We start from the raw sequence: 72,089 nt of genomic DNA, 5'->3' as shown, positions 1-72,089 counted from the left end.
GACTAAAGAAAAAAGGATGAAAAGAAATGAAGACAGCCTAAGAGACCTCTGGGATGACATTAAACGCAACAACATTCACATTATAGGGGTCCCAGAGGGAGAAGAGAGAGAGAAAGACCCAAGAAAATATTTGAAGAGATTATAGTCGAAAACTTCCTTAACCTGGGAAAGGAAATAGCCACGCAAGTCCAGGAAGCGCAGAGAGTCCCATACAGGATAAACCCAAGGAGAAACATGCCAAGACACATAGTAATCAAACTGGCAAAAATTAAAGACAAAGAAAAATTATTGAAAGCAGCAAGGGAAAAATGAAAAATAACATACAAGGGAACTCCCATAAGGTTAACAGCTGGTTTCTCAGCAGAAACTCTACAACCAGAAGGGAGTGGCATGATATACTTAAAGTGATGAAAGGGAAGAACCTACAACCAAGATAACTCTACCTGGCAAGGATCTCATTGAGATTCAATGGAAAAATCAAAAGCTTTAAAGAAAAGCAAAAGCTAAGAGAATTCAGCACCACCAAACCAGCTCTACAACAAATGCTAAAGGAACTTCTCTAAGTGGGAAACACAAGAGAAGAAAAGGACCTACAAAAACAAACCCAAAACAATTAAGAAAATGGTCATAGGAACATACATATTGATAATTACCTTAAACGTGAATGGATTAAATGCTCCAACCAAAAGACACAGGCTTGCTGAATGGATACAAAAACAAGACCCATCTATATGCTGTCTACAAGAGACGCACTTCAGACCTAGGGACACATACAGACTGAAAGTGAGGGGATGCAAAAAGATATTCCATGCAAATGGAAATCAAAAGAAAGCTGTAGTAGCAATACTCATATCAGAAAAAATAGACTTTAAAATAAAGAATGTTATAGGAGACAAGGAAGGGCACTACATAATGAGCAAGGGATCAATCCAAGAAGAAGATATAACAATTACAAATATATATGCACCCAACATAGGAGCACCTCGATACATAAGGCAACTGCTAACAGCTATAAAAGAGGAAATCGACAGTAACACAATAATAGTGGGGGATTCTAACACCTCACTTACACCAATGGACAAATCATCCAAAATGAAGATAAATAAGGAAACAGAAGCTTTAAATGACACAATAGACCAGATAGATTTAATTGATATTTATAGGACATTCCATCCAGAAACAGCAGAATACACTTTCTTCTCAAGTGCGCATGGAACATTCTCCAGGATAGATCACATCTTGGGTCACAAATCAAGCCACAGTAAATTTAAGAAAATTGAAATCATATCAAGCATCTTTTCTGACCACAATGCTATGAGATTAGAAATGAATTACAGGGAAAAAACGTAAAAAACAAAAACACATGGAGGCCAAACAATACATTACTAAATAACCAAGAGATCACTGAAGAAATCAAAGAGGAAATAAAAAAATACCTAGAGACAAATGACAATGAAAACATGATGATCCAAAACCTATGGGATGCATCAAAAGCAGTTCTAAGTGGGAACTTTATAGCTATACAAGACTACCTCAAGAAACAAGAAAAATCTCAAATAAACAATCTAACCTTACACCTAAAGGAACTAGAGAAAGAAGAACAAACAAAACCCAAAGTTAGCAGAAGGAAAGAAATCATAAAGATCAGAGCAGAAATAAATGAAATAGAAACAAAGAAAACAATAGCATAGATCAATAAAACTAAAAGTTGGTTCTTTGAGAAGATAAACAAAATTGATAAACCATTAGCCAGACTCATCAAGAAAAAGAGGGAGAGGACTCAAATCAATAAAATTAGAAATGAAAAAGGAGAAGTTACAACAGAAACCACAGAAACACAAAGCATCCTAAGAGACTACTACAAGCAAATCTATGCCAATAAAATGGACACCCTGGAAGAAATGGACAAATTCTTAGAAAGGTATAACATTCCAAGACTGAACGAGGAAGAAATAGAAAATATGAACAGACCAATCACAAGTAATGAAATTGAAACTGTGATTAAAAATCTTCCAACAAACAAAAATCCAGGATCAGATGGCGTCACAGGTGAATTCTATCAAACATTTAGAGAAGAGCTAACACCCATCTTTCTCAAACTCTTCCAAAAAATTGCAGAGGAAGGAACACTCCCAAACTCATTCTATGAGGCCACCATCACCCTGACACCAAAACCAGACAAAGATACTACAAAAAAAGAAAATTACAGACCAATATCACTGATGAATATAGATGAAAAAATCCTCAACAAAATACTAGCAAACAGAATCCAACAACACTTTAACAGGATCATACACCACGATCAAGTGGGATTTATCCCAGGGATGCAAGGATTCTTCAATATATGTAAATCAATCAAGGTGATAAACCATATTAACAAATTGAAGAATAAAAATCATATGATCATCTCAATAGATGCAGAAAAAACTTTGACAAAATTCAACACACATTTATGATAAAAACTCTCCAGAAAGTGGGCATACAGGGAACCTACCTCAACATAATAAAGGCCATATACAACAAACCCACAGCAAACATCATTCTCAATGGTGAAAAACTGAAAACATTTCCTCTAAGATCAGGAACAAGACAAGGATGTCCACTCTCACCACTATTATTCAACATAGTTTTGGAAGTCCTAGCCATGGCAATCAGAGAAGAAAAAGAAATAAAAGGAATACAAATTGGAAAATAAGAAGTAAAACTGTCACTGTTTGCAGATGACATGATAATATACATAGAGAACCCTAAAGATGCCACCAGAAAACTACTAGAGCTAATCAATGACTTTGGTAAAGTTGCAGGATACAAAATTAATGCACAGAAATCTCTTGCATTCCTATACACTAATGATGAAAAATCTGAAAGAGAAATTGAAACACTCCCATTTACCATTGCAACAAAAAGAATAAAATACCTAGGAATAAACCTACCTAGGGAGACAAAAGACCTGTATGCAGAAAACTATAAGACACTGATGAAAGAAATTAAAGATGATACCAACAGATGGAGAGATATACCATGTTCTTGGATTGGAAGAATCAATATTGTGAAAATGATTATATTACCCGAAACAATCTACAGATTCAATGCAATCCCTGTCAAATTACCAATGGCATTTTTTATGAAATTAGACCAAAAAATCTTAAAATTTGTATGCAGACACAAAAGACCCCGAATAGTGAAAGCAGTCTTGAGAGAAAAAAACGGAGCTGGAGGAATCAGACTCCTTGACTTCAGACTATACTACAAAGCCACAGTAATCAAGACAATATGGTACTGGCACAAAAACAGAAACATAGATCAATGGAACAAGATAGAAAGCCCAGAGATAAACCCACGCACCTATGGTCAACTAATCTATGACAAAGGAGGCAAAGATATACAATGGAGAAAAGACAGTCTCTTCAATAAGTGGTGCTGGGAAAACTGGACAGCTACATATAAAAGAACGAAATTAGAACACTCCCTAACACCATACACAAAAGTAAACTCAAAATGGATTAGAGACCTAAATGTAAGACCAGACACTATAAAACTCTTAGAGGAAAACATAGCAAGAACACTCTTTGACATAAAGCACAGCAAGATCTTTTTTGATCCACCTCCTAGAGTAATGGAAATAAAAACAAAAATAAACAAATGGGACCTAATGAAACTTAAAAGCTTTTGCACAGCAAAGGAAACCATAAACAAGACAAAAAGCCGACCCTCAGAATGGGAGAAAATATTTGCAAACCAATCAACGGACAAAGGATTAATCTCCAAAATATATAAACAGCTCATGCGGCTCAATATTAAATAAACAAACAGCCAAATCCAAAAATGGGCAGAAGACCTAAATAGACATTTCTCCAAAGAAGACATACAGATGGCCAAGAAGCACATGGAAAGCTGCTCCACATCACTAATTATTAGAGAAATGCAAATCAAAACTACAATGAGGTATCACCTCACACCAGTTAGAATGGGCATCATCAGAAAATCTACAAACAACAAATCCTGGAGAGGGTGTGGAGAAAAGGGAACCCTCTTGCACTGTTGGTGGGAATGTAAATTGATACAGCCACTATGGAGTACAGTATGGAGGTTCCTTAAAAAACTAAGAATAGAATTACCATATGATCCAGCAATCCCACTACTGGACATATACCCAGAGAAAACCGTAATTCAAAAAGACACATGCACCCCAATGTTCATTGCAGCACTATTTACAATAGCCAGGTCATGGAAGCAACCTAAATGCCCATCAACAGATGAATGGATAAAGAAGATGTGGTACATATATACAATGGAATATTACTCAGCCATAAAAAGGAACGAAATTGGGTCATTTGTAGAGACGTGGATGGATCTAGAGACTGTCATACAGAGTGAAGTAAGTCAGAAAGAGAAGAACAAATATCATATATTAACGTATATATGTGGAACCTAGAAAAATGGTATAGATGAACCGGTTTGCAGGGCAGAAATTGAGACACAGATGTAGAGAACAAACGTATGGACACCAAGGGCAGAAAGTGGCGGGGGCGGGGGTGGCGGTGTGATGAATTGGGCGATTGGGATTGACATGTATACACTGATGTGTATAAAATTGATGACTAATAAGGACCTGCTGTATAAAAAAAAAATTAAATAAAATTCAAAAATTAAAAAAAAAAAAAGATGTATAGTAGGTGATAGTTTCATGGGATAACTTGAGACCTATGTACGTTTTCTGGGTTGGAATGAGAGAAAATAAACATTTACCTGATGTTTTTAAAAAAAAGAAAGAAAGAAAGAAAATCAGTAGGGACATATCCCCAAACCTCCATATTAAAAAAAATAATAAAAGAGGAAGAATCTTTGCTTTGGAATCTCAGATTATGACCATTCAGCATATTCAAATCCATGAAGACCACTGTATTGTTGATTCCATATTTTTCATGTCATGATCTTTTCAGGTAAGTTACTTTTCAAATGATTGTATCCTTTTCTAAAATAAAATAATTTTCTATATTCTTAGAGCTAGCACTTGCTAAAGATAAAAGAATGAATGAATAAGTGAATGAATTCCACAATATCTATAAACATCAGAGTCTTGAAAATGGAAATGAAGAAAAAGAAATTCAATCTATCTCTCCAAGTAACCTAAAAAGCAGCCCTTTGCTCATAAAATAGTACCACAGAATCCTTTTCCAGGGACTTCAGATAAATCTTTTTTTTCTTGTGAGTAGAATCTTGCTTCTGTCTTCTATCATCATGTAAATCAACAATCCATTGACCTTCTTAAGCTTATCCAAGACTCCTGTATGAAAAGATGGGCATTCTTTTTATGGAAATTTTTGTCGTAAAATATATACAACAAAATTTGCCATTTTAACCATTATTAAGTATTCAATTCAGTGGTGTTAATTACATATACAATGTTGTGCAACCAACACCACTATCTGTTTGATTTGCACAGAGGAATATAAGAAGAGACAAGATTTTTCTTAGAAAACAGTTCTGCAGAAATCAGCATTGAATGTTCATGTTTTTCCTTCATTTTCCAAGGCTCTCGAAGCTCTGCTCTCTGGGTTAATGACTTACTTAACTACATGTTCATAGAGTGTGGAACATCATGCTTTCCAAACATACCAAATTTCACTTGCAGTTTCAGTGAAATAGAGTTTCAAGATTCTGAGGTATTGGGAGGCCTAAAGCCAGTAAGCATCAGAGGTCAGAACAATTATCTCCAGCAATTCTTTCTCTATAGAAAGAAAAAAGAAAATGATGATTAAAGATACAGAAAGTAGGATACTCTTTTTTCTCAAAAAACTGCTTTTTTTGTCAGAAGATAAAGATTGTGGTGATCATCTATTCAGGCAAGAAAACTTTTTACATTTTCTCATTTTTGCAAGAGAACTTCAAACCTACCTTTTGCTCTTTTTTGTTTGTAAGTATATAGGTCTGCTCTTAATCAAGAACACAGAACACATGAACTTAGGTTCCTTGCCAGAAAATGAAGCCTCAAATTGGCTCCTGTTCAATTTTTATCAGAAGTCTACTTGCAAAAAAATAGCATTACTGAAAGGACATACAATCCATTCATTCCATGAGAAGTTTTAAATTTTTTTCCTGTGTATCAAGGTAATATTTGGAGATATTAAACCAAGGTTTTCATCATCCCACAACCAGTTTTCCAGCACTCTGCCTTCAACATTGAGGCAGCAGCAATAGCTTTCTATATGAAATGTCCCTGGGCTAGAGCACATACAGAAAGAAAACAGTCAAATTCCTGGCTTTTGAGTTCACAGTGGACTTTTGTAAATCTATGGCATAGTCCTGACTCTCAATTGCACGAGTAAGGTGCATGAAATGGAAGGGTGTTTTGAATTTTAAAATATATATATTAGCTTCCCTTTTGAATTAAAAAATATACATATCAAAATCCAGAACCTAGTATATATACCATGAATATAGAGTAAGGAAGCATGTTTGATAACATAAAATCAGATTTTTGGCCCCAAAGTGATAAAAATTCAGTGAGAGTGAGGAAGAAAAAGATCAGAGCGTATGTGGCCAAGTGTTAATCCTAGTGGGTGCACAAGTAAGGACTTCAGTACTCTGCTCCCCAATCATACTTGAATCTAGAAACTAAGCACGTCCAGCATACTGTGAAAGGGGCTGCTGTAGAACTCTGTGGAAGATGGTTGACTCTTTGGAGTTACTGCCCCTAGGAGCTTACAGCAGAGCATCTGGTGGTGGGTCAGCCTGGGGCTGCTGTTAGTCAGTAGGGCAGGAAGTTGGGAAGGAGAGCTGGAAGCACGACAATAAGCTGGAAACTGCTGGCATCTTGGCATCTGTCTTCACTGCCCCTAACCACTGACAAGTTTCCAAGTATAATGACTGCTGCTTTCAATTCTGCCTCCCAAATCTCCTGCAGCTTCCTTTATGGCCAACTGGAACCTGACAGTGAAACAGAGTTCACAGGATAAGCAAGTTCACAATAAGAGAATCTTGTACAAGACTACTGAGGGACAAAGTGAGAGTTAAAGTATGCGTTAAACAAGAATACACATAAAAAAGAAGAAAGAACACATTCCAGATGAAGCACCAGAATGACCAGAAGCACAATGGTGGAATAAACATGGTGTGGATAGGAGCCCAGAACATGTAGGAAAGCAGGAGGACACAGGGTTGCTAGCTTAGTTAGGGGTGCCAGGTTAATTAGGGGAGCCATATGATGGAAGGCACTGATGTCAATAAAGTTTACAAATTGAGTAAGTTCTTGAGGAAATTAGTAACATGATGGAAGTTAGGAGAAGATTAGCATAAGCTAGGCATGTACAATGATTTCAAGTGGGAAGAGGCTCAAAGGGGTCACTTAGATGACTGCTGCTTATGAGATCATGAAAACATGGACGAGGGTAGTGGCAATGTGACAGAGAAGAAAGAAAAAAATCTGAGAGACATTAACTGACGAATCAACAGCATCTAACCCCAAACTGAAAGGCAGCACTTCCAGGGGGTGAAGCATTAGATTACAGGTTAATAAAAACAATGCTTTCAATGACTTATTCAGCTATAAAAATGATTTGGAACCATGACAACTGAGTTAAGATTTATGCACTAGAGCACTTCACCACCAACTCTTCTAAAATATATAAAGCAACTGAGATAAAGCAGCTTCCCAAGGTGTCTAGACTGGCTCATTGTTCAGGATGGTGTTTGTGACACTCGACCACATCTACCCTAGTTCAACCTCTTGTGAACTATTTCATTTACTGGTGTGGAGGTAAATGAAGATCACCGAACGAGAACAAACAGAGGCTATTTATTCAGAATTTGCTATGCCAAGTCGTCATCTCTTGTGTTTGGCAAAGACTCAAAGGCAGGCAGAGGGATGGGAAAGCTTTATAGTGAAAGAAAGAGGAAAGGCTTCAGGTGTGCTCTGATTGGAGGTTGTTGGGAAACTTGAGCTACCGAGAAGCAGGGCATATTATGTGATTGGTTTGGAGAGCATATTTGACTTTCTCTGTTCAGTCCTGATTGGGAAGTAGTGGCCAAAATAGGAAAGTTGGCAGTCATTGACCAAGCCCTGACAATTCTGGGCCAATTGCTGCAGAGGTGTGGTTTGCTTCCTGGGCTTCCAGATCAGAGTTCTATTGTTATATATGGTCTGGTCATTGTCCGCTTACATATTTAGCACTCTCTCTGGGAAGATGTGGATAATAGTTCACTGCTTTTCACTAATTCAGTACCTTCACAAATTGATATGTCTATGGGTTTTACTGCCCGAATTATATAATTGTGTTTAAGTACATGAAAAACACCAATTATCATGGAAGTCTTCCAAGAGGAAGAATAAAAAGAAGTAGTTGTCACCCAGGTAGAGGAGTGTATTTGTCAGTACATCCATAATAATGGTAAAATCTTCCTAAAACACAATTCCTTATGTCATAATTCAGTTCAAAAGTTTATAATGATTTCCTATTGTCAGCCTGCTTTGCATAATATCAAATTTCACCATCCATTCATTTCTCAAACAGTTATTGAGTGCCTATGACATGCTAAGCATTGTGTTGAATATTGGGGACATAGTCTCTGCCTGAAAAAAAGTCAATGATTACTATGTAATGTTATAAATACCGATACAGGACATTATGAGAACACAGAGGAGGAACATTAAAAGCAGGTAGAATACCTCCCAAGCCTCCACCCAGTGGCAGAAGGCAACCCAAGCCCAGGCTCTCCCAGCCCTCTACACAGTAGCAGGAGACTGCTGGTGTCTTCTGGCCCTCCACCCACTGGCAAAGAGTGACCCAGATGTGATGTCTCCTGACTTTCTACCAGTGGCAGGAGGCACTTTCTTCCTGAAAAAGCAAAGACTGAGCAGGATGCACACTAGACTGACAAAAGAAAGGCCAGATGAAATGCTCTCCATCCCACAGGTCCACCATCCTCCATTCACCACCTAGCTTTGTCCAGTCAACTTACAGTCTTGTGAGAAATAAATGCTTAACAATGCTGGGTTTCTTTAAAATTTTTTAAATTTTTAATAGAAGTTTTAGATTTACCACAAAATTGAGAGGATGATACAGAGATTTCCCATATACCCCCTTCCCTCACAGATACGTAGCCTCCCCCATTATCAACATCACTCACCAGAGTGGTACATTTGTTACAATTGATGAGCCTGCATTGATGCATTATAATCACTCTAAGTCTATAGTTTACACTAAGATTCACTCTTGGGTTGTACCTTCTATGGGTTTGGACAAATGTATAATGACATATATCCTTCATTATAATAGCATACAGAGTATTTTCATCACCCTAAAAATCTTCTGTGCTTTGCCTATTCATCCCCCCTCTACCCACCACCGCGTATACATACCCCTGGCAGCAACTGACCTTTTTCTTATCTCCCTAGTTCTGCTTTTTCCAGAATGTCATACAGTTGGAATCATATAGTGTGTAGCCTTTTCAGATGGGCTTCTTTCACTTAGTGATACACATTTAAGCTTCCTCCATGTCTTTTCATGGCTTGATAGCTCATTTCTTTTTAGAGCTGAATAACATTCCATTGTCTGGATGTACCATGATTTATTTATCCATTTATCTACTGGAGGACATCTTGGTTGCTTCCAAATTTTGGCAATTATGAATAAAGCTGCTGTAAACACCCTTGCGCAGGTTTTTGTATGGACATAAATTTTAAACTCCTTTGATTAAACAAATACCAAAGAGCATGATTGCTGGATCAAGTGGTAAGAGTATGTTTAGTTTTATGAGAAACTGCCAAACTGCCTTCTAAGGTGGTTGCAGCATTTTGCATTCCCACCAGCAATGAATGAAAGTTCCTGGTGTTCCACATCCTCATCAGCATTTGGTGTTGTCAAGCGTTCTGGATTTGGGCCATTCAAAAAGTGCGTAGTGGTATCTCATTGTTGTTAATTTGCATTTCCCTGATAACATAGGTCGTAGAACATTTTTTCTTATGCTGTTTGCCATCCGTATATCCTCTTTGGTGACATGTCTGCTCAGGTTTTTAGCCCATTTTTAAAACAGGTTATTTGTTTTCTTATTGTTGAGTTTTAAGAGTTCTTTTATATTTTGGATAGCAGTCCTTTATTAGATGTGTCTTTTGCAAATACTTTCTCCTACTCTGTGGCTTGTCTTCTAATTCTCTTGTTATTGTCTTTAGCAGAGAAGAAGTTTTCAATTTTAATGAAGTCCAGTTTATCAATTCTTTATTTCACAGATCACATCTTTGGTGTGGTATAACAAATGCTGTTTTAAGCCACTATGTTTTTTGAGGGGTATGTTATACACAGTAGTTAACTGGTACTCACCTCAAAAGCCATGACTATAAAAAAAATTGAATTCATCAACTTCATCACTATAAAAATATGCTTCCCTTTTCTAATTTTCTATTTTGTTTATCCAGTTATCTAAGCATAAAATCTAGGAGTCATCTTAGTGTCTTCCCACTCTTCCATTTACTTTATTCTGTAGGCAAAAGAGAGCTGCTGAAAGATTTTAAGCAGGGGAGAAACATAAACAGATTTGTACTTTAGAAAGATCCATACTAGCAGTTCTCAAAGTGTGGCCTAAGAAGCCCTGGGTTCCCCAAGACCATTTAGAAGGTTTTCAAGGTCAAAAATATTTTTGCACTAATAGTATTGTTCACCCTCATTTTTTAGAGTGTACAATGGAGGCTTACAGAGGCTATATAACATGTGACATTGCAACAGACTGAATGTAGAAATAGATATGTGAATCCATCTGTCTTCTATTAAACCAAACATAAAGAGACTTGCAAAAAAAATAAGAAGCAATGCCACTCTTCTCACTAAATTTTCTTTTGTTTTGTAAAATATATTTTTCATAAGAACATGTTATTTATGTTAACACGTAATGAGATTGTTTTTATCTTTAAATTTTTAATTTAATTCTAAGTTTCTATCACCCACATAAACAAAAGCTTTTGGGGGTTCTCAATATTTTTGAGAGTATAAAGTAGTCTTGAGACAGAAAATAAAATTGAAAACGACTTATCTAGACTATAGGCAATATGGTAGATATTTTCAAAAGGTGCCAGATAATAGGCAAGAAGATAAATAAGAAGCCAGTTGGATACTTTCAAAGTGAAAGCTGTGCTAACATAAACAATAGCAATGTGGATTGGCAGAAAGAGATGGACAAAAGAGATTTTAAGGAGATAGACTCAATAGACCATAAGAACTAAAAGTATTTGTAGAGGATAAAGGAATGGGAAGACTCTAGGATCACTGCTGGGTTTCTGCCTTAGGAAACCATCCACTTGAAAAACTACAACTTATCCTTAAAGGCAAGGGCTTCTCCTCTGTGAAGCCTTTATTGACCTACCCAACTTTGGTGTCACATATGGCCTAAAATCGAAGTCCATTCTTATACCTGCCCCACTGATTACAATCATTTGTCTAATACGCCTCTACCTTCTACTGGACTTGAGTTTCCTGAAGTCGGAGACAATATTCTATTCATTTATGTCCTCAGTGCCTCCACAATGCCTGCCATGTATATTAGGTCCTCAATAAATGTCAGATGAATGTATAATAGATACAAAAATTATTGATGCATCCCTACCCTTTCTGCTCACTAAAAAGTATCTTGTCTTGGTCTGCTAGCTTCCATGAAACTTTGACCCATTAAGATGAGTTCAATTTTATCAAAAATTCCCAGATTTTGAGAAAGAGAGGAACAAACTGAAAACGCAAAAAGAAAAGAAAAAGAAAAAGTAAGAGACATAGAGGCAGGTTTGGGAGAGAAATATTGGGGACTTAGCACAAATAGAGGCACTAGGAATACAAAGAGACAGGAGAGAACATGAAAGAAGAAAGAAAGCTTCTAGAAGGATTCATAACTAAGGATTATGAACTTGTCGTTTGTTTAATATTCTTAAGGAAGCCCAAATAAATGTGGGAATTACTTTTTAATTACTTTTGGTTGCTAAACTGTGTTTCTTTAATGTAGTACTATGCCAGAACTGGGCCATATGGGGCCTAGGAATTTATTTGGATTATAAATGAAGCATGCATGCATGAACCAAATTAATATGAGGCATTTTCCACTGAAAGACTTTAGGTTTCATAGTATTTTGTGTGAATTTTTTGTTAAGCATGTACAGATGCTTTGGTTTTAGCCTAAGCTGTTTCCTCTGCTGGGATTCAGACACATCTGGGCATGTCTGATGAGGTAGTGGAAGACCACAGGTGTCTATTTATACAAATTGATCTGCCTAGAGGCATAGAGTGACTGCAGGGAGTAGGGTTTTTCAAGGCACACTGTGGGAGACATCTGGGATTTGAAGGGAATAACATGGTGGCTCTCCTGCTCAGGACACATAGACTCGTGTTTGAGCTCTAAGGAGAGAGAGATGCTATAGGCAAAAATGGAAAAACAAACAAACAAACAAACAAAAAACTGTTTTCCCAAAGGAACTTAGGAGACACCTTCTAAGACCCTCTTTGTGTGCCTCCTGACAAAATATATTCTGTGCAGAACACAGCTTATTCCTGGGCCAGGGTCATTTACAGGGCATACTACTCTACATGGGCCCTCAAGTTTGCAGCTTTGGGAGCTCCAGAAGTATGGTGACAGCATGCAGCAACCGCTCTCAGTTGTTTTCTTAGGAAGAGGACATCATTGAGCAGACGGGCTATCTAGGAGAGTATAGGAGAGACCCCTAAAGATACCCTAAAAATATACTTAGCAGGGAGTTTTCAGGAGGCTAAGGCTCTCGCAAGTCAGTAAAATTTGAGTTGTTAGGATTAATGTGACCTCATTTGTGCACACTGCTTTCTAACACAAACCTTGTGATGACACCAGCCTAGCACCATGATCTGTTGAAGCCATGTTAAAGAATGAATACTTGTTGCCTTGATGAGTGGATCTCTTATTTTATTTAGTGAGTAAATCCCACTTCATTTCAGAAAGGATTTGAGGCAGCTGTCTAATTTATTTAACAGTGAGTTGCAGCCTGAAGCTATTCTATTGAAACAATTTTTTTCTAATATCTAAGAGACGTCATGATCAAAAGCCTACTTGTTAAGCATTTATTCACAGGTGGTGTTGCACTAAGGCCCTTCACCAAGAAAGCTTCCAAACATGACCCATGTTCTTTGGAATTCAGCAGTCTGAAGTGGGCTGATAACTCATTTCAGGAAGGGAATAAGATTAGAAGTTTCTATCTATAAATAATAAGAAAAAGAGGGAAAAAAGAATGAGAAAAAGGAAAAATTAGCAGTCTGGGACAGAAGTGGTATGCCCTATCATGAATGTTGTATAGAACTCATGTATTTGTTTGCTTTTACAAAGGGACCCTATGGAAACCTTTTTTCCCTTTACATCATCTATTTACCACCATTTTGCATTTTCATAGCACATGCACCCAAAAGGCTCACAAATCTCTTCTCAAAAGATGTTATGAGGTAGAGGATAAGTGCTATTTTGTTTTGTTGATAGTGAATCTATGCTAATCTTTCAAAGAAGAGTTTAGTCCCACAGATATCTTTGGGTTTCACTGATAACTGAGTGAGAATGTTCCAGAGATGAGATGACCTGCAAAGAACTATATTATAATCTTAAAAAAAAAAAAGTAAATGGATCAAAATTAGCCTTCAGGAGTCTAAAAATATGAAATATCATTGTTCCTTTTCTGCTTTTCCTCTGCACAAGTAGTTTTTAACTTTCTCCCAAGAAAAAATTGTTTTTCATTTCTAGGAAACCCGACATAAAACAAGGAAAATCTAAAAAGCTACTGGTTTCACTTTTTCTTTAGAATTCCTGTACACCCTTATAAAAGATTTATCTTGACGCTAATACCAGCAAAGGGAATCTGAAATTTGATCTGCTTCTGGTAGTAAATTAAATAAAGATTTTTAGACACCAATCAAATCTCATACTACTTCACAGATGTTGCAATGAAAAATTCAAAACCTGTTACGATTTCCAATTAGTAAACTGCTCCTTTCCGTTGCTGGGCTCGCAGCTAAGCACAGGTACCATGATAGATGTGGAGATACAGAGATTTAGGCCACGGTCAGACATTACACAGATGTCCTTCATAAATGTCAGAGACAAAGTCGACAATTCCTTGGAGATTGGAGTTTTCAGGGCTAAAGCTCTGGACGCATTCATCACAGAAGCCGGCAGGATGCCATTGCCCCAAAGCAGAGCCAAGCCAAGGGTGCTTAGTTACATTAAGATCTTGAAGCACATCTAGTAATCAGGGGCTCTAAAATGGAAACCCAAGCATTAGTGTAGAAAAGTCATCATGGGAAGTACAATCACAGACATTCAGTTTCAACTTGTGGAAGCTTATGGCAGAATTGCTGTCATTTTCTCTGGACTTTCTACAGCAAAAGGAAATCAAATTATTGCAGGAGGAAAATATGCTGTGGTTTTCTTTTCCGAGGAAAACACAATTTGCTCTCTCCTATTATGTTTGACTGAGGTCAGAATTGACATTGTTGCCAGTGTGTCTGCTGTTAAAAGTCTTGAATAAGCCTTTAAATAATGGCAAGTTAAAATGCAGAGCAGACAGAGAAAACCCCAAAGGCTTTCTTTGTGAAGCTAATATGAATCATTCATTTATTTCAGTAGCTTGAGACATTTATGTATAAACACAGTTAGAAAAATTAGTGATACTATGTATAACATGAGTCACTTAAAGCCTCATCTTCTTTCATGAGAAAGTCCAGTCTTTCACCTGGCTCAGTCTGAGAAAATATTTCATTATTTGAGTGTTCATTCTATATTTTAATGCTAAGTCTACAGCTTAGCTACATTCCAAACGTTATTTCACCTAAATTTTTAGCTTCCTCTAAAGCATTTAGGAATTTCTCTTGAAAAACATTTATTAAGAAAAGCCAATAGAATTCAGGAAGTTTATACTAACCCAAGCATAAAATTCTCAGAGAATTCCAGGACAGTGATTAGTGACAGTTTAGATTAAGCAGCTATAACAAAGACACCCAAAATAGAGTGGTTCAAACAAAATGAATTTTATTTATCTTCCGTGAAACAATTCAGATATAAATGGCTAGTCCACAAAACCATCAGGGACCCAGATTCCTTGTATCTTTTCATTTGGCATCCCCTGAAGTGTTGTCTGGCCAGATGGTCAAAACTGAGTCGCCAGCAATTGAGCGTTCCAGCCAGCAAGAATGGGGAAAGATAGAAAGTAGAGGGCAAGCGACTTCCTTTTAAAGGAGCAACACTCAGTTTTGCTCACATCACTTTTGCTTACATTCTACTGTCAAAAAAATCATTCACACAGCTGCAACTGGTTATAAAGAAGCAAGAAAACATAGTGTTTAGCTGGAAAGCTACGTGCCTAGCCACAATTCAGAGATTCTCCTACTAAAAGGAAAAAGAGAATGGATGCAGGGGCAATTACAGCCTCTGCCAGAGGCAGTATATCCTGAAGTGTGTTAAGGAAACACTAGTTCCATGAATTGTCAACAAACTTACCAAAAAACAAGTTCTTTACAGCTGGACTTATCAGGGCCTTTAATGCACTAATGGTTAAACTCTATGAGGGAGGAACAGCTTTGCTACATTACCTAGATTTATTTGACCATGGGACCCATATTTCAAAGGTCAACTCTTAGAGCTAACATGTGCTGGAATACATTTTGGGAAACACTACTTTGGAATACTACTCTTAAATTCATTAACTCTAGCTACAAATCAAAATTCGTCCAAGAGAAAAATGAAAACATTGGCGTATTCACACGTTATACTCTTTGAAAGAGCTGAATATACCTAAAGACGGCATATTTGAATTCTTGCAGTGAGCTCATTAAGACTAGTTTGCGAAACTATCTTGCTTTTTCCTTCAAAAGAGGGGAAAGGTATTTCTTTATGAAAGACAAAATAAATGCATATGATAGGCATCCTGCATAATGGAGTGTCCAAGGGGTTAACGGTCTAGCCCAGGCTAAATCAGTTAGGCCACAAGTCAAACAGTTTAATAAATGGAATATCAGTTAAACATTGTTTATGGTGCCAGTTCAGCGTCCTTTAACACACAAAGCTACAGGGCAGGGTCCAGTTAATTGCAGCCCTTGTGTCACCTGGTATACATACACATTGCTGGGGTACCGGATGAGGCAGTGGAGGCTAAAGAGCATTATCTTTGTTACACACGTCAAGAAAACACCCTGAGACTAGTCCACAGTTCAAATCAGCAGAGTCATCACTGGTGCTTACTTTTTTTAAAATAACTTTATTTATTTATTTATTTGTTTATTTATTTTTGGCTGCGTTGGGCTTTCTCTAGTTGTGGCGAGTGGGGGCTACTCTTCGTTGTGGTGCGCGGGCTTCTCTTGTTGCGGAGCACGGGCTCTAGGCCCACAGGCTTCAGTAGTTGTGGCTCATGGGCTGTAGAATGCAGGCTCAGTAGTTGTGGCACATGGGATTAGTTGCTCCACTGCCCATGGGATCTTCCTGGACCAGGGCTCGAACCCGTGTCCCTTGCATTGTCAGGCGGATTCTTAACCACTGTGCCACCAGGGAAGTCCCTACTTCTTTTATCTTTAAGGAAAGTCGAGAGTCTAAGACACTCTTAGATCATCATACAAGGAACACTACCTAATTTTGCCACCTGGGGAATGGATTTTTATATCTGTTCGGTTCACATTGCCTATATCAATGTTCAGTTTCTCTTAAACTGAAAGGGCACTGCTAAAATTCTGGTGAAAATGACTATGGAACCCACCAGGCCTGAGTTCAAATCCTAACTTCAGCACTTCCCAGCTATGTGGCTTCAAACAATCTATCTAACATAAGCCTCAGTCTCCTTGTCTATAATATAAAGACTATAATGCCTACCTCAAAGTTTTTGTGAGAATAAAATGAGTAGTAGTGAAACAGGAGGGAAGGGTGTAGGGCACAACCTTTAAAAGAATGACATAGCCCGAGGACATGATATAAACTGATTAGAGCCAAATAGGTCCAAGATGGCAGATGAGTGGACTTCCACTAGACCTTCAGCCTCAGTATACCCTCATTGTAACACATCAGCAAGCTAAGTGACACACCCACAGGCTCCATGACAGTTCCAAGGCCAACCATAAATGTCAAAAATTGGGCAGTAGCCCAATTCCTGGAAATCCCCACCCTTTCCCCAAAATAGCTGGAATACTCCTCCCACTCATTAGCTTATGAAATTACCTACCCCTATAAAAACTGACAACCCCATACCCTGGGGCCTTTCTCCCCTTCTGAGATGGCCCACACTCTGTCTGTGGATTGTGTTTCTCTTTAAATAAATCCACTTCTTACCTATCACTCTGTCTCTCCCTGAATTCTTTCTGCGATGAGACATCAAGAACCTGAGCTTCATTAAGTCCTGAGACCAGGTGTGTGATTTCAGTTAAAAGACTGTGGGTTCAAGTCCCAATCTGAGTTGCATGGTTTCAGTAGTACAAGGAGTACCTCACACAGTGGCTGTCACATAATAGAAAGTCCTCAAAATGTTAGTTTTCTTCCATTCTTCCCACTCTTCCCCAACAGAATGATTAAGATCATGGGTGATGAAGACATACATACCTAAGTTTCAGTCCTTGCTCTGTCTCTTAGTAGCTAGGTACCTTGAACCAGTTTTTTAATTCCTCCAAATCTCTGTTTCTTCATCCATAAACCAAATATTAATAGCACTTACCTTGGGACTTCCCTGGTGGCGCAGTGGTTAAGAATCCACCTGCCAATGCAGGGGACACAGGTTCAAGCCCTGGTCCAGGATGATCCCACATGCCGCAGAGCAACTAAGCCCGTGTGCCACAACTACTGAGCCTGTGCTCTAGAGCCCGAGAGCCACAACTACTGAAGCCCACACGCTTAGAGCCCGTGCTCCACAACAATAGAAGCCACTGCAATGAGAAGCCCACGCATCGTAACGAAGAGTAGCCCCCACTTGCCTCAACTAGAGAAAGCCTGTGTGCAGCAACAAAGACCCAACACAGCCAAAAATAAATACATAAATAAATAAATAAATTTATTTTTTAAAAATACCTTATTGGATTATTAAGGATGAAATATAATATTAAGAAATCAGTACAGTGGCTGACATACATTGTATTTCATCAACCTAAGACTTAATCAATTTTAAGATGCATCCTGATTTTAGAGATGTTTAAATATGGAAGAAAACTATGTGCACCTTGTTGATAAAATATGGTAGTATGCACTTATTAAATAGTTGTTGTTATCACATATAACTTATTATATATAACTTATTACATTTAACTTATTATTAAGGAGACTTGTATGGAGACCCAAGGTAAAGCTTACAGAGATTGGAAAGATCAACAACTTTAGTCCTAGAAAGGTAAGTGAAATCAGAAGAGCTAACATTATGACCCAGTATAACATGATTAACGTAATAATAGAGCTATATCTGTGGTGTGGAGATACTAAAGAAGAAGCTATGATAAACTCTGGCCTAGGATTATGGGGTAGGGGTTGAAGGAGATGAAGATGGAAAGAAAAAGCTTCACAAAGAATTGATTCATAAACATGAAGAATGAACAAAGTGTTTACCAGCTAGGAAAGGACATCCCAAACAGAGGAGAAAGCCTCTGGAAAATTACCAATTTGGGGAGAAACACAAGATAGCTCAGTATTACTGGAATGCAAATTGCTTTCATCTTGGATGAGAGAATTCACAGGAATCCACTTGGCCAGCAAAGATAAGCCCCCTTCACTCCCTGAAGGGATGGCTTCTAAGTAAAGGAATTTAAATCCATTCACAGAAAAAACAAAATAAATGTACATAATCGCCTAACCCTGTAGGATAATACAAAAAAGATAAGTGAAATCTCTAGGGCAAAAAGAAAAATAGACTTGCAGATCCTATTTCTTTAAGAAGAGTATGTATAATACTAATCAAAGAACAAAAGATGACAAATTTGAGGGTCCTTCATGTTTTCAAGAGGCTAGATTCAAACAAATCCATGTGCAAATAGATAATTCTTTAAAAAAACAAAAACACTAATTTAAGCACATTTTATTTCCATTCTAATATCAGTTTCTAAATAACAATTGGATTTTGTACATATTCTGAGGTACAAATGCTTGGAAGATACACTCTGACTACCAAATTTTTTTGTATCAGTAGATAGGCAATCTTTGATCCAAAAATTCCCATCAGAAAGGTCATAAGAACATACTAATCTTATATTAAGAAAACTAATAATCTTCATTGAACTATTGAATGTATAGGACATGGAACCAACCTCCTAGATTTTCTGCTACACTCTTGGAATTTTACACCTTCAGTCTTTCACATATACCTGTTTCTGACCACTTTGCATAGATAATGAAAATTCTAAGGTCTAAGCAGAAAATGGAAAATACTAATCTTACCCATGTTGACAAATGCTATTAGCTTTTGACTACCTTGGTTGGCTCTGTATAAAAAAGGGTATACTGAGATTCTCCCTGAGATGTGGCCAAGGGCCACCTGCCAGTACACACAGCATGGGCTCCAGCTACCATCACAGCAGAGTAAAACCCTGCCATCAGGAAGCATATGTGGATTAAGTCAAACAATAAAAACTAAAAGCAACAAACCATGAGAATAAATCCCACATTAGGGGATTTATCCTCTACCTGCAGGTAGGTCCTTCCTGTGGAGACAGCATTTGAGAGGCTACCAGTGGAGACCCCTGACCCTAGGTACTGACACCAGTGGTTTTGAAACAGGATGAAAGAGGGCAGGGCACAACCCTTAAAAGAATGACATAGCCTAAGGACATGATATAAACTGATTAGAGGGCTTCCCTGGTGGTGCAGTGGTTAAGAATTCACCTGCCAATGCAGAGGACACAGGTTCAAGTCCTGGTCTGGGAAGATCCCACATGCCACGGAGCAACTAAGCCCATGCGCCACAACTACTGAGCCCGCACGCCACAACTACTGAGCCCGCACGCCACAACTACTGAAGCCCGCATGCCTAGAGCCCATGCTCCGCAACAAGAGAGGCCACCCCAATGAGAAGCCCATGCACCTCAACGAAGAGAAGCCCCTGCTCGCCGCAACTAGAGAAAGCCAGCGCACAGCAACAAAGACCCAATGCAGCCAAAAATATAAATAAATTAATTAATTAAAAAAAAACTGATCACAGCCAAATAGGTCCAAAATGGCAGATGAGTGGACTTCCACTAGACCTTGAGCCTCAGTATACCCTCATTGTAACACATCAGCAAGCTAAATGACACACCCACAGGAGCCATGACAGTTCCAAGGCCGACCATAAAGGTCAAAAAGTGGATGGTGGCCCAATTTCTGGAAATCCCCACCCCTTCCCCAAAATAGCTGGAATAGTCCTCCCACTCATTAGCCTATGAAATTACCCACCCCTATAAAAACTGACAACCCCATACCTTGGTGCCTTTCTCACCTTCTGAGATGGCCCACACTCTGTCTGTGGAGTGTTTCTCTCTAAATAAACCCACTTCTTACCTATCACTTTGTCTCTCACCAAATTCTTTCTGTGATGAGACATCAAGAACCTGAGCTTCATTAAGTCCTGAGACCAGGTGTGTGATCTCAGTTAAAAGACCATGGATTCAAGTCCCAATCTTGGTTTTTCGCTGGGTTCGAGTCCTGGCCTGTGGGTTCAAGTCCCAATCTGAGGTACACGGGTTCAGTTTTATAGAACCAGTGTCAGGGTTTAAATCTACCATGCTGTTCCTCTCATCCTCTCTCCCCAAACTTGAACTATACATACCTGAATGGACCAAATCTATTTTAAACTGCTCTTGACTATCTATATCTTAGCTGGAATTATTTGACCAGTCACTGTGAAAAAGAATGAGACTCAGCGAGTATCAGAAAGGAAGAAGAGAATATTCATAATGAGGAAGATCATTTGCCCAGGGCTGGCCACTGCTCACGGGTTTTCCACCCTAGAGTTTTGCTAATCCCATGACTTGTCTGAAGGCTTTCTCAAAAATAGTCTTTCTCCATTTGAAAAACAACATCTCCCCCTTGGTTCCCTAATCCCCAATCACCAGTTGAGGTTTTTCTGCCTTAGTTCTATTTCTTTTTCTTCTCTGAAACAATTTCCTCAAATTCCCAACACCCTCCTCTGTTATGTTTAGGTTCCTTAGCAATCAGTTGGAGGCAATGTTTAATGATTTACAGCTTTGCATCTTTCTTTACAGACTATTTTAAGACAGAGAGGGAGATTTTCATGTCACAGAATTGAGCTGTTACAGAAATAGAACAAGGGAAAGAATTTAACACCTTTCATATTCACTCCCTGTGCTTGAGGTGGGAGGTCTCCTTGGGCCCCCTCCCCTTAGAGTAATGATGGCTCTGAATCTGAGGCTGGCAGACTGAAGAGGCAGGAAGGTAAGGATGCGACTGGGCACAAGGAATTAGCAGAGAATCAGTGACAACTAACTTTCCCCTTCCCCCAGTCATTCTTTGTCTTCTGAGAGGACATACTTGGCTTAGAAAAATGTTTTCTAGAAACAATGGTTACTCTTTCAAAGCAGAGAAAGAAAAGAAAGAAAGAAAGAAAGAAAGAAAGAAAGAAAGAAAGAAAGAAAGGAAGGAAGGAAGGAAGGAAGAAAGAAAGAAAGAAAGAAAGAAAGAAAGAAGAAAGGAAGGAAGGAAGGAAGGAAAGAAGGAAGGAAGGAAGAAAGAAAGAAAGAAGGAAAGAAAGAAAGAAAAAAGAAAGAGAGGCTGGACCTTCAAGATGGCAGAGGAGTAAGACGTGGAGATCATCTTCCTCCCCATAAATACATCAAAAATACATCTACATGTGGAACAACTCCTACAGAACACCTACTGAATGCTGGCAGAAGACCTCAGACTTTCCAAAAGGCAAGAAAATCCCCATGTACCTGGGTAGGGCAAAAGAAAAAAGAAAAAACAGAGACAAAAGAATAGGGAAGGGACCCGTACCTCTGCGAGAGAGCTCTGAAGGAGGAAAAGTTTCCACACACTAGGAAGCCCCTTCACTGGCGGAGACAGTGGGTGGGTGGGGGGGAAGCTTTGGAGCCATGAGGGAGAGTGCAGCAACAGGGGTGCAGAGGGCAAAGCAGAGAGATTCCCACACAGAGGATTGGCGCCAACCAGCACTCACCAGCCTGAGAGGCTTGTCTGCTCAAACACCAGGACGGCTGGGGGCTGGGAACTGAGGCTTGGGCTTCGGAGGTCAGATCAGGGAGAGGACTGGGGTTGGCTGCATGAACACAGCCTGAAGGGGGCTAGTGCACCACAGCTAGATGGGAAGGAGTCTGGGAAAAAGTCTGGAACTGCCTAAGAGGAAAGAGACCTTTGTTTTGGAGTGTGCGGGGAGAGGAGATTCCTTCTCCCTGTGCCCACAGAAGGCAGAGTACTGCCTAAACGAGCTCCAGAGACAGTCACGAGCTGTGGCTATCAGCTTGGACCACAGAGACAGGTATGAAACTCTAAGGCTGCTGCTTCTGCCACCAAGAATCCTGTGTGCAAGCGCAGGTCACTATCCACATCCCCCAGGAGCCTGTGCAGCCCGCCACTGCCAGGGTCCCGATATCCAGGGACAACTTCCCCGAGAGAACACACAGTGCGCCTCAGGCTGGTTCAATGTTATGCCAGCCTCTGCTGCCACAGGCTCGCCCTGCATTCCAATTATTATTACTGTACCCCTCCCTCCGCCTGGCCTGAGTGAGCAAGAGAGTCCTAATCAGCTGCTGCTTTAACCCCCTCCTGTCTGGGTGAGGAACAGACACCTGAGGGTGACCTACATGCAGAGGCAGGGCCAAAACCAAAGCTGAACCCCAGGAGCTGTGCAAACAAAGAAAAGAAAGGGAAATTTTTCCATGCAGCCTCAGGAGCAGCAGATTGAATCCCCACAATCAACTTGATAAACCCTGCATCTGAAGAATACCTGAATAGACAACAAACGTTCCCAAAATTAAGGCAATGGACTTTGGGAGCAACTGTAGACTTGGGGTTTGCCTTCTGCGTCTAATTTGTTTCTGGTTTTATGTTTATCTTAGTATAGTATTTAGTGCTTATTATCATTGGTGGATTTGCTTATTGGTTTGGTTGCTCTCTTCCTTTCTTTATATATATATTTTTTTTCCTTTTTGTCTTTTTGTGAGTGTGTATGTGTATGCTTCTTTGTGTGATATTGTCTGTATAGGTTTGCTTTTACCATTTGTCCTAGGGTTCTGTCTGTTCATTTTTCTGTTTTTGTTTTTGTTTTGTTATTTTGTTTTTTTGTTTTTCTCTCTTCCTTTTCTTCTGAGCCATGTGGCTAGCAGGGTCTTGGTGCTCTGGCTGGGTGTTGGGCCTGAGACTTCGAGGTGGGAGGGCCGAGTCCAGGACATTGGACCACCAGAAACCTCCCAGCCCCACATAATATCAATCAGTGAGAGCTCTCCCAGAGATATTCATCTCAGCACTAAGACCCAACTCCACCCAATGGCCAGCAAGATCCAGTGCTGGATGCCCCATGCCAAACAACTAGCAAGACAGGAACACAAACTCACCCATTAGCAGAGAGGCTGCCTAAAGTCATACTAAGTTCAAAGACACTCCAAAACACACCACAGGATGTAGTGCTGCCCAACAGGACAAGATACAGCCCCACCCACCAGAACCGGCACCAGTCCCCTCCACCAGGAAGCCTACACAAGCCACTGAACTAACCTCAGCCACTGGGGGCAGACACCAAAAATAATGGGAACTATGAACCTGCAACCTGCGAAAAGGAGACCCCAAACAGTAAGTTAAACAAAATGAGAAAACAGAGAAATATGCAGCAGATGAAGCAACAAGGTAAAAACCCACCAGACCAAACAAATGAAGAGGAAATAGGCGGTCTACCTGAAAAAGAATTCAGAGTAATGATAATAAGGATGATCCAAAATCTTGGAAATAGAATGGAGAAAATACTAGAAACATTTAACAAGGACCTAGAAGAACTACAGAGTAAACAAACAATGATGAACAACACAATAAATGAAATTAAAAATACTCTAGACGGAATCAATAGCAGAATAACTGAGGCAGAAGAAAGAATAAGTGACCTGGAAGATAAAATAGTGGAAATAACTGCCACAGAGCAGAATAAAGAAAAAAGAATGAAAAGAATCAAGGACAGTCTCAGAGATCTCTGGGGCAACATGAAACATATGAACATTCGAATTATAGGAGTCTCAGAAGAAGAAGATAAAGAGAAAGGGTCTGGGAAAATATTTGAAGAGATTGTAGTTGAAAACTTCCCTAACATGGGAAAGGAAATACTCAATCAAGTCCAAGAAACGCAGAGAGTGCAATACAGGATAAATCCAAGGAGAAACACGCCTAGACACATATTAATCAAACTATCAGAAATTAAATTCAATGAAAAAATATTAAATGCAGCAAGGGAAAGGCAACAAATAACATACAAAGGAATCCCCATAAGGTTAACAGCTGAACTTTCAGCAGAAACTCTGCAAGCCAGAAGGATGTGGCAGGACATATTTAAAATGATAAAAGGGAAGAACCTACAACCAGGATTACTCTACTCAGCAAGGATCTCATTCAGATTCAACGGAGAAATTAAACCTTTACAGACAAGCAAAAGTTAAGAGAATTCAGCACCACTAAACCAGCTTTACAACAAATGCTAAAGGAACTTCTCTAGGCAGGAAACACAAGAGAAGGAAAAGACCTACAATAACAAACACAAAACAATTAAGAAAATGGTAATAGGAACATACATATCGATAATTACCTTAAATGTAAATGGATTAAATGCTCCAACCAAAAGACACAGACTTGTTGAATGGATACAAAAACAAGACCCGTATATATGCTGTCTACAACAGACCCACTTCAGACCTAGGGACACATACAGACTGAAAGTGAGGGGAGGGAAAAATATATTCCATGCAAATGGAAATCAAAAGAAAGCTGGATTAGCAATTCTCATATCAGACAAAATAGGTTTTAAAATAAAGACTATTACAAGAGACAAAGGACACTACATAATGATCAAGGCATCAATCCAAGAAGAAGTTATAACAATTGTAAATATTTATGCACCCAACATAGGAGCACCTCAATACATAAGGCAAATGCTAACACCAATAAAAGGGGAAAATGACAGTAACACAATAATAGTAGGGGACTTTAACACCCCACTTTCACCAATGGACAGATCATCAAAATGAAAATAAATAAGGAAACACAAGCTTTAAAAGACACATTAGACCAGATAGACTTAATTGATATTTATAGGATATTCCATCCAAAAACAGCAGAATACACTTTCTTCTCAAGTGCTCATGGAACATTCTCCAGGATAGATCAGATCGTGGGTCACAAATTAAGCCTCGGTAAATGTAACAAAATTGAAATTATATCAAGTATCTTTTCCGACCACAAGGCTATGAGACTAGATATCAATTACAGGAAAAAACTGTAAAAAATACAAGCACATGGAGGCTAAACAACACACTACTAAATAACCAAGAGGTCACTAAAGAAATCAAAGAGGAAATCAAAAATACCTAGAAACAAATGACAATGAAACCACGACGACCTAAAACCTATGGGATGAAGCAAAGGTGTTCTAAGAGGGAAGTTTACAGCAGTACAATCCTACATCAAGAAACAAGAAAAATCTCAAATAAACAACCTAACCTTACACCTAAAGCAATTAGAGAGAGAACAAAAAAAACCCCAAAGTTAGCAGAAGGAAAGAAATCATAAAGATCAGATAAGAAATAAATGAAAAGGAAATGAAGGAAATGATAGCAAAGATCAATAAAACTAAAAGCTGGTTCTTTGAGAAGATAAACAAAATTGAAAAACCATTAGCCAGACTCATCAAGAAAAATGGGAGAAGACCCAAATCAACAGAATTAGAAATGAAAAAGGAGAAGTAACAACTGACACAGGAGAAATACAAAGGATCATGAGAGATTACTACAAGCAACTATATGTCAATAAAATGGACAACCTGGAAGAAATGGACAAATTCTTAGAAAAGTACAAACTTCCAAGACTGAACCAGAAAGAAATAGAAAATATGAACAGACCAATCACCAGCAGTGAAATTGAAACTGTGATTAAAAATCTTCCAAGAAACAAAAGCCTAAGACCAGATGGCTTCACAGGTGAATTCTATCGAACATTTAGAAAAGAGTTAACACCTATCCTTCTCAAACTCTTCCAAATATAGCAGAGGGAGGAACACTCCCAAACTCATTCTACAAGACCATCATCACCCTCATACCAAAACCAGACAAAGATGTCACAAAAAAAGAAAACTACAGGCCAATATCGCTGATGAATGTAGATGCAAAAATCCTTAACAAAATACTTGCAGACAGAATCCAACAGCACATTAAAAGGATCATACACCATGATCAAGTGGGGTTTATCCCATGAGTGCAAGGATTCTTCAATATATGCAAATCAATCAAGGTGGTACACCATATTAACAAACTGAAGGATAAAATCCATATGATAATCTCAATAGATGCAGAAAAATCTTTCGACAAAATTCAACACCCATTTATGATAAAAACTCTCCAGAAAGTAGGCATAGAGGGAACTTACCTCAACATAATAAAGGCCATATATGACAAACCCACAGCCAACATCGTTCTCAATGGTGAAGAACTGAAACCATTTCCACTAAGATCAGGAACAAGACAAGGTTGCCCACTCTCACCACTATTATTCAACATAGTTTTGGAAAGTTTAGCCACAGCAGTCAGAGAAGAAAAAGAAATAAAGGGAATCCAAATCAGAAAAGAAGAAGTAAAACTGTCACTGTGTGCAGATAACATGATAATATACATAGAGAATCCTAAAGACTCTACCAGAAAACTACTAGAGCTAATCAATTAATTTGGTAAAGTAGCAGGATACAAAATTAAGGCACGGAAGTCTCTTGCATTCGTATACACTAACAATGAAAAATCTGAAAGAGAAATTAAGGAAACAATCCCATTTACCACTGCAACAAAAAGAATAAAATACCTGGGAATAAACCTTCCTAAGGAGACAAAGGACCTGTATGCAGAAAACTATAAGACACTGATGAAAGAAATTAAACATGATACAAACAAATGGAGAGATATGCCATGTTCTTGGATTGGAAGAATCAACATTGTGAAAATGACTATACTACCCAAAGCAATCTACAGATTCAATGCAATCCGTATCAAGCTACCAATGGCATTTTTCACAGAACTAGAACAAAAAATTTCACAATTTGTATGGAAACACAAAAGACCCCAAGTAGCCAAAGTGATCTTGAGAAAGAAAAACAGAGCTGGAGGAATCAGGTTCCCTGACTTCAGACTATACTACAAAGCTACAGTAATCAAGACAGTATGGTACTGGCACAAAAACAGAAATATAGATGAATGGAACAGGATGGAAAGCCCAGAGATAAACCCACGCATATATGGTCACCTTATCTTTGACAAAAGGGGCAAGAATATACAATGGAAAAAAGACAGTCTCTTCAATAAGTGGTACTGGGAAAACTGGACAGCTACATGTAAAAGAATGAAATTAGAACACTTCCTAACACCATACACAAAAATAAACTCAAAATGGATTAAGGACCTAAATGTAAGGCCAGACACTATAAAACTCTTAGAGGAAAACATAGGCAGAACACACTATGACATAAATCACAGCAAGATCCTTTTTGACCCACCTCCTAGAGAAATGGAAATAAAAACAAAAGTAAACAAATGGGACCTTTTGAAACTTCAAAGCTTTTTCACAGCAAAGGAAACCATAAACAAGACGAAAAGACCACCCTCAGAATGGCAGAAAATATTTGCAAATGAAGTAACTGACAAAGGATTAATCTCCAAAATATACAAGCAATTCATGCAGCTCAACATCAAAAACACAAACAACCCAATCCAAAAATGGGCAGAAGACCTAAACAGACATTTCTCCAAAGAAGATATACAGATTGCCAACAAACACATGAAAGGATGCTCAACATCACTAATTAGAGAAATGCAAATCAAAACTACAATGAGGTATCACCTCACACCAGTCAGAATGGCCATCATCAAAAAATCTACAAACAATAAATGCTGGAGAGGGTGTGGAGAAAAGGGAACGCTCTTGCACTGTTGGTGGGAATGTAAATTCATACAGCCACTATGGAGAACAGTATGGAGGTTCCTTAAAAAACTAAAAATAGAACTACCATATGATCCAGCTATCCCACTACTGGGCATATACCCTGAGAAAACCACAATTCAAAAAGAGACATGTACCCCAATGTTCACTGCAGCACTATTTACAATAGGACATTGAAGCAACCTAAGTGTCCATCGACAGATGAATGGATGGATAAAGAAAATGTTGCACATATATACAGTGGAATATTACTCAGCCATAAAAAGAAATGAAATTGAGTTATTTGTAGTGAGGTGGATGGACCTAGAGTCTGTCATACAGAGTGTAGTAAGTCATAAAGAGAAAAACAAATACCATATGCTAACACATATATATGGAATCTAAAAAAAAAAAATCGTTCTGATGAACCTAGCGGCAGGACAGGAATAAAGACCGTGACGTAAAGAATGGACTTGAGGACATGAGGAGGGAGAAGGGTAAGCTGGGACGAAGTGAGAGAGTAGCATAGACATATATACACTACCAAATGTAAAATAGATAGCTAGTGGGAAGCAGCTGCATAGCACAGGGGGATCAGCTCGGTGCTTTGTGACCACCTAGAGAGGTGGGATAGGGAGGCTGGGAGGGAGATGCAAGAGGGAGGGGATATAGGGATATATGTATACATATAACTGATTCACTTTGTTATACAGTGGAAATTAACACAACATTGTAAAGAAATTATACTCCAATAAAGATGTTGAGAGAAAGAAAGAAAGAAAGAAAGAAAGGGAAATAAAGAAAGGAAGGAAGGAAAAGAAAGAAAGAAAGGAAGGAAGAGAACGAATATCTTTCAAAAGTTTATTCTCCAAAAGGTCAGGGTATGGGCTGTTAGGGCTAGAATAGGTGTGCACCAAGGAAGTAAACAATAAGCATAGGGGAAAGGAGACAGAGCAGGGTAGGTGAAATGCAGTGGAGACAACCTCGCAAGAGTAGTTCTTAACACCTTGTGATCTACAGGCTAATCTCTTGTTAGGCTTTCTGTGTTTAAAAAAAAAAAAAAAATCACTGGGAAAGATGATCTTGCTTATTATGAATGCCCTTTTCTCTCTTTCTGATGCCCTTAAAATAAAATCGTTCTCTCACAATCTGAGCCTGCATCTCAATCTTATTATCAGTGTCTAGTAAAATCATTCCTGTTACTCTTGATAGTTGAGTAGTTTAAATTGGGGAAATGCTGAATTAAGCAAACTTAAACTGTGTTTGTATTTCCAGGATTCCTCTCATTTGTCGTGTAAGGGGTGGAGTAGAGGTAAATACATTTCAGTGTTTCCTAAATTCATTTTTCTATAGAGCTGTTTTTCTAGGCACTTTTACCTCCTCATGGAGGATGAACATTTAGGAGGAAATATTGGGTGGTTCTCTGCTTAAGCACTCTTAAAAATTATCAAGGACCCCCAAAGCGCTTTTGTTTATTCATATTTACCATATTGGAAATGAAAACCAAGAAAATTTAAAATTTTATTAATTCATTTCAAGGCAGAATAGTACATGTGTCTTCTTACATGTTAATATAAATAACAGTTTTTTATTTTAAAAAATAACTATGTTTTCCAAAACAAAAATATTTTGTGATGAGATTGGCATAGTTTTAGATTTTTGCAAATCTCTTCAATGTCTGGATTAGTAGGAGACAACCAGATTCTCATATTGCTTCTGCATTCCAACTATTGTGATAAGTCAGGCAGTCTCTGGAAAACTCCCCCATATACTCATGAAGGAATAAGAGTGAAAAAGACCAATGTCATCTTACTATCATTATTAAAATAGCTTAGACCTCAAGAACTCCATAAAAGTGTCTGAGAGACTCCCCAGAGGACCTCGGACCATACTTTGAAAACTGCTGGAATAGGGCATGAATGGCCTATAGGAAGAGGAAGGGAGGAAGGAAAGAATAAACCATTTAAGAGTGTCTACCACATGCCAAGAAACCTGCTAGGAATTTTCATGAGCATTAATTCACTTCACCTACCACCTAAACTCATTTAAGGAGGCAGTCACTATTTCCTTTGACTATGCTGGTGAGAAAACAGACTCAGAAGGATTGTGTGACTTACCCAAGGTAAAAACAACTGGTAAGAGGCAACCAGTTTGAATCTGAGTTAAGAACACCAAAATAGCTTGAGGAGAGAGTTTTCAATGTTATATCACTATTAATTTTCTATTGCTGCATAACAAATTACCACAAACTTAGCAGCTTAAAACAACATCCATTTATTCTCACGGTTATGAAAGTCAGAAGTCCTAGAGCTATCCAAATGGATTCTCTGCTCTGGGTATCACATTCAAGCTGTTAACCCGGCTGAGTTCTCATCTGGAGGTTCTGGGAAGAATGTGCTTTGAAGCTCATTCGGGCCATTGGCCAAATTCAGCTCCCCACAGTTGTAAGACTGAGGTTCCCATTTTCTTGCCGGCTTCTGGCCAAGGGTCATTCTCAGCTCCTAGAAGTTATTCTCAGGTCCTGGACACTTCGCTCTCTACGTCTCCAAACCAGCAATGGGGAATCTCCCTTGCTTGTAAGAACTTTGGCATCTACTTGCTTCTTTTTCCATTTCCCAACTTTCCCAAGCTGAAATATACGTGCTAACCTCAGCTGGCTCTCTGTTCCAAGACAAATGCATCCATCTGGGGTCAGTAGCCCAATCCTGTCCCAGGACCAGCCCCCTAGTATACTTCATGGAGCCAGGCAGATAAAACCTCTCTGTTTCACAACAACTGATTTGTTATCTCCTTGTACCTTCTGGATTCAAATAGTCAGCCAGCCCTGGCTTCTCCTCCTAAGCCCCATGGTTCGAAATCCCCTATTTTCCATGAGGAAGGGGATTAATGTCTGTAGTTCACAATGCCAGCCATCTTTCATCTCCTCTCAAAATGTCTTTTCTCCTTTTTCCTTTCTTTCTTATAAAGATTCATTCAGACATTCTTATATTACTCTTCTCAATTAGTACTAAGTTTAAATATCATCTCTACAGAACATTGCTGTAAAACAGCTTCATTAAGTGCATAATATATGCTTTTAAGCTTAAAGGCTTTGGAGTTCTACAAATTCTCGTCAAAACATTATTAAGTATTAAACAATTCATATTAATTTCGTTTAGAGAAATTTATAAAAACATTGCAAAATGTTTACTTTAAAGTAGCTGAAAATCAACTCCCTTTCCTCCTCTCCCTGCTGGGTTGTTGTAAAATTAATACAATCCAGAAAGCAAACATTTATTTTTTGCTTTATTTTTGTTTATGTAGATTTTCACTTCTAAATTTTTAAAAAGAAAACATTCAGAGAATAATATCACTAATTATTTTCCACATGTAAATATTCATTGTAACTCATGTGAAACATCATCTTAATAGCCACGAAGAGTGGAATTAGCACAAGGATTTGTGAAATGGATTATAGCAGTGACAGAGCATGCAAGGGACAGAGACAAGGAAAAAGAAAAGAGGAGCTCAAAGTAGGCGAGGAGGGAGGAGGAGACAGCAACAGCCATGAAGAAGAGGGAAAAACCAACAGAGAACATTAGCATGCCATAAAAAAGAGTAAAGATATCAGATTCATTATGCTTTGACTGATCAACTAATAATATTTGTTGGATCAGGTAGTTTTAGGATCTTCTTGTGTATCTAGGGATATACACAAATAAATACATTTATAAATCTATCAGAGCTTTCAGAAATCCACATATTAAGCCATGAGTCATTGGTCTAAGTCTCACAGTTTTGGCCTGAAAATCTAAGAGCAAATGCAATTAAAGGGAATTTCAGAATCCATAGTTAACATGGAGCTGCCTTTCTGGATTTATGTCCATACATAGATAACTGTAATATCCTAAAGAGCAGAAAATCATACTTTTTTTAGGCAAAAAAAAAAAAAAAAAAAACTGTGTGGTTTAATGTACGTTTCCTGAAGAATGAAAATTACACAAGATCAGTACCATCCTTTCGATAGCACTTGTATCCTGATGATTAGCAGAAGAAACTAAAAGTATGGACATCTTCTTTAATATTTTCCTGTTTTTTCCCAATCATTCACAGGTCTCTCATTTTTCATAAGCCTCCCGTATGGTTTTGATGTAGGTTTTTCGATATAGGTTTGCTGAGGTCGCCATAACAATACCACAGACTAGGTGGCTTAAACAATAAATATTTATTTCTTCACAATTCTGGAGGCTAGAAGTCCAAGATCAAGGTGTAGGTAGTGTTGGTTTCTTCTGAGGGCCTTTCTCCTTGGCTTATAAATGGCCATCTACTCCCTGGGTCTTTACAATAGTCAGTTGTGTGTGTGTACTCCTCTTCTTAAAATAGGACACCAAGGACTTCCCTGGTGGCACAGTGGTTAAGAATCCACCTGCCAATGCAGGAGACATGGGTTCGATCCCTGGTCAGGGAAGATCCCACATGCCACGGAGCTACTAAGCCTGTGAGCCACACCTACTGAGCCCGCGTGAAACAACTACTTAAGCCTGCGCGCCACAACTACTGAAGCCCACGCGCCTAGAGCCCTTGCTCCACAAGAGAAGGCACTGCAATGAGAAGCTGGCACACCGCAACAAAGAGTAGCCCCTGCTCTCCACAACTAGAGAAAGCCCGCGCACAGTAACGAAGACCCAACACAGCCAAAAATAAATAAATAAAATAAATAAATTTGAAAAAAAACCCAACAGGACACCAGTCATATTGAATTAGGGTGCACCCTAATGACTTCATGTTACCTCAGTTACCTCTTTGAAGACCTGATCTCCAAATATAGTCACATTCTGAGGTACTGGGATTATGACTTCAACATATGAATTGGGATGGGGACACAATTCCACCTATAACAGTGGTCTTTTGAGAAAACTTGCTCTGATAAAAGAAATTCTTATCTGTAGATATGTCATCTTAATCAACGGTTGTTACCATCTTTAAGTTTTTCACAAGTAAAAACTCTGAAAGAAGAGTTTCAAAACAGGTGAATGGACAAACAAAACCTAATTTGTCCTCTTAGGTTTCATCTTCTTAGGTTTCATCTTCTATTTGTGACTTTCTCACATTAATTCTGACTCTCTACCACCATCCATGCAGTAAGCACACCTCTGTTTTCTTTTTGTTTGGTTGTTTGTTTAAAATTTGCTTAATTTATTGCCTTTAATAAAAGGGGCCTGTAAAACACTGGGGAAAAATGTGGGAATAATAGCTATAAACTCAGGAGAGCTCTAAAAGAGCCTAACCAATGGACTACTGAAACTAGTATTTAAATCCTACCTCTGCCACTCATGTAATGCTAGATCGCCTACTATCTACTTCACTTTGAGCCTTAATTTCTTAGTCTGTATAATAGGAACTGTAATTCCTCTGTGGAGACTTTGTGTGAAAGGAAACCCTAAACCGGGCAGGTTCAGAAACCTAACATTGGCACACTCCTGCCCCATGGTGGCAATTTTTAGAAATATGTGGGCAGTGGGAAGGGCAAAAATAAAATGTGGAAACTGTGAAAAGATAAACCATGAGATACTTTCCTTGTAATGCACACTAGTTTTTTAATTGTTAATTTTCTTGCCTCCTTAGTACTTTTTATCTTCTAGTACTATCAGTAGTCCAAAACAAACAATGCAGGAAATTTCAGGAGTCATTCAATTACCCCAGAGGAATTGAAGTATATATTTTTTATCTTTATTTTTCCTTTTCCTCTAAATCACAAGGATCTGTGGCAAATATCTTTGTGTCATTAATGAGGGCTTTTTTCATTTGTGATAAAGTGCACATAACATAAAATTTAACATCTTAACCTTTTTAAGAGTATAGTTCAATGGCATTAAGTACATTCACATTGTTGCGCTACCGGAAAAGAATTTTAGTTTTCCTAATTTAAAAAATAATTATGATCATTGTAAATAGTTCAGAGGGATGTTAAAAATCAAAATAAAAAGTTACTCCAAATTCCACCCCCAGAAAAAAAATCATTTTTTATTTTGACAAACAACTGCCCTGAATATCTAAACTAAACATTGGCTACAGTCCCCATGACTGGTGAGAATCACATATATTTTGGCATTGACCCTAAGTGCACTGTTTCTCTACCTCCATTCTGTGTTTTCTGCATAGGGACCAAGCTGACCGCTGTCCCTTCCCTTCAATATGCAAAATATTTCCTAAGGAAGGCTGTATGTATAGCAGAATTGAATGGTACTTAAGACAACAGTGAGGGCAGCAGAGAAAAGCAATCAATGTAAAATTCCATTTTATACAACCTGTTCTTTTGAAGAAGTCCCTAAGCCATTCCTGCTCCAAGGAAATTTTCACGTCCTACCATTTAGTCTCTGCTGCTGTACAACCCCCTTGTATTTCCCCTCCCCACTCTCTCTGGCTGGCTTCTATTCCCAAAATTCCTTTCAATTTCTTAGGCAGAAGAGTTCAGTTTTCTCTTTATCCCTTCCTTGCCCATCACAGCTATGCCAAAGGAGCCTCATCTTCACAAGGAAGCATACCCATCTAGCACAATCACTGTTTTCTCTCAGGGAATTCAGAGGCTTCATTTAAAATAATAGTTTTCTTCCTCTACATATATACAGATTTTTTTTTTACAAATATATATATTATCACACTATCTGGGCTGCTACCCTGCACAATTCTGGGAGCACCATTCACATCCTAGTCTATGCAGATGGGCGCCCCGGAGGTTATGTGTCTCTGTGTCTCTGTATGAAGAGACCCTCAGTACTATACTTGTTATTTTGTAACTCTACAGTGCCATGGACATTTTCCCCTGTCACTAAATATCATTATATATCGTTATTTTTAATAGCTGTGTAGTGTTCCATACTATATAATGTTCCATTGTCTGTAACAGACATACACAACTGATCCCTTCTTTCTCATTATTATGAACAATGTTGTAATTAACTTTTTAAATATATACCTTTGTGAAGATATCAGATTATATCCTTAGAATAAATTCCTACTTATAGAATAAAATGTATATACGTTATACATTTTGCCACATGTTCCAAAGTACCCTCTTAAGAAGTGCCAGTTTTTACTATATGGGAGTTCTATTTCCTACACCCAATTTACAACAATGGACATTATTATATTCTTTCTCTTTTTTTAATACGATAGGTGAAAATGACATCTTAATAAGTTTTTGCTTTCTTTGCTGTGATTACAAGCAAAGTTGTACATCTGTTTTATAGTTTAATTGGCCATTTGCATTTTTCCATTTGTGAATAACATCTTTATCTTTTGGTCCATTTTTCTATTGGTGGATTTATGTTTTTCCATCAATTTATAAAAGCTACTTAAAAATTAGCAACATATTTATCTAATTCCGGTTTTTATTTTACATTATGGAAATTCCCTTTTACTTCAAGGCCCTTCCACTATTAACATTAGGTCATAAGAATGAGACATTGCTACAGAAGAACCAGTTTGCAAGGCAGAAACAGAGACACAGATGTAGAGAACAGATGTATGGACACCAAGGGGGGAAAGTCGGGGGTAGAGGCGGTGGGATGAATTGGGAGATTGGGATTGACATATATACACTAATATGTATAAAATAGATAACTAATAAGAACCTGCTGTATAAAAAATTTTAAAAAAAAGAATGAGACATTGCTTCAGTAAAATGATGAATGGGGAGAAGGCAAAAAATTCAAATTCTTGACTTTGAGTTCCAAAATAAGCACTTGTTATCTATAGAATAGGTGATAATCTCAAAAGTCAAAACCTTTGACTGCAAAAAAAAAAAAATTATTTCCTGGTCCATATCTATCATATATGTTGTCAATATTTTTCCTCTTTCTTAGGTTGTAATTTACCTTCAACCTTTTGGGGGTTTGTTTTGATTTGGTTTTTGTTTATCGCCTTATACATCTTTAAACATATTCCTTTGTCTTCTGGTTTAAGTATCAATGCTTTGAAAGGTTTCCTAAGCCTCCACATCATAAAAATTTACTGGACCGAATGTCAATATTATGACATAGTATGAGTGTGTTTCGTGTTTGGTAATTGCAATCATTGTTGCTTTTGTTGTGGTCATCCATTAAAAAAAAAAATACTCAACTATATTTTCTCCATTATTCTTGTGGCTTTATTTCTTGTAATTAAAACTTTGATGCATCTAAATTCATTTCAGTGCAGAGACTAGAAGAAGAAATCCAGCAACTTTTTTCCAAATGATTATCAGCTTTCCCAACATCATTCATTAAATACTTTATATTTTCCTTAATAAGTTTAATGACAGATTTATCATAAGTTAAATTTCTATATACCAGGCTATATCTGAATTCTGCTTCATTAATTCATATGGCTACTATTACACCAGACTATTTTAACTGCTAAAACTTCATAATATATGTTAATATGCGATTGATCAAGCATCCCCTCATTAAGATTTATTTTAAGAAATTTCCTGGATATTCTCATATATTTCTTCTTTCAGATAAAATTTGTCAAAGTTTATCCAAAATGCTTTTTAAACATTTTTTATTTAATGAAGTTGTAGATTATTTTTACACTATTGCATCTTCCTATTCAAAATAATTTCCATATTAACATATGGAAATTAATAGCCTTCATATACACAACTAATAACTAGTTAGAGATGTAAGGGTAGAAAAAAGCCCATTTACAATAGCAACAAAAAAGTTAAAATACTTGGGAAAATTTACCAAGAAATATGCAAAACCTATATTAGAAAAACTTCAGATCACTTCTGAAAGACATAAAGTAGAGCTGAATAAATAAAAAACCATCCCTTGTTCTTGGATAGGAAGACATAACATCTTAAAGATGTCAGTTGTCCCTATGCTGATTTATAAATTTAGTGCAATCTCTCAATAGAAATACAAACAAGCTTTTTAATGGAACTAAACTATACAGTTGATACTAAACTTCATGTGGAAAAATAAACATTTAAGAATAGTCAGAAAAAACACTAAAAAAGAAAAGCTGGGCTTCCCTGGTGGTGCAGTGGTTGAGAGTCTGCCTGCCAATGCAGGGGACACGGGTTCGAGCCCTGGTCTGGGAAGATCCCACATGCCGCGGAGCAACTAGACCCGTGAGCCACAACTACTGAGCCTGTGCGTCTGCAGCCTGTGCTCCGCAACAAGAGAGGCCACGACAGTGAGAAGCCCGCACACCGCAATGAAGAGTGGCCCCCACTCGCCGCAACTAGAGAAAGCCCTCGCACGGAAATGAAGACCCAACACAGCCAAAAATAATAAATAAGTAAAAATTAAAAAAAAAAGAAAAGAAAAGCTATGATGGAGGTAGTGGTGACTAACTCTACCAGATATTAAAACACCACAGAACCTCTATAATTAAAATAATGTGGGGTTGGTGTATCAATAGAAAAGTCAAATAGAATAAAAATTCAAATAATAGACTCAGGTACATATTAAACTTTTGTATATGATAAAAATGACCCCTTAAGTCACTACAGAAAAAACTGACTTTTTCATAAATGGGATGAACAACTGTTTAGTCACTTGAAAAAAAGATAAATTTAGATCCACACCTCGCAGTACACATACACACATATACACATCTCCAAGAGGAGCAGAGAGCTGAATGCAGAAAATAAAACTATGCAAGTACTAAAAGAAGACATGGTTGAATTCTTCACTGATCAGGTGTAGGAAACAATTTTCTAACCATAACTAAAAATCCAGAAGCAATTTTTAAAAGATTGACAAATTTGACTCCATAAAAATTAACAACTTCATTTGAAAAAACAAAGGCAAAGACAACTGACAAAAACTGACAACTGAGAAAAAAATAGTTGCAACATGGATCACAGATAAAGGGCTAATATCTCTAATATATGAAGAAATCTTAAAAATTGAGGGGTAATGGGGAATTTCCTGGTGATCCAGTGGTTAGGACTTGATGCTTTCACTGTGGTGGCCCCCGTTCAATCCCTGGTTGGGGAACTAAGATCCCACAAGCCCCGCAGCACGGCAAAAAAAAAAAAAAAAAAAAGATTGAGGGGTAAAAGACCAAAAACATAATAGAAAAATGGACAAAGATGTTCATCCTCACTCATGATAAGAGAAATGAAAATTAAAACAACCACTCTCTTGGCAAAGCTTAGGGAAAGGGCAAGGCTCATACACTGCTGGTAGGAAAGCAAAGATAGCAGGGAAAATGAGAGCATAATAGGTGGGGGAAATAGCCCAGTGCTGAGCCCTAGTGATAAAAATGAATAAAAGACACTCCCTGTTCTTGTATGCGCAGTCTCTGTCCCCTGAGAATAAAACAGTTCAGGAGTTATACACAGAAAGTGTAATTTCAGTGTACTCTGCTAAGTGCCAGAATGTCGTAAGAGCAAAGAGAAGGGGACTTAACAGACTAGGAGGGGAGGACTTCCTGGAGGAAGTGATGCCTAAACCAGTATGCGTGAGCCAGAAGAGGAAAGGGAAGGACAAGTGCAAAGAGCTTGCACTTCATCACATCAACAAGGTAGCACCATTGTAGTGTCTTAGGAAAAGCTGTAGCAGTTAATTCCACAGCAGATATAATCCTACCGATGGGACCAGCATACCAGATGCCAGCAGCAATCTCACCTCAACAGTACGAGTCGGTCTCTTTAAGTCTCCTCTTTCTAGCTTCCATGACTGACTAGCATTCTCCATAAGTGAGTGGCTATATTCCATCAGGTCTGACTCACCTGGGGGTCATTTGGATTTTTACAATCTGATCATTCTGTGTTGATACTAAAGTGTCCATCCCAAAGTGTAATCTGATTCCCAAACTCCTGGAGAACCCCTCACCACAGAGCGCACCTCATGGTATTCAAATGGTCAGATGTGCATTTCAAATACATATATCATTCTCTCTGTAATATACACAATAGATTGCAAAGAGAAATGACTGCTGAATATGAAAACCAGGTAGTAGACTATAGAAATGGTCTGGCCAAGAAATGATGAGGGTCCAACTAGGGCAATCATGATGGAGATGGGGAGGAGGGGCCAGAGTTACCTGAAGTCACAATCCTCCCACATACAGAGAAATTACTCTTCTCATTATAAGGTTGCAGCCTGAAAATATCTTAATCTAGTATTAAATAAATATAATCAAAATATCACATATACAATAGGAGGGTTTTCATTTTTATTTGTCAACTCAGAATTTGAGCACTGGTTTAGTATTTTTATACAAAAAAAAACCCCACACACATTAATGAAAATATTCATTGAGGTAGAATTTACCTGGCATCATAACTGTAAAGACTTCATATCAATCTTGTAACTGTAACAATGAAAACACATTCACAAAAGTGGCAGAATTAAAATAATGATCAGGGCTTCCCTGGTGGCGCAGTGGTTGAGAATCTGCCTGCCAATGCAGGGGACACGGGTTCGAGCCCTGGTCTGGGAAGATCCCACATGCCGCGGAGCAACTAGGCCCGTGAGCCACAGCTACTGAGCCTGCGCGTCTGGAGCCTGTGCTCCTCAACAAGAGAGGCCGCGATAGTGAGAGGCCTGCGCACCGCGATGAAGAGTGGCCCCCGCTTGCCGCAACTAGAGAAAGCCCTCGCACAGAAACGAAGACCCAACACAGCCATAAATAAATAAATAAATAAATAAATTTAAGATGTTTCGCATTCCACATAACTAAAGGAATAAAAAGTAAATTAGTTTAAAAAAATAATAATAATGATCAGATTTCTCATTATGAATGAGCTCATGAAATGAAATTAGCCGCTTCTCCAAAAATATCACTTTGTATTTGTTGCAGAACTGGAAGAGCACAGAGCATTACAGAGAAAATTGGGCTTTTTTCATGTTTGTTTTCTGTCAACTGTGTTATTTGCCAAAAGGAATTTTTCTCTCTTTTTTCCCTTACTCATCTCTTGTTCTTGAATGTAACATGTCAGCATTACTTATCACAATAAACTTTAATTGCTTTATATTTATAGACTGCTTAAATTAGTTCCTTTAGTTCTTTTTAGGTGAAAGTCTTCTCTCTTACATTTACACAGTTCCCAACCTACTTCACAACTGTTGTGTGTGTGTACATATAGATGTATACATGTACATATATACACATATAATATACAGTATGTTTTGCAGTGCATCTTCAGGTATTACATAATATAGGCACATCTTTCTATGAATGTTTGTCTAGCAGCTTAGGAAAGTGACCTTTGCAAACTTTATCACTTGCTATTGAGTTATCGAATCAATAGTAAGGTTGAGATTGCAGCAACATTACCTAATTTCAACAGCAAAGAAGTGTCTTACACATGTGAGATGAGAATCTCATTAAACTTGCAAAAGTTTTCCTTTTAGAAGTGATGTACATTTTGAAAATTTAGGTATCTGGTATTTTACGACTTGCTTGAGAATTGCTTAAAGTCCTACACCACACAAGCCCTTAACTTTAAGAGTATTTGCCTCTTACCTAATGCCATCTGGTGTAGATCAGCCTATTATATATAGCATCATCTCCAAAGAATTCTCTATATTACTTATAAATATTATAATATGGGTTGTAATAAGTTATGAAAAAATGCAAACACATCTGGAGGTCATTTAACAAAAATCAATAAACCATTTATGAATTGAGCTATTATTCATATGTTAATCTGATTGGCTCACTAAACATTTCCAGTTTTCACTAAACATTGCCAGTTTGTCCAAACATGCCTCAGAGTCGATCAAAAGACTCAGTGGCTACATAAACACTAATTAAGTTTTTCATAACACTATTCCCTAGAAAGCTATAATCCTCTTACACTGGTGAATCTTTATTTGGGCAATAGAAATGTGAACACGTCAAGCTACACAGTCAAAAGGAAATACAGTTGTAGAGGATTATAACTGTCTATCATCTAGGCAGGCTATATAAGAGAAACTACTCATTAAAGATTACTTTGCCCAAGTTTTCTAAATCATTACTTCAAACCTCAACGTCCCTTTATCTATGCCAATATAACTATCAGATATTCCCACAGAAAGAGTCCCTTGGACATTTTCAAACCACCAAAGCCACAGTCACACATATTTACAATCCCAATGGACTTGCCCTTGCAAAATTCCAATTGATTTCAGCAAGACACACCCATTCCCCAGAGTACTGTCAGCTTTTCTCATCTACTTTAATGAGAGAAAATATTCTATTAATAAAGCAGGTGGCAAGCATTACAAATGTCTTATGAAATATTAAATAGTGGGGGATTTCTCTGAGCCAAGGAACAGTAATAGGCAATATCCACTATGTACAGTGTACTGGCAAAGTTGCTCTTTTATAGACTCTCACCAGAATTGAGTGGTTTGACATCTCACCCTAAAAGACAGGAAGGTCACTGTTTCTGACAGCCTACCTTGTGCCAAGCACAGTATTAGACACGTTATATACATTATTATTTTACAGACAAGTAACTACAGGTCACAGTAAATTACCTACTAAAGGACACATAATTATAAAGGGTCAGACTGACTCCAAAATCCAAGCCCTTCCCAATTTACCACACTGTGCATAACCCTAACTGGGGGTATGAAACACAAAAATGTAAAGGCGTTTTTCTCATGAGGCCACACCCCCTGGGTAGTAGGGGAAAAAATTACTAAACATCTGGTTTAAACCTTAGTCCAATCCAGTGATTTGAACTGTCTCCACAGATAGCATCTAGTGGATCCTCTCCACCATACTCTCTCTACCACAGAGCAGCAAGACTCATTCTAGACTGCCAGACAAGTGTCACACCCTCTACTCTACAAATAGAGTGCTTTCAATTTGCTCCTTCATATGTTAAAGGGGATAAATACAGGATTTTAGAAAACCCTTTCTTGTCTAGTAACTTAGCTTGCAAAAATACAGTCTTGGAGCAAATTTGAATTCAGAAGCTACATTCCTTTCACACCTTCTCTTTGTCCCCACCCCAAGTGGGATTCCTAGACCAGTCAGATCTAAGGTTATATATTCAGAAATGCAAAAGAGAAAAACATATTAATAAATTTCACACTAGTTTTACCAATAATACAAGCATGGGTGGACGTAGCTAGTACAATAGAACCCCAATTTTGTGAAATTACTTTTCATTTGAAAATACAAACTTTTATTATGACTATCTTGTATATACTACGGAAACAAACAATGAATTATAAATTGTTGCAGAATCTTTTTTGAAGGGTTTTCCCCCTCAATGTTTTAATTAAAATGTTTAACTGTTAAATTAAGAACCAATTCACAAAATAAATCATATATACATAATATATATATAATTTTCCTTGCACTCCATCCCCCAACGTAGCAGGAGTAATGTAAACACCCTAGTGTGTGTTTTCCACACCTTTATCCACACTTATACAAACATATACAGACAGGCAGAGATATAAATAGGGGTTTTTGTATCATTATATAAATAATCTATACACATTACTCTTCAACTTGTTTTCTCACTTAACAGTCTCATTTAACCAGTCAAATTGGTTAAAACAAAGTCCCACACAAATAGTAATGGGCCCATGTCAAAATTTCGTTTGACTCATTAATGAGGAAATCAGCAGAATGACAACACTGCTTCAATTTAGATATGAGAAACTAGGACTTATATAAATAGTGAAAAAAAGAATGCCATAAATAAAATTACTAAATTAAACATAAAAATGGTCATTGTCCTACAGGGAAATAAAATCTTAACCTTTGAGGTTATCTCCTTTACTATACAGAAAAAAAAATAATCACACCTTATTAGCTTTCTACAAGTTAACCTTTAACTTTACTGAGATGTAAAATGCCTGGGCCCTAATCAATTGTAAACATTAAGTCAGGCCAAGTCTCTCTTCCTCAAGAGAGAGTTAGATGACCCTCAGACTGGGCTTGTTAGAAAATGCTATAGCAGGATATTAAGATCAGGCAATCATCTTTTTTGCCTTATTTCCAAGTTTTGGAAATATTTTCCTAAACATAGTAGATCATGGATATCCCTCTGGATTTTTATATATATATATATATATATATATATCTCCAATTTACTTTTTAATAAATGTATAACTAATCCATAGTATAAATGTTCCACAAATAAGCCAATAATCTCCCTACTGATGAACATACAGGGTTTTTTACCAACATTTTGGCAACTGCAAATAATGTTACTTTAATATCTTTGTATATATGTTCTTTGATAGTGATGTTCCTATTCCTAAGATAGAATCCCCAAAGCAGGGGCATCAAAATAAAAAAATATACAGATATTTTAATTTAATAGCTATTGCCAGGCTCTTTTATGAGTTTTGACAGTTTGGGATGTAGTCCTGTGTATATTTTTGCCCTTGTTAAGTCAAAATAATCCTAACAAGATTGAAAATGCATGATACCCTTCTGTCTGTGCAATCACATGAAAAGATAACAAGTAAGTTTCATGCCAAGAACTTAATGAAGGACTTCCCTGGTGGTGCAGTGGTTAAGAATCCACCTGCCAATGCAGGGAACATGGGTTCCAGCCCTGGTCCGGGAAGATCCCACATGCTGCAGAGCAACTAAGCCCGTGCACCACAACCACTGAGCCTGTGCTCTAGAGCCCGCGAGCCACAACTACTGAAGCCCGCATGCCTAGAGCCGGTGCTCTGCAACAAGAAAAGCCACCGCAATGAGAAGCCCACGCACACAACAAAGAGTACCCCGCTCTCACTGCAACTAGAGAAAGCCCGCGCGCAGCAATGAAGACCCAACACAGCCAAAAATGAATTAATTAATTAAATTAAAAAAAAAGAACTTAATGACAATGACTACTCAAACTATGAATCAAAAAAAATAATAAAATAAATGTATACATATTTATCGGTTCACAATAAAATGTTAATTTTTTAATTGGTTCCCTTGATTCTCATTCATTGTATTTGGTACTATTTGGCACTATTGATTTATAAATAAATAGTATGCCTTTTATTAATATGTAATAAGTACTTTGTTTCTTGTCCAGTTCAAGAAAATGCTAAAGCAATCAGACTATGCCATCATTGTTTCCAAAACATTTGGATCCATGAACATTCAATGGTGGGAAAATTGCCAGAGTCTTCATCAGGCTTTGAAAGTCTAACGTGAAGCATTGGTTAATATATAAAAGGTAGAAACAACTTACATATCTCTCAATGTGATTAAATATATTAGGAACTGATTAAATACATTATGGTACATCCATATTCTGTAATACTATGCAGTCATTCCTTCGCCTGTAACATGCTGACCCTGCCTTTGTGCCAGGACTGTTTCAAACACTTGAGGGTACAACAGTACTCGAAAACAGACACAGTAATTGTTTGGAGGACTGTTTCTGTTTTGTTATGTTTATTTGTTTTGTTTTTTAGATTCCACATGTAAGTGAAATCATACAGTATTTGTCTTTCTTTGTCTGACTTATTTCACTTAGCATAATTCCCTCCAGATTCATCCAAGGTGTCACAAATGGCAATATTTCCTTCTTTTTATGTCTGAATAATATTCCATTGTATATATATATAAAATATTTATCCATTCATCTATTGATGGGCACTTGGATTGCTTCCATACCTTGGCTACTGTAAATAATGCTGCAATGAACAAAGGGATGCATGTATCTTTTCAAATTAGTGTTTTTGTTTTCTTCAGAAAAATACCCAAAAGTGGAATTGCAGGATCCTAAGGTAGTTCTATTTTTAACTTTTGAAGGAAATTCCATAATGTTTTCCTCAGTGGTTGAATCAATTTAAATTTTCAACAACAGTGCACAAGGATTCCCTTTTATCTGCATCCTCACCAACACTTGTTATTTGTTGTCTTTTTTATAATAACCATTCTGATAGGTGTGAGGTGACATCACATTGTGGTTTTGATTTGCACTTCCCTGAGGATTAGTAATGTTGAGTATCTTTTCATGTGTCTGTTGGCCATCTGTATGTCTTCTTTGGAAAAATGTCTATTCAGGTCTTCTGCTCATTCTTTAATGAGGTTGTTTGTTTCCTTGATGTTGAGTTGTATAAGCTTTTTAATATTTTTGGATATTAACACCTTATTAGATATAGCATTTGCAAATATCTACTCCCATTCAGTAGACTGCCTTTTATTATTGTTGATAGTTTCCTTCCATGCACAAAAGCTTTTTAGTTTGATGTAGTCCTATTTGTTTACTTTTGCTTTTGTTTCCCTTGCCCAAGGAGACAGACCCAAAAAAATATTGCTAAGACCAATGTCAAAAAGTGTACTCTTTTCCTCTAGGAGTTTTATGGTTCCAGATCTTACATTGAAGTCTTTAATCCATTTTGAGTTTATTTTGTATATGGTGTGAGAAACTAGTCACGTTTGATTCTTTTGCATGTAGCTATCCAGTCTTCCCAACACCATTTATTGAAGAGACTGTCTTTTTCACATTGTATATTCTTGCCACCTTTGTTGTAGATTAATTGACCATATAAGGGTGCGTTTATTTCTGGGCTCTCTATTCTGTTCTATTGATCTATGTGTCTGTTTTTTGTGCCTGTACATGCAGTTTTGATGACTGTAGCTTTGTAGTAGTTTGAAATCAGGGAGTGTGATACCTCCAATTTTGTTCTTCTTTCTCAAGATTGTTTTGGCTATTCAAGGTCATATGTGTTTCCATACAAATTTTAGAATTATTTGTTCTAGTTCTATGAAAAATGCCATTGGTATTTTGATAGGGATTGCATTTAATCTGTAGATTGCCTCTGGTAGTATGGTCATTTTAATAGTATTAATTTTTCCAATCCATAAGCACAGTATTTCTTTCCACTTGTTTGTATTTTCTTCAATTTCTTTCATCAATGTCTTATAGCTTTACAAGTATTAGTCTTTTATCTCCTATAGATTTATTCCTAGGTATTTTATTCTTTTCAATGTGATTGTAAATGGGATCATTTTCTTAATTTCTCTTTCTGATAGTTTGTTGCTAGTGTATAAAAACACAACAGATTTCTACATATTAATTTTGTATCCTGCAACATTACCAAATTCATTGATGAGATCTAGTAGTATTTTGGAGGCATCTGTAGGATTTCTATGTATAGTAGCATGTCATTGGCAAACAGTGACAGTTTTACTTCTTCCTTTCCAATTTGGATTCCTTCTTTTTTTTTCTTGTCTGATTGCTGTGGCTGGGACATACTATACTATGTTGAATAAAAGTGGCAAGAGAGGGCATCCTAGTCTTGTTCCTGATCTTAAAGGAAATGCTTTCAGCTCTTCCCCATTGAGTATGATGTTGGCTGTAGGTTTGTCATATATGATCTTTATTATGTTGAGGTATATTCTCTCTATACCCACTTTCTTGAGAGTTTTATTACAAATGGATATTCAATTATGTCAAAAGCTTTTTCTGCATCTATTGAGATGATCAAATGATTTTTATTCTTCAATTTGTTAATATGGTATATCACATTAATTGACTTATGGACATTAAACCATCCTCGTGTCCTTGAAATAAATCTCACTTGGTCATGGTACATGATGCTTTTATGTATTGTTGAATTTAGTTTGCTAATATTTTGTTGATGATTTTTGCATCTATATTCATCAGTGATATTGGAATGTTCTTTATATATCTATTAAGTTCATCTGATTTAACATTTCACTTAATGCCTTTGTTTCCTCATTGATTTTCCATCTGGATAATCTGTCCATTGATGTAAGTGCAGTGTTAAAGTCCTTTACTATTATTGTGTTACTATCAATTTCTCCCTTTATGTTTGCTAGTATTTGCTTTATGTGTTTAGTTGCTCCTAGGCTGGGCACATATATATTTATAATTGTTATATTTTCTTGTTGGATTGATCCCTTTTTCATTATTGACTGTCCTTCTCTGTCTCTTGTTACAGTCTTGTCTTAAAGTCTATTTTGTCTGATATAAGTATTGCTACCCCAGTTTTCTTTTTGTTTCCATTTGCATGGAATTTTCCATCCCTTTTCCATCCCCTCACTTTCAGTCTGTGTATATGCTTAGATCTGAAGTGAATCTCTTGTATGCAGCATATTTATGGGTCTCTTTTAAAAATCCATTTAGCCACTCTGTATCTTTTGATTGGAGCATTTAGTTCACTTACATTTAAAGTAATTATTGATAGGTCTGTACTTATTGCCATTTTTTCCATTGTTTTCTGATTGTTTTTGTAGTTCTTTTTTGTTCCTTTTTTATTCTTTTGCTCTCTTCCCTTGTGATTTGATGACTATCTTATTTTATTTTATTTTATTTTTTTGGCTGTGTTGGGCCTTTGTTGCTGTGCGCAGGCTTTCTCTAGCTGCAGCGAGCGGGGGGGCTACTCTTCGTTACAGTGAGTGAGCGTCTCATTGCCATGGCTTCTCTTGTTGCAGAGCACAGGCTCTAGGTGCGCGGCTTCAGTAGTTGTGGCACATGGGCTCAGTAGTTGTGGTTTGCGGGCTATAGAGCGCAAGCTTAGTAGTTGTGGCACGTGGGCTTTGTTTCTCCACAGCACGTGGGATCTTCCTGGGCCAGGGATTGAACCTGTGTCCCCTGCATTGGCAGGCAGATTCCTAACCACTGCACCACCAGGGAAGCCCTTGATGACTATCTTTAAAGTTATGTTTGGATTCCTTTCTCTTTTTTCTGTGTATCTATTATAGATTTTTATTTTGCATTTGCCATGAGGTTCATATATAACAACGTATGTATATACATGATTATTTTTTAAGTTGATGATCTCGTAAGTTCAAATGCACTCTAACAACTCTGCATTTTTACCCTCCCCCTTCACTTGTATTGTTTTTGACATCATATTTTATATCTATTTGTATTGTGTATTCCTTAACTACTTATAGATGGTTTTACTACTTTGCCTTTTAACCTTCCTAATAGCTTTATAAGTGATTGATCTACTACCTTTACTGTATGTTTGCCTTTACCAATGAGATTTTTCCTTTCATAATTTTCATATTTCTAGTTGTGGTCATTTCTTCTCTGCTTAGAGAATTTCCTTTAACATTTCTTGTAAAGTCAATTTAGTGGTGCTGAACCCATTTAGATTTTGCTTGTGTGCAAAACTCTTTATCTTCCTTTAAATCTGAAGGATAGCATTGCCAGGTAGAGTATTCTTGGCTGTAATTTTTGTCCTTTCATCACTTTGAATATACCATGCACTTCTTTCTGGCCTGCAAAGTTTCTGCTGAAAAGTCAACACTCAAAAGAAATAATAGCTGCTTTTAATCTCTTTATTTTGACATTTTAATTATAATGTGCCTTGGTGTACACCTTGTTGTGTTCATCTTGTTTGGGACTCTCTGTGATTCTTGGACCTGGATGTTTGTTTCCTTCTGAAGCTTAGGGAAATTTTTAGCTATTATTTCTTCTGCCCCTTTCTCTCCCTCTCCTCCCTCTGGGATCCCTATAATGCATAATGCAATGCATTTGATGTTGTCCCAAAGATCTCTTAAACTATCCTCATTTAAAAAAAATTTTTTTTCTCTGTTTAGCTTGGGTGATTTCCACTACTCTGTCTTCCAGTTCACCGATCTGTTCCTATGCATCATCTAATCTACTGTTGATTCCTTCTAATGTAATTTTTATTTCAGTCATTGTATTCTTCAGCTCTTTATATTTCCTTTATATTTTATACCTCTTTCTTAAACTTCTCACTTTGTTCATCCATTCTTCTCCTGAGTTAATTGAGCATCTTTATGATCATTACCTTGAACTCTTTATTTAATAGATTCTTTATCTCTGTTTTGTTTAGTTCTTCTCCTGGGTTTGTTTGTTTGTTTGTTTTTCTTATCCCTTCATTTGGAATGCATTCCTATGTCTCCTCGTTTTGCCTAATAATTTTCTGTGATTATTTCTATGTAAGGTAGGCTGGTTACATTTTCCAACCTTGGAGAAGTGGCCTTATATAGAACACATCTTATGGGGCCCAGCAGCACACTCCCCTCTGGTCACCAGAGCTATATGTTATGGGGTGCCTCCTACGTGGGCTGTGTCAGCCCTTCTGTTGTGGTGGGGCTGAATACTGTGGGCACACTGGTAGATGGGGCTGGCCCCTAGCCCAGTTGGCTGTAAGACCATGCCTCATGTGGTGGCTGCCAGCCCACTTGTGGCTTTGGGAGCTGCAGGGGCCCAGAGCTAGTGCAGGTCAGTGGTGGGCAGTGCCATGTCCCAGCACAGCTGGCTGCAGGCCTGGAGGGGCTTAGGGCTGGTGCCAGCCAGCTGGTGGGCAGGTAAGTGCCTGGCGCTAATAGGCTAGGGTGGCACTTGCCAGCACCAGTGTCCTCATGGTAGAACAAGCTCCCCAGAAAGGCTGCCACCAGTGTCTATATTCCCAGGGGGAGTCCCAGTTGCCTCCTGCTTCTCTGGGAGGCTCTCCAAGATCAGCAAGTGGGTCTGACCCAGGCTGTTTTCAAATTACTGCCTCTGTGCTGGGACTCAGAGCATATGAGGTTTTATATGTGCCATTTAAGAGTGGTGTCTCTCGTTCCTACAGCCCTTCAACTCTCCTGTACACAAGCCCTGTTGGCCTTCAAAGCCAAGCATTCTGGAGCCTTGTCCTCTCAGTGCAGGATCCCCAAGCTTGAAAGCCTGATGTGGGGCTCAGACCCCTCACTCCTTGGGGAGAACCTCTGTGACTGTGATTATCCTCCCATTTGTGGGTCATCTCGGGGTGGTGGGTGGATCTTGACTGTACTGCATCTTCATCTCTCCTATTCATCTCTTTGTGGGTGCTTCTGTATATCTTTAGCTGTAGAAAATCTTTTCTGCTAGTTCAGGTCATTTTCGTAGATAGTTGCTCTGTAAATAGTTATAATATGGGTGTGCCTATGGTAGGAAGTGAACGTTTTCCTACTCTGCCATCTTGCCACAGCCCCAGTTCTTCATTCCTCTTTAATGGATAGATAAAATTTGTTTACCCATTCATCCACTGATGAACATTTGGGTTGTCGCCACATTTTACCTACTGTGAATAATGCCACTGTGAATTGAAAGAAGCCACACACACAGACACACACAAACACACACACACACACACACAATCACATATTGTATTATTCCATTTATATGAAATATCCAGAATAGGTAAATCCATAGTGTTAGAGTGCAGATTGGTATTTCCTAGGGGCTGGAGAAAGAAGTGAATGGGAGCACCTGCTCAATGGATGTGGAGTTTCCTTTTGGAGTGATGAAAATGTTTTGGAACCAGATAGAAGTGGTGATTGCACAACATTGTGAATGTGTTAAATACCACTGAATTGTTCAGTTTAAAATGGTTACTTTAATGTTATGTCAAGTTCACCTCTAAATAAATGAATAAATAGCTGGTGTGGTTTCTGTCTCCAAACTAGGCCCTTACTGATACATGGGCCTTCATTACACAAACAGCAGCCTTTGGATTTGCTTTTACCACCTGAACCACATTGCCTAGCACCAGCCCTTGTTCTTGTCTGTTCCCCCAGTTTCCATTGTTTAGGAGGTGATTGATTCTCAGAGGAAAGCATTGTCTTGACCTGTGCCATCCAATATGGTAGCCACCAGTCTTATGTGGCTATTTAAATTTCAATGTAATTAAATAAAAGATTCCATTCCACTGACACTTGAAAGTGCTCATTGCCCACAGTGGCTAGTGGCTACAGTATTGCACAGAACATTTCCATCATCTCAAAAAGTTCTATTGAACAGTGTTGGTCTGCACGTCACCAAGGGTCTTTCTATCGTAAAGCCTCCAAAGTATTCTGTGGCTGTTCATCAGCCTGTAGTTACAGCCTCTTTTAGAGTCTAAATGAGAAAAATCAGGGAAGAGGTTGGGTCAGGGACGTATATCTTTGCAGATTTCTCCACTTAACTCTACCCTTTCTTCAACCCAGTATTTCAGTTCTCATCCATCCCTCTCCCTAAATACACAACAGTAATTATTGCATTTATAAGTCTACATTTATTTTGATTACACATTAGTTTGACCTATAAAACTATAAACTCTTCAAGACCAGAGTTTTGGGTTTTTTTCATATACTCTCCCCACGTTCAGTGGTGTATTCCTTGAGCACTCACCAAATACTTGCTGATTGAACATCTGATGAGGTTAGCTCTGATTTCATGGGATTGGTTCCAAACTGAAAAAATAAAACTTCTGCCAGCACAGTGGTAACACCATGCCTAAATAAACAGAAGTGATTTGCAATGCTTTACTCTTATAATTTCTTCTGGTTTTGATTTTTTAATGAGTATACCACTTCAAAAACATTCTTAGTGTGGCTCAGCCCAAATAACTCCAGTAGGAGATGGTAGCCTCCCTCTGTGAAAACCAGCCCAGCACTAAATCCTTCTTGTTCCTGGGTCACAGATCAGATCCAAAATCAACCCAGGGTGATACAAGCCAGAGATATAAGCCAAACACAATGTCCTTCCCTCAAGACCTTTTCCTGAGTGTTCTTCCTACTGTTAAAAGATAAACTGAGGCATATGAAAATTTCTAAGAGTTTCTTTGAGCAAAAATTGATTTGAATCAGACAGCACTGAACCAGAAGTGGTTAGGAGCACTCCACCGACAGGAGCTCCAGGGTGAGACTTTTATAAAGAAAAGGCAGAAGTAAAGTAAGGAAATTATTGATTGGCTATAGCTTAGAGCCTAGTTGGTTGTTTGTGATTGGCTATCCTTAGGTTTCAATTTTATAACCTTGAGGCATTTACAGGCTTAGATTTTGGTTTGCTTAAGTAGGCTGCTATGGCATTAGAGCCACCTCAGACTAATGGCCTCCTTGTTTAATTAATTTAACACTACCTTTGTTGTGTGGCTTTCAGAGAAGACCCCTGAATAACTGAATGGAAGGTTCCAATTTTAGGGTAACTGATCAGTAGCAGTCTTGAATGACTTTTTCCAAACTCTCACCAGCCTATGAAGTATTAGTCTGTAGGTTACAGTAACTTCCCCAATACTTATGAATACTGACTGTGAGTTTGAGGAAAATTTGTGCTTTGAGTAGTTTACACAGTATGTTTGCAGCCATAAATCTGTACTGAGCTGGTAAGGAGTGATTCTCCTCCTACTTTACTACATGCATGATATTGTCATTCTACATTCAAAGTGGGAATGATCAAGATTCATGTATGCCATGGCAAGTAGCTCAGCCTTTCTAACTGAAGGAAAAGAAAACATTAAGGAACAAAGTGGATAAATACAGAAAGCCCAATTAATGAGAGGCTTTGAATATTCAATAAAGTTATCCATGTAGGCATGTAAGCCAGTTATCACTGGCACTATCCCACTCTCATCTCTTACTTCTAGTTCCCTTACTACTTTCTCTCTCCAACTTTCAGAAACTACTTCCCTCTCTCTCTAAGCTACATTTGGCCAATTCTTAGAGTGGTCAACACATACAGGAACCCAATTTAGAATCCTGGGTAGATGAATAAAATGGAGTAGTGGAAGCCATCAGTGCCCTTCCCATATCTCTTGGTCAGGCTTATCACTTTTGTGCCCATGACCTGACCTCCAACTGCTACCATCTGTATCTCTTTGTCTAAGGACTTTCTCACACAGCAGAAGGGAAGTATCAGGGAATTAACACCACCTGGAAGAAGACTTTATCCAATAATAGATGACTATTGGTGTATAAGTACTCGTTTCTCTTGTCCCTTGGGATGAGACCACTGTGAAATGTATGTTCTACATTGCCTCCCAAAGTTCTCCAGTGAGATGAAGCTCTAATTTTCCAAGGTGGTAAATTGCCTTTATTGGCTACCTTCCCTTCCGTATTTCACATCCTCACTTCCTTACTGATGTTTACTGGGATCACCTCCTAAATAAACTATTTGCACTCAGATCTTTGTTTCAGGGTCTGCTGCTGAGTGAACCCAATCAAGATATATGGTGATAATAATAGTTATCATTTGTTCAACATATGCCATGTGAGAGACACTACTCTAAGAGCTTTATATGTATGAAGCCATTTAAATGTCACACAGTTGGGCAGGTAGTTACGATCACCATTATCCCCAGTGTACAGATAGGGGAACTGGAGCACAGAGATGTTAGATACCTATCCTTTGAAACTAGTCAGCATAGCTCCAGAGCCTGTGCACCTATACTATGCTATACTGCTCACTGCCTCAAATGGGCCTTTGAGAAACAAATAAATTAAAACAAGAAAGGGGACTCCCCTGGTGGTCCAGTGGTTAAGACTCCATGTTCCCAATGCAGGGGGCCCGGGTTCTATCCCTGGTCAGGGAACTAGATCCCACATGCATGCCACAATTAAGACCCAGCGCAGCCAAATAAATAAATAAATAAATAAATAAATATTAAAGAAAAAGAAAAAAGAAAAGAAAGGACTAAAATCAGAAACCCAGAAGTCACAATGATTAATTCATATATTCTAAGGGCCTGACAGAGGACGAACCAGCAGACAGGGCACTTATTGAATAAGAGGTAAATAGAGTGAAGCAAAACTTAATACAAAGATAGAGGAGGTATGGCCTCTAAATAAAAATTACATTGACTCTGGAAGATTAAAAATGGCTGCAAATATTTTGCTACTCCTCCTATCAAGATCTGGAGGCTAATTTCCGTCCCCCTTGAATCTGGACTGGCTTGGCCAATAGAATGCATGGGAAGTAAATATTCTGACTTTCAAGATTAAGTCTAAGAAGCCTAGCAGTTCTGCCTAAGTCTTTTAGGACATTCTTCTCTGGGAACCCTGCATTACCAAGGGAGAAGTCTGCCTAGCCTGAGGCTACCATGCTGGAGAGGCCACAAATAGTTACTCCTATTGACACTCTCAGCTGAGCCCAGCTTTCCGGCCATTTGGGAGAAAGCGCCAAACATCTTGGACCCTCTAAACCTATAGTGTACCAATCTTTCCCAGGTACAGGCGACAAAGGGATTCAGAATTTTAAAACAATAATAAAACAAATTTGGTCTGATTTTTATCATGACCATGAGCTACCAATTTTAAACAATGTCAGTGATAAAACTTTACTACCTGAAAAAATCTTTTGTTGGCCTAGTTTCTAAACAATTGCTATAGTTACTGTTTAGTTTTAATAATATACATGTAAACTTCAAATTAGCCTATTTGGGTTACTTGTCCTTTAATAAACATTATATTCTACATGGAAGTTAATGTGGAGAACTCCATTATACAGTCAACCTCCAACATACCAGGCTCAGCAAAGCATGTTCATTTCAAACTCTGAAAAAGAAAAAAAACTTTTCCGTTCTTCACCTACGTAGGAAAAAACCCAGTTCTTCCCTACTGTGTTTCTTCCCTGTGTGTCCCCTTTACTACTTTTCAGAATACTTCACTTCTGATACTTCTAGTCAACAAATGTGTGGAGGTTTTTCACCACAGCAAGGAATTCTCCATGACACCAGCTGGATGTTGTACAATTTAACTCAGTTCTGACAACATCTACCTGGAGATAACATCAGATCCCACAGGGTAAGTTTTCAGTCCCACAAGACTGCTCCCCCAACAAACATACACATGCACTTCAGATGCCAGTCACAAGCCCAGGTTATCACCAGAGCTTCTCACCGACTGGCTATAGATCAGAGGTTCCAATGACCCCCTCTCTGGGTTCAATTAATTTGCTACAGTGGCTCACAGAACTCAGGGAAACACTTACTTATGCTTACCATTTTGTTAAAGAATATGATAAAGGATACAGATGAGCAACCCAGATGAATAGATAGATAGGTAGATAGATAAGGTGAGGTCTGGGAGAGTCCTGAGTACAGGGGCTCCTGTCCCTGTGGAGCTGGGTGCATCATCCTCCTGGCGTGGATGTGTCCACCAATCCTGAAGCTCCCAAACCTCCTCCTACTGGGATTTCATGAAGGCTTCCTTACATAGGCATGATCAATTATTAACTCTGTTTCTAGCCCCTCTACCTTCTCTGGAGGTCAAGGGGTAGGGCTAAAAATTCCAAGCTTCTAATCATGGCTTAGTCTTTCTGGTGACCAGCCCCCATCCAGTAGCCCTCCAGGAGCCCACCCAGAGTTGCCCCATTAGAACAAGAGATGCTCCTAGTGCCCTTATCACTTGGGATATTACAAGGGTCTTAGGAGCCCTGTGTCAGAGATGGGTCAAAGACCAAATACTGGGACTAGAGATGGTCCTAGTGTTATCACTTAGGAACTTATAAGGGTTTTAGGAGCTCTGGTGGGGAACCAGGGGCAGTGACATATACATATATTTTTTCACACTCTCTTTGTGGACATTATGGACTTGCGCCTTCTCCAATCCCTGGAGGACGATAGTTCTACATTTAGACGATAGACTCAAATAAACAATGATAGCACAGTAGTTGCAAAGACAAAGAAACAGATCTTGCATTCCTTCAGTTCCATCATTCTACCTGACCATTTGGAGTTTTATTTTGTATTTAAATAATCTAAAACACCAAGACAAGGTGCAAATTGCAAAGTGTAATATTAATGTTTGGTAAGTGCAAACCTTAGTCCATACATGAAACATTGGCTGAATTCAAATAATATCTCTATAAATTAAAATTAATTCTTCTGTTTTATATTAATTGTTTAAACCTAAGGAACAAATCAAGAAAATAAGATGTTATGTCAGTGGTACAATTTAGTAATTGCCTAAATTGTATCATTTGCAGACTTTTCAGCTTTTGTAAAATTCAGTTATTAATCATTGGACAATTATTTACCGAAAATATTATTATATCAGACTGTAACCAAAAGTTCAGGCTATGTAAATTAGAATGAAAAACTACCAAATAGACATTTGTGCTTTTTCCCTGCTTTTGTACTGTAGTATCTATTTTATATTCTCTGTTTTAACTGGTATGATTATTTATACAAAGTTCAATAAAAGAAAAGTTTTCCACTGTCTCTATTACTTTTGTGGACTTTGTTATTAGTAGTTTGATTTCATGCTATCATTGAAAATAAGAGAGTGCTGAAGGGATGTGTTCTGTGCATCACGTACACGGGTATGCCAGACTAGCTCATCTGGCAGCTGAATACCCCAAGTGACCAACATGAACAGAAAAAACACCTAGCCAAGCCCTACCTAAATCTCAGAGCCATGAGATACAATAAAATAGTCATTGTTCCAACCCACTAAACTTTGGGGTGGTTTAAGATAATGGCAAAAGATAACCAAAACATTTACAAAGCTGAAAAAGTAGGAAGTTTATGAGTCTTCACATTATATGAATGGTTTAACAGGGATGTGAGTTTTTTCATGCAAAGCTTGATTTTATTTAATTTTTTAATGTCATGTATAACTCTAACAAGCAGCAGTTCTCAACTGACAAAGTTCCCTGACTGATTCTAATAAACTCACTCTCCAAACCACCACATTTCAACCTCATTGAGGACTGTTAAGGTAAAGAAAAGTACTCACTAAAGATAATTGGAAATGTATCATAATCTGAGAGTTTTGAGGGGTCTGGATTTAATTTCTTGTTCAACAATATTTTTTGAGCGCCTATTATGTGCCAGGCACTCTTATAGACCCTGAGGCATAACAGTGAGCAAGACAGAGTCCCTGCCCTAATGGAGTTTATATTCGGGTAAATTATAATAATGAGTTTACTTTTGGATATGTTTTATTTCAGAGATCATTGGCATATTCAAGTGGCAGTATACAGTAGTCATCTAGAAATAAAATTAAGTACTAGCAGACAAAAATGAAGATTCAGATTGTGAAACGATTAGGAGCTGGCATGTGTTTTACTCAATGATGACACTTAGTGAATTTTTTAATTGTATGGCTCCTTATTAACTAGAAGTCCAACATAATCATCAGCCACACCTGGATCCAGATGCTCATGAAAGATCACAGGGGCTGTTCTCCTTTTCTAGGTCTTCAAGCTGCTTTTCCTTGTGTTAGCTTCATTCCCAGGTAAGCCCTCTCCTCTCCCTGTTGCAGCATCCATGACTGAGGACAGCTGCTGGCTTATGGCATTCAGAGTCCACACACAGTTCTTGGCACAGGGTAGGAACTCAATAAGTATTTTTTAAATGACTAAATCTCAGTTTACAATCCTAGATTTTTAAAAGTGACCTTCCCTCCCCCAGCATCCATATGAAAATCCCAAATGAACTCTCATTAGTTCTGCTCTGACAATGTGTCCATACCCGGACCAATCACTATGCTCAAAAGAATGAGTTTTTCTAATCCGATTCAGGTGTAATCAGATTAGAAACCACCACTGTAATCCTTTGGTATGGGAGAGGGGTCGTTCTTCAAAGGTAAAGATACCAAGCAGACAGACTGATGAGGGATATTCCCTACAGTGTGAAAGAGAAAAAAAATCCAGTAGCTCAAAGTATAGAGTTAAAAGAATACTCATAATAAAAGGCTAGTAAAAGAAAGGGTCAAAAAGTAGGGAATAAACCAAAAGTGTGTGATATTCTATGAAGTGAGGGACAGAGGCAGTTTCAGATAGCACAAGAGAACTCAACCAAGCCTAATCCAGCACACAAAGGAGAAAAAGAACCAAGTATAAATCCCCAAATAGTGTGACTTGCTAGCTATCTTAAAAATACGTAATGAACATCTACTATGTGCCAAGTCTGTGCTAGGGACTGGAAATGTATTGGTATCTTCCTGTGGTTTACAGTCTCTTTGGGGATATACAGAAGCACACTGGCAAATGCAGGATGAGAGCTCTGCCTATGGAAAGTTGTGGTGGCAGGAAGCATAAAGCACTGCCACAACGCCTACAGTGTATTCTTTCAGACGTTCACTCTTGACTCTTGATCCATATCAATTAATTATTCAGTAAATGTACAAAAGAGTGAATAAAACTAGAAATGAAAAAAATAAGTGTTACATTATATTTCTACTAGTGAAAAGCAGTCCTTCACTGCTATGGACCACCATTACTATGTCTCCATATGCTACAAACATGGAAACTGGCTTGCAAACTGCTTTTATCAATTCCATTGCCCAAAGGATATGCTTATAGTCACATTTTATCCCAATATACTATGAGGCTGCACCAAAAATGTACTTTTACATTTTAATTATAACCAGTGTGAGGTTCTCTGAGTATTACAATTCATCCAGCACGGTTAATAAAATTACCTTTAAGAAATTAAAGACCTAAATAAATGGAGAGATAGACTGTGTCTGTGTATTAGAAAACTCAACATAGTAGAGATGTCAATTCTTCCCAAATTGATCTGTAGATGTAATCTAAATCCTACTGAAATCCCAGCAAGGTTTTTTATACACATAGACAAGCTTATTCTACAATTTATATGGAAAGGCACAGAGCCTAGACCAGCTAAAATCATCTTGAAAACAATAATAAAGTGGGAGGGATCACTGTATCCAACAGTAAAGTTTACTATATAACTATGGTAATAAAGACAGTGTGGTATTGGCAGAGAGATAGGTACATAAATCAATGGGAGAGGGTAGAGAATCCAGAAACAAACCCACACAACTATGCAGAGATGATTTTGACAAAGGTGCAACATTAATTCAATGGAGGAAAGATTGCCTTTTAAACAAACCATACTGAAGCAACTGGACATCCATATGCAAAAAAATGAACTTAGACCTAACCTCACAACTTCCACAAAAATTAACTTAAAATGGATCACACACTTAAATGTAAAACCTAAAACTATGAAACTCTGGAATATAAAAATGTAGGAGAAAATTTTTATGATCTAGGTGAGTCGAGGAGTTTTTAGACTTGACACCAAAAGCACAATCCATAAAAGGATAAATTGATAAACCATGTGAAGAGGATGAAACTACAAGCCACAGGCTGGGAGAAAGTATTTGCAAACCATATATCTGACAAAGGACTAGTATCTAGAATATGTGAAGAACTCTCAAAACTCAATGATATAAAAAAATACCATTAGAAAATGGGCAAAAGACATGAAAAGACATTCTACTGAAGAAGCTATGCAGATGGATAATAAGAACATGAGAAGATGTTCAACATCATTAAGCACTAGGAAAATGCAAATTATAACCACAATAAGATAGTACTACATACTGATCAGGATGGCAGAAACAAAAAAATAGTGACAACACTAAATGCTGACAGGATTCATAGAAACTGGATCATTCCTACATTGTTGGAAGGAATGTAAAATGGTACAAACACTCTGGAAAGCAGTTTAGCAGTTTCTTATAAAACCAGACATGCAACCATATGACACAGCAGTTGTACACTTGGGAATTTATCACAGAGAAATGAAAATTTATGTTCATAGAAAATACTGTACACGGATATTTATAGCAGCTTTGTTCGCAAAAGCCAAAAACTGAAAACCCCCAAATGTCTTTCAATAGGTTAATGTTTAAATATTCATACCATGGAATACTACTCAACAATGAAAAGGAATGAACTATGAATACACACAATAATGGATGAATCTCCAAGGAATTATGCTGAGAAAAAAAAGCTAATACCCAAAGATCATGTAGTGTATGATCCGATTTATATAACATTCTTGAAATGACAAAATTTTAGAAATGGAGAACAGATTTTGTAGTTGCCAAAGATTAGGAATGGGGAAGTTAGTTGTTCTAAAAGGGCAACACGAGATTCTTGTGGCAATGGAACTATTTTTTTTTTTAATTTTTATCTCTGGTGTAGATACACAAATCTGCACATGTGACAATAAATTATGTAAAGTCAAATATAAACACACGTGCAAGTGAAAGTAAATCTGAATAATAAGATTTGTGGATTACTTGTAATATTATACTATAGTTTTGCAAGATGTTACCATTAGGAAAAACTGGGTAAAGGATACATAGCGTCTCTCTGTATTATTTCTTACAACTGCATCTGAATCTTCAATTATCTCAAAATAAGAAGCCTAAGTTTTAAAAATTATCTCTGGATTTTAGTCATCAAAATAATGCAATCTACTGATGCTACCTCTTTTTTTTTTTTTTTAATTAATTAATTTATTTATTTATTTTTGGCTATGTTGGGTCTTCGTTTCTGTGTGAGGGCTTTCTCTAGTTGCGGCAAGCGGGGGCTACTCTTCATCGCGGTGCGCGGGCCTCTCACTATCGTGGCCTCTCGTTGCGGAGCACAGGCTCCAGACGCGCAGGCTCAGTAGGTGTGGCTCACGGGCCCAGTTGCTCCGTGGCATGTGGGATCTTCCCAGACCAGGGCTCGAACCCGTGTCCCCTGCATTAGCAGGCAGATTCTCAACCACTGCGCCACCAGGGAAGCCCTACTGATGCTAACTCTTAACCCGTAAGAGCTCTCATAAAGTTGGAACAAGGATCCCAGGTCTCAGTAATTTTGCCCAGTCCTGGTTGCTGCATTATGCAGCGTTGTATTGTATGATTACAATCAAAAGAATTAGAATCACCTTGGTTGGACTGTATGCTGCTGAGTAGGAGCATGCGGAACAGAAGAGCAAAAGAGAAAGTGGCATCTTCTCCTAAGATGTATTTGCTACCTCAAGAATGGTCCACAAACAAGTCAAAAATTAAAAGGCAGAATAGGTAGGTGCCTGCAGATGGGCAATGGCCTATTCACAAAAGAAACCAATACAGAAGAAAACAATCAGCTGGGTGTGTTGTTCACCACAATGAAAAAAGCCATCAGTAGTTTGAATGACCTGGGCCAGGCAACTCTGCTGCTGCTGCCACTGCTGCCCATGAAGCCAATGTGGATACAAAGAATGAAGGAGAGCCTTGCTGTCTCTTAACATATTGCAATTCCCTGTTAAGACAATGCCAATAAAACACCATTTTACAGATAAGAAACCTATGGGCAGAAGTGAGAAGTGAATTGCCAACCTCTCAGAATTAGTAAATGACAAAGCCAGGATTCAAAACCAAGTTTTCCATTTCTGAGGCCAGTGTTCCCTCCAAGGCCAGCTACACCACGGCTGCTACAGCTTTATACGGTCTTTGGCTAATAACTATACAGAACATTTCAACTGGCAGAAGAGTTGAATGGTTAAGCTGAACATTCTCACCTTTCATCATGTGGATTTTGAATATTAGTTTGGAAAGACAAACCTTTTGAGTCCATATGTAGAAAAATTGTGTTGCATGTGAATATTTCATTTTATTAATAACATATTAAATGTTTTCAAGTATACTTGATCCTCACACAATCCTATAAAATAGGTAGACCTGGATTTGTTATAACCATTTAGTAAAATGAGAAAATTGAGGCTCAGTGAGGCTAAGTGACTTGCCAAAGATGACATAGTTTTATGTTAGAGGTGAAGCTGGAACAAGAACGCATTCTCTATCGTGGGTTTCTTACACTTATTTTCCTACTTTATTAATTTTCTTTTACATACAAAAGGATATACATTATAACCAACCACCCAGCTGAAGAAGCTGAACCTTACCACTGATCTTGAAGCTTCTGTATTCTCCTCCCGAAGGGTCACTCTGTTTCACAACTCCAGGGATCATCATTCAGGTAGAATGAAGTGGGAAGGGTGTCCCGTGGAGTTGTGCTACAGACAGCCCTGCCCCCACCTCATCTCTCCCCTCAATCCTGATTTTATCTTACTTTTCTTGATATTTCATCACCTATCTTCATTACTCTAAAAGTATATTGTTTAATTTGCCTGTTTTTTATATTTTTAAACAAATTCATACTGCACCTAGTCCTCTCCAACTTGTTCTTTCACTTTCTGTTTTGTGTGTGTTGATTGAGTGGTTGTATTTCATTCATTTTCCACTGCAGTATAGTATTCCACAATATGAATTTGCCACAATTTGTTTGTCTAATTTCTTGCCATTGAAATTTTGCATTGCTTCCAGATCGGGGCTATCATAAATAATGCAGCTGTGAATATTCCTGTACATGTCTCCTGGTCCACAGGTGCAAGAGTTCCTCCTAGGTATAAAGGTAGGAGTGTAATTGTTGTGTTGTAGATTTACACATATTCAACATTACTAGATAATTTCAAAGTATTTTCCAAGATTTTGTACCAATTTATATTTCAATCATCAGTACATAAGAATTTCTCTTTATCCATATCCTCAGAAATTCTTGGTATTATACATTTTATTTTTGCCACTATAATGGATACAAAACAGTACTTCATTGTACCTCATTGTGGTTCTGTTTGCATTTTCCTGATTACTTGGAGTTGAGCATCTTTTCATAATTTTTTGGTTTTTTCTGTTTCTTCTTCTTGGCAACAGCTGCTCATGTCATTGGCCCATTTTCCTGTTTCTTCTTCTTGGCAACAGCTGCTCATGTCATTGGCCCATTTTCCTGTTCTACTTCTTTCCTTTCTCTTATCCATCTTTTAAAAGGAATTAGTATATTTTAGGCAACATTTCTTTGTCAGTTACACATGTTGCAAATTTCTTCTCTCAAGTTGAATCTTGTGTTTAAAGATATATTTTGACAAGCAGATCTTAATTTTAATACAAGCATTATGATCGATCTTGTCCTTTATGGGTTAATATTGATATTTTAATCCATAGTATGGTAAAAGATATTTAAATATAACACTGAAGAATCTACATATTATACTTTTTAATACACTACTGGATTTATGAGTCTGTTTAGAATTTTTATATCCATTTTTTTTTTTTTTTATTAATTAGTTAATTTATTTATGGCTGAGTTGGGTCTTCGTTGCTGCGCGTGGGCTTTCTCTAGTTGCAGTGAGCGGGGGCTGCTCTTCATTGCAGTGTGCGGGCTTCTCATTGTGGTGGCTTCTCTTGTTGCAGAGCACGGGCTCTAGGTGCCCGGGCTTCAGTAGTTGTGGCGCATGGGCTTCAGGAGTTGTGGGCTCTAGAGCGCAGGCTCAGTAGTTGTGGCGCACGGGCTTAGTTGCTCCATGGCATGTGGGATCTTCCCGGACCAGGGCTCGAACCCGTGTGCCCTGCGTTGGCAGGCAGATTCTTAACCACTACGCCACCAGGGAAGCCCCCTCCATTTTTAATGAATAAAATTAGTCTGCAATTTTCCTTTTTCCTAGTCTTTGTTTGGTTTTTGACATCAAGATTGTACCATCCAGGCTTCCCTAGTGGTGCAGTGGTTAAGAATCCACCTGCTAATGCAGGGGACACAGGTTCGAGCCCTGGTCTGGGGAGATCCCACATGCTGCGGAGCAACTAAGCCCGTGAGCCACAACTACTGAGCCCATGAGCCACAACTACTGAAGCCCGCACACCTAGATCCCATGCTCCGCAACAAGAGAAGCCACCACAATGAGAAAACCGCGCACTGCAACGAAGAGTAGCCCCCGCTTGCCACAACTAGAGAAAGCCTGTGTGCAGCAACGAAGACACAATGCAGCCAAAAATAAATTAATTAATTAATTTAAAAAAAATTGTACCATCCTTGTAAAATGAATAAGTATGTGAAATAACTTTTTAAAATTGGAATTATGTCTTCCTTTTACTAGATCTCAAAAGAAAAACACTCTGGCCTGATGCTTTCTTTCTAGAAAGATATATAACTACTGATTCAATTTCTTCACTGGTTATATGTCAATTCAGGTTTTTAAACTTCTTAAGTCAGTCAGTTAGGGTAAACATTTTTCTAGGAATTCGTCCACTTTGTTTTTAAGTTTATTGGCATGAAGTTGTTTGTACTTTTCTCTTACCTCTTTAATCTCTGCTGTATCTGTATTTGATCTTCTTTTCATTCCTTATTTTACTTGTGACCTTTCTCTTTTTGATATAAATGTTGCTGTCTTTTTGATAATTTTACTAGTACTTCAAAGAGTCAATTTTTGACTTCTTGATTCTCTTTATTGTATCTTATTTTTAATTTTATTAATTTCTCTCTTGTCTTTATTGCTTTCTTCCTCTTACTTTATATTTATTCTCCTGTGTTTTCTAATTTCCAAAGTGACCTGAATAGGTCAATAATTTTTAAATTTCTTGTTTTATAGTACAATTACTTAAGGCTCTAAGTTTCCCACAAGTTCTCTTTTATTCCAGATCAAAATTTTCTCATTTCCAATATGATATATTTTTGACCAGTGAACATTAGAAAGTTTTTAAAATTTCCAAATGTAGGGGGTTTTTTTGGTTATCTTATTGTTTCATTGTCTTATTGATTTCTAACATAATTGACTTGAGGTCAAAAAACGTTATCTATATGATATTGATTCCTTGAATTCTTGCTCTATGGCCCAGAATATAGTCAGGTTTTATGAACGATTCATGAGCTTGAGAAGAATGTATATACACCAAGGCTCCATTTTCTATATGTCCATTAGATTTAGCTTTTTAATTGTGCAATTAAATATTCTATAGCTTCACTGGATTTTTTTTTTTTTGCTGGCTTAATCTGTAAATTACTGAGAGGATTATTAAAATTTTCCATGGTAATAGGTGATATTTACAAATTTGATAAATGGTAGATACATGGTAAATACAGTACGTCAGTTTCTATTTCCAGTTCTACTCATTTTTGCTTTATATACTTAAAGTTGTTACTAGGTACATTTAAGCTTGGAATGATAAATTAAACCTTTTTAAATGAATTATATGCTAATCTATTTTTCTACTGTTTAAACTTAAAGTTTATTTTGTCCAATATTAATATGGCTACACCAGCTTTCATTTCATACATATTTCCTTATCTTTTCCTACACTTTTACTTTCAACCTTTTGGTATCCTTATGCTCTCAGTGTCGTGTGTGTGTGTGTGTGTGTGTGTGTGTGTGTGTGTGTGTGTGTTATCCAGTCTGACAATGTTTGCCTTTAACTAGAGCATTTAGCTAATTTACTTCTATTGAAAACACACATATTTATTGAAAACATATATATTCGGATTTATTTCTTACTTTGTGCTTTTATTTTATCCTTCTTTTTCTATGTTCCTTTTTTCTCCCTTGTCTTCTTTTGGATTAACTGATTCCCCCTGCCTTCTTTCTGTTATTCTCCTCTAATAGCTGGGAATAAATATACTCTATTTCTATTTTTCCTCTGCCTCCCCATAAACTAAGAATACATATTTAATGTAACAAAATTTGAAGTTAATCAATACTTACTGTCAACCAAACAACACATAGAATTTGGTGTGCTTTAAAAATGATGATCACCATTGCATCCTCCACTTAAGTAATACCACATTGTCCAATAGAAAAAACTAGACCAGAGCAAGGAGGACCAGGAGTGCTAGGAAGAATGGGGCAGGAAGGTCCGTGTGGCTGGAGCAGAGTGAGCTAGGGGAGAGTGCCTAGAGACCAAGTCAAACAAGCAATGGAGAGTCGCCTCAGGTTGGACCTCGTGGGCCATTTCAATGCTATGTGGCTTTTACTCAGAGTAACATGTGAAGCCTCTGGAGGGTTTTGGGCAGAGTAGTGACATAAATTGACATTTACTTTAAAAAGCTTCTCCCTTAATTTAAATACCAAGACATTAGAGAACTTTACTCAAAAACAATATTTTACTTCTACACATACATGTACATACAAATGTGCCTTACTTGGATAAAAGGAAATAAGGATATCTCATGGGAGATGGTTTTAAATATTTGTGTTTAATGCTAATTTAACCTTTTTAATCTAAGTTTTCAGTAGAAAAATAAAACTATAGATAATCAGGATGAAAGTTATGCCCTAATTACCCAAAGAATTCCACAACTACTCTATATTAAATATAAAATATATGTAAAATCTGCTTTGTACCTTAACAATACATCATGAAATTTTTTCATCCAAACAAATATATATCTGAATTAGTTTTTCATGGCTAGGTAATATTCCATTAAATGGATGAACTGTCATTTTTCCAGCTTTATTGAGATATAATTGACAAATAACATTGCATAAATTTAAGATGTACAACATGTTGATTTGATAAACTTACATACTGTAAAAAGGATTACCACCGTAGCATTAGCTGATACCTCTGTCACCTCACATAATTATCATGTCCTTTTTGTGGTGGGAATATTTAGGACTTACTCTCTTAGCAAGTTTCAGGTATAGAATATAACACTGTTAACTATAATCACCATCTTGTATATTAGATCCCCAAAACTTATTCATCTTACAACTTACAGTTTGTACCCTTTGACAAACATCTCCCCATTTCCCCCATGCCCCAGACCCAGTAACCACCATTCTACTCTGTTTCTGAGTTTGACTTTTTGAATTCCATATATGAGTGATATTATACAGTATTTGACTTTCTCTGTCTGACTTATTTCACTTAACCTACCGACCTTAAGGTCTAGCCATGCTGTTATAAATGGCAGAATTTCCTTTTCTTCATGGCTGAGTAATATTCCAGTGTGTGTGTATCACAACTTCTTTATCCATTCATCCATTGATGAACACTTAGGTTGTTTCTATATCTTGGCTATTGTGAATAATGCTGCAGTGAACATGGGAATGCAGATATCGCCTTAAGATTCTGGTTTCACCTTTGGATATATACCCAGAATTGGAATTACTGAATCATGTGGTAGCTCTATTTTCAATTTTTTTGAGGAAGCTCCATACTATTTTCCATAGTGGCTGTACCAACTTACTTCCCCACATAGAGTGAACAAGGGTTATTTTTTCTTCACGTTCCCACCAGTATTTGTAATCTCTTGTCTTTTTGATGGTAGCCATTTTATCAGGTGTGAGGTGATTTCTCAATGTGGTTTTGCATTTCCATGATGACTAGTGATATTGACCATCTTTTCATGTATTTGTTGGCCATTTCTATGTCTTCTTGGAGGAGAATTCTCTAAAGTTCCTCTGCCCATTCTTTAATCAGATTTTTTTGGGGGTTTTTTTTTTGCTATTGAGTTGTATGAATTCTTATATACTTTGTAAATTAAGCCTTTATCAGATACATGATTTGCAATTATTTTCTCCCATTCTGTGGGTTGCCTTCTCATTTTGTTAATGGTTTCTTTTGCTATGCAGAAGTATTTTAGTTTGATGTAGTACCACTTACTAATTCTTGCTTTTGTTACTTGTGCTTTTGGTGTCATATCCAAAAAAATCTCCCTATGTTTTCTTCTAGGGGTTTTACGGTTTCAGGTTTAAGTCTTTAATCCATTTCAAGTTAATTTTGTGAGTGGTGTAAGATAGGGGTCCAATTTCATGCTTTTGCATGTGGTTTTCCAGTTTTCTCAGCACCATTTATTGAAGAGACTATTCTTTCGCATTGAGTATTCTTGGCTCTTTTGTCAAATATTAGTTGACTGTATATGAGAGAGTTTACTTCTGGCTCTTAATTCTGTTCCACTAATCTATGTGTCTGTTTTTATGCCAGTACCATACTGCTTTGATTACTACAGCTTTGCAGTATAGTTTGAAATCAGGCCTTGTGAGGCCTCCCTCTTTGTACTTTCTCAGAATTGCTTTGAGTATTCAAGGTCTTTTGTGTTTTCATGCAAATTTTAGGATGGTTTTTTCTATTTCTGTGGAAAATGACATTGGAATTTTAATAGAGATTACATTGAATCTATGGATGGCTTTGGATAGTATGAATCTATAGATGGCTTTGGATAGAATATTAATTCTTCCAATCCATGATCTTGGAATGTCTTTCCATTTATGCATGTCTTCTTCAATTTATGGCATCATGGTCTTTTAGTTTCCAGTGTACAGATCTTTCGTTTCCCTGGTTAAATTTATTCCTAATTATTTAATTGGTTTTGATGTTATTGTGAATGAGATTGTTTTCTTTGTTTTTCAGATAGTTTATTTTTAGTGTATAGAATCACAACTGATTTTTATATGTTGATTTTGTATCCTGAAACTTTAATGTATTTGTTGATTAATTCTAACTGTTTTGGTAGAGTCTTTTAGGATTTTCTATATATATAAAATCATATCATTTGCAAACAAATGCAATTTCATTTCTTCCTCTCTGATTTGTATGGCTTTTATTTCTTTTTCTTGCTTGATTGCTCTGACTAGGGCTTCCAGTGCTATACTGAATAGGAGTGGTGAGAGTGGGCACCCTTGTCTCATTCCCAATCTTAGAGGAAAAGCTTTCAACTTTTCACCATGGGGTATGCTGTTAGTTATGGGTTTGCCATATATGGCCTTTATTATATTGAGGGATGTTTATTCTATACCAAACTTGTTGAGTGTTTATCATGAAAGAATGCTGTATTTTGTCAAATGTTTCTTCTGCATCTATTGAGATGATCATATGATTTTTATCTTTCATTCTATTAATGTGGTATATCACATTTATTGATTTCCATATGTTGAACCATCCTTGCATCCCAGGGATAAATCCCACATGATCATGGTGTATGATCCTTTTAATGCGCTATTGAATTCAACTTGCTAGTATTTTGTTGAGAATTTTTGCATCTTTATTCATCAGGGATATTGGCTTGTGATTTTCTTTTCTTATAGTGTCCTAATCTGGCTTTTGTATCATGGTAATGCTGGCCTCTTAAAATGAGTTTTGAAGTATTCCCTTCTCTTCAATTTTTTAGAAGAGTTTGAGAAGAATTGGTATTAATTCTTTAAATGTTTGGTAAAAGTCACTAGTGAAACCATCTGGTTTTGGGGGGAGCTTTTCTTTGTTGGGAGGTTTTTGATTACTGATTCAATCTCCTTACTTCTTATTGGTCTGTTCAGATTTTCTATTTCTTCATGATTCAGTCTCAGGATGTATTCTAGGAATTTATCCATTTCTTCTAGGTTGTCCAATTTGCTGGTGTATAATTTGCTCATAGTAATCTCTTATGATCCTTTGTATTTCTGTGGTATCATTTGTAATGTGTCTTCTTTTGTTTCTGATTTTTTTTTTTTGGAGTTTTCTCTCTTTTTTCTTAATTCTTAATTAGCCTAGCTAAATTGCCAATTTTGTCTACTTTTTTTAAAAAAAACATTTCATAGTTTCACTTACCTTTTCTATTGTTTTTTCTGATCTCTATTTCTATTATTTCTGCTCTGATCTTTGTTGTTTCCTTTCTTCTGCTAATTTTGGGCTTAGTTTGTTCTGGTTTTTCTAGTTCCTTGAGGTATAAAATTAAGTTGTTTATTTGAGACCTGTTTTGTTTCTTACATAGGCATTTATTGTTATAAACTTCCCTCTTAGAACTGTTTTGATGCATCCCATAAATTTTGCTGTGTTGTGTTTCCATTTTTGTCTGTTTCAAGATATTTTTTAATTTCTCTTTTGATTTCTTATTTGATCCATTGGCTGTTCAGGTGTGTGTTGCTTAATTTTCACATGTTTGTGAATTTGCAAGCTTTCCTTCTGTTATTGATTTCTAGTTTCTTACTACTGTGATTGGAAAAGATACTTGGTATAATTTTATTCTTAAATTTGCTAAGACTTGTTTTGTGGCCTGTCATGTGATCTCTCCCTTCACTTTGAGCCTATTCATTCTTAAAGCTGAAGTAAATCTCTTATAGGCAGCATATAGTTGGGTTGGGTCTTGGTTTTTTATCCATCCAGTCACTCTATGCCTTTTGATTGGAGAATTTAATCCATTTACCTTAATTTTTTTGTCAAGGCACTGTTTATTAATATTTGTTTAATAGCTATTACTTTAAGACGTCTTAAAATTATTCTTGAATAATCCAAAAAAATTATTTTAAAATATTCTTTTTTAAATGGTCAATTTTTTTCAGGCTTATCATACTTTTCTTTTTTTAATTGAAGTATAGTTGATTTACAATGTGTTCATTTCTGCTGTACAGCAAAGTGATTCTGTTACACACACACACACATTATTTTTTATATTCTTTTTCATTATGACTTGTCACAGGATATTTCATATAGTTCCCTATGCTATACAGTAAGACCTTGCTGTTTATCCATTCTATACATACTAATTTGCATCTGCTAATCCAAAACTCTCACTCCATCTCTCCCTCACCTCCTCTCCCCCTTGGCAACCACAAGTTTGTTCTCTATGTCTGTGAGTCTGTTTATATTTCGTAGATAATTTCATTTGTGTCATATTTTAGAGTCTACATGTAAGTGATATCATATGGTATTTGTCTTTCTCAATCTGACTTACTTCACTTAGTTTGATAACCTCTAGGTCCATCCATGTTGCTGCAAATGGCATTATTCCACTCTTTTTGATGGCTTAGTATTCTAGTATAGTACTGGAGGTACTATATATCTTCTTTATCCATCCATCTGTCAATGGACATTTCAGTTGTTTCCGTGTCTTGGCTACTGTGATTAGTGCTGCTATGAACATAGGGTTGCCTGTATCTTTTTGAATTATAGTTTTGTCTGGATATATGCTTAGGAGTGGGATGGCTGGATCATATAGCAACTCTATTTTTAGTTTTATTAGGAACGTCCATACTGTTTTCCATAGTGGCTGCACCAACTTATATTCCCACCAAAAGTGTAGGAGGGTTCCCTTTTCTCTACCCCCTCTAAAGCATTTATTATTTGTAGACTTTTAAATGACAGCCATTCTGACAAGTGTGAGGTGGTATCTCATTGTAGTTTTGATTTACATTTCTCTAATAATTAGTGATGTTGAGCATCTTTTCTTGTGCCTGTTGGCCATCTGTATATCTTCTTTGGAGAAATGTTTATTTAGGTCTTCTGCCCATTTTTCGATTGGGTTGTTTGTTTTGTTGTTGTTGAGTTGTATGAGCTGTTTGTGTATTTTGGAAATTAAGCCCTTGTTTGTCACATCGTTTGCAAATATTTTCTCCCATCCCATAGGCTGTCTTTTCATTTTGTTTATGTTTGCTGTACAAAAGCTTGTAAGTTTGATTAGGTCTCATTTGCTTATTTTTGCTTTTATTTCTATTGCTTTGGGAGACTGACCTAAGGAAACATTGGTATGGCTTATGTCAGAGAATGTTTTGCCGATGTTCTCTTGTAGGAGCTTTATGGTGTCATGTCTTATATTTAAGTCTACATTAAAGTAATTATTGATAGGATTTATTAATGCCATCTTATTTATTGTTTTCTGAATTTTTTGTAGTTCCTTTCTCCTTCTCTTCCTCTCTTCCCTTGCATTTTGATGGTGTAATGTTTAGACTCCTTTCTCATTTTCTTTTGTGTATTTACTATGAGTTTTTTCCTTGCAGTTACTGTGAGGTTCACATATAACATCCTATGTAAATAGCAGTCTGTTTTAAGTTGGGAGAAAATTAAGTTTGAACATATTACAAAGCTTTATCTTTTTACTTCCCCCTCCCTGTTTTATACTATTGTTGACAAATTTTACATTTTTTAATTTTGTGTGTCCCTTAACTAATTATTGTAATTTTAGTTAACATTATTACTTTTGTCTTTTAACCTTCATGCTTGCTTTATAAGTGATTGCTCCACTACTTTTATTATATATAATAATAATTATGTATAATTAATATTGTATATTAATATTGTGAGATTTTTTCTTTCATGTGTTTTCTTATTATTAATTAGTGCCATTTCCTTTCAACTTAAAGAAATCCCTTTAACATTTCATGTGAGGCTGGTTTAGTGGTGACGAACTCCGTCAGCTTTTGCTTATATGGGAAGCTCTTAATCTCTCCTTCGATTCTTAATGATAACTTTGCTGCATAGAGAATTTTTGGTTGGAAGATTTTTTTTCCTTTTAGTTCTTTGAATGTGTCATGCCATTCCCTTCTGGCTTGTAAGGTTTCTGCTGAAATATCTGCTGATAGCCTTATAGGGTTTCCCTTGTACATTACAAGTTTTTTTTCTCTTGCTGCTCCTTTCATCATTTCTTGTTAAGGTATTTCTAGTGGCAATGAATTCCCTCATCTTTTGTTTGTCTGGGAAAGTCTTTTAATCTCTCCTTCATTTCTGAAGGATAATGTCACTGGATAGAGTGTTCTTGGTTGTAGTTGCTTTTTTTTTTTTTTTTTCTTTCAGCACTTTAAATATATTACCCCACTCTCTCCTGGTCTGTAAGGTTTCTGCTGAGAAATCTGCTGATAGCCTTATAAGGGGTTGACTTTAAGTTACAAGCTTCTTTTATCTTGCTGCTTTTAAGATTTCCTCTTTGTCTTTGATTTTTTACAGCTGTATTTTAATGTATCTTGGAAAGGATCTCTTTAAGTTGATTTGGTTTGGTGACCTCTGAGCTTCATGAACTAGGATACCCAAATCTCTTTCCAGATTTGGGAAGTTCTCAGCCATTATTTCTT

The sequence above is a fragment of the Eubalaena glacialis genome, chromosome 5, assembly GCF_028564815.1.
Source record: "Eubalaena glacialis isolate mEubGla1 chromosome 5, mEubGla1.1.hap2.+ XY, whole genome shotgun sequence".
NCBI lineage: Eukaryota > Metazoa > Chordata > Mammalia > Artiodactyla > Balaenidae > Eubalaena > Eubalaena glacialis.
The sequence above is the reverse complement of the archived record's forward strand: the minus strand, read 5'-3'. Positions refer to the sequence as shown.